The sequence below is a fragment of the Hyaena hyaena genome, unplaced genomic scaffold (genome assembly GCF_003009895.1).
Source record: "Hyaena hyaena isolate Hyena2069 unplaced genomic scaffold, ASM300989v1 scaffold_315, whole genome shotgun sequence".
Taxonomy (NCBI): domain Eukaryota; kingdom Metazoa; phylum Chordata; class Mammalia; order Carnivora; family Hyaenidae; genus Hyaena; species Hyaena hyaena.
This window is the reverse complement of record NW_024080948.1, coordinates 1495531-1566291: the sequence shown is the minus strand read 5'-3', so window position 1 is coordinate 1566291 and position 70761 is coordinate 1495531. Positions and strand designations below refer to the sequence as shown.

General features: G+C 46.9%; 2 protein-coding genes and 1 non-coding gene across 5 annotated transcripts in view; 2 read left to right on the top strand and 1 right to left on the bottom strand.

Moving 5' to 3' along the window:
* Positions 1–12137, bottom strand: part of PXMP4 (peroxisomal membrane protein 4) — a 14017-nt gene extending 1880 nt beyond the window's left edge. Inside the window, exons 1-3 of one of the 2 annotated variants that reach the window (XM_039248750.1) lie at positions 11900–12135; positions 5583–5645; positions 2571–2769 (exon numbers count right to left, since the gene is read on the bottom strand). In XM_039248750.1, coding sequence (XP_039104681.1) covers positions 2571–2769; positions 5583–5645; positions 11900–12012 — 375 coding nt within the window. In that variant the 5' untranslated portion in view covers positions 12013–12135. Of the gene's footprint in view, positions 1–2570; positions 2770–5582; positions 5646–11899 lie in introns of both variants that reach the window. The other variant, XM_039248751.1, reaches the window with a different exon arrangement.
* Positions 2193–2295, top strand: LOC120242813. Its single transcript, XR_005531169.1, has one exon. It is a non-coding gene; the product is annotated as a U6 spliceosomal RNA (small nuclear RNA).
* Positions 12138–18237: 6100 nt separating the features above from the next.
* On the top strand, positions 18238–68667 carry ZNF341 (zinc finger protein 341). 2 transcript variants are annotated; one of them, XM_039248746.1, is made up of 15 exons: positions 18238–18294; positions 23392–23502; positions 25876–26072; positions 29630–29779; positions 32784–33035; positions 36896–37091; positions 38420–38510; positions 40908–41101; positions 42551–42741; positions 48474–48682; positions 56858–56954; positions 58968–59100; positions 63905–64016; positions 64270–64340; positions 66190–68667. In XM_039248746.1, the coding sequence occupies exons 1-15, from the start codon at positions 18264–18266 to the stop codon at positions 66717–66719; spliced, it is 2565 nt and encodes an 854-aa protein (XP_039104677.1). In that variant the 5' UTR covers positions 18238–18263; the 3' UTR covers positions 66720–68667. The 2 variants fall into 2 exon arrangements, with proteins under 2 accessions (XP_039104677.1, XP_039104679.1); XM_039248748.1 differs by lacking the exon at positions 25876–26072.
* The last annotated feature ends 2094 nt before the right edge of the window (positions 68668–70761 follow it).

Sequence of the window (70761 nt, the reverse complement as noted above, 5' to 3'; positions counted from 1 at the left end):
ATATATATATTTTTAAAAAAAACTCTTAAAACTCAGTGGTAAAGAAAAGAAACAATCCAATTAGAAAATGAGCAAAGATACGAGCAGATGTTTCACTGAACTGGTTATTCAGATGGAAAATAAACATCACTAGCCATTAGGGAAATGCAAATTAAAACCACAATGAGAAGCACTACACACCTATCAAAATGGCTAAAATTAAAAACATGATCAATGCTGGCTCAGATGTGGAGAAAATGGATCATTTGTATATTCCTCATGGGAATGTAAAATAGTATAGTCCTCTAGAAATATAGTTTGGCTTTTTTTTTTTTAGTTTAGTTTGGCAGTTTCTTAAAAAATTAAACATGCAGGGGCACTGGATGTCTCAGTCGGTTACACAATCAACTCTTAATTTTGGCTCAGGTCATGATCTTACAGTTCGTGGGTTTGAGCTCTGCCGTCAGCACAGAGCCTGCTTAGGATTCTCCCTCCCTCTCCGCCCTCCCCTGCTCATGTGTATGCATGTGCGTGAGCTCTCTCAAAAAAATAAACTTAAAAAAATATATTAAACATGCATGTACCATATGACCCAGCAATTGCAATCTTGGGCATTTATTCCGGAGTAACAAAAGCTTGTGGTCACCCAAAAACTTGTACAAGAATGTTCTTAGCAGCTGTATTCCCAAAAGCTGGAAACAACCCAGATGCCCTTCAGTGGGTGAATATTCAAACAAATGCGGTACATCCATTCCCTGGAACGCCACTCAGCAGTGAAAAGAAATGAACTATTGATACACATACAACTTGGATGAATCTCCAGGGGATTATGCGGAGTACAAAAAGCCAACCCTCAAAGGTTACATACAGTAATGACTCTACTTCTAGAACATTTTTGAAATGACAAAATTTCAGAAATGGAGGTCAGAGTAGTTGTTGCCAGGGGTCAGGGAAAAGGAGGGCAGGAGATTGGTGTGACCAGGATTCCTAGCCCTTACAAGTTTATAGCCCAGTGCCATTTCTTTTCTTTTCTTTAAGCTTATTTCACTTATTTTGAGGGAGAGTATGCATCCACACAAGCAGGGGAGGATGAGAGAGAATCCCAAGCAGTCTCCATGCTGTCAGTACAGAGACCTATGCAGGGCTCGATCTCAGGAAACCTGAGATTATGTCCTGAACCGAAATCAAGAGTCAGATGCTTAACTGACTGAGCCACCCAGGTGCCCCTTTTCAATTTCTTTTCTTTTTTTTTTTTAAACGTTTTTTATTTATTTCTAGGAGAGAGAGAGAGAGAGAGAGAGACAGCGTGAGCAGGGGAGGGTCAGAGAGAGAGGGAGACACAGATTCTGAATCAGGCTCCAGGCTCTGAGCTGGCAGTCAGCACAGAGCCCTATTCGGGGCTCGAACCCACGAACCGTGAGATCATGACCTAAGCGAAAGTCGGACGCTTAACCGACTAAGCCACCCAGGCGCCCCTTCAATTTATTTTCTAATTTTATTGTGACCATACCCCAAGCACCTAGAAGTATGCTATGCACACAGGGAGTGCTTAGTCTGCATTTTTTAAAATGTGAAAATAAAACATGATTTTTATAATTTGAAAGTATTTAATAAACTTGAGGGAGGCAAAGAGGGGGGCTGCCAGCTTTTCATGTTGACCAAGAAGGACTTTAAAACAACAACTAGCATTTCATTTCACACACACACACACACACACACACACACACACACACACAAGGATTTTAACCTAGAAAAAAGGCAGGTTACAGAATAAGAGATCATTCTTTGAGTGTAATAACTTATGTTTTATGAATATCTTACCCCAGAGCCATTAAAAAAATTTTTTTAATGTTTATTTATTTTTAAGAGAGACAGAGACAGTGTATGGGTTGGGGAGGAGCAGAGAGAGAGGGAGACACAGAATCTGAAGCAGGCTCCAGGCTCTGATCTGTGAGCACAGAGCCTGAGATGGGACTCCAACTCACAAATGGTGAGATCATGACCTGAGCCCGCAGCCCTTTTTTTTTTTTTTTTTTTTTTTAAAGTAAGCTCTACACCCAATGTGGGGCTTGAACTCATGACTAATGATCAAGAGTTCCATGCTCTACTGACTGAGCCAGCCAGGTGCCCCCAGAGTGGTTTTTTTTTTTTTTCTCATTTCACTGCACAGTGTTTTTTTATGTTTGTTTTTTTTTTTAAAAATCTTTGCTCCAGTGCTTGCTTCAGCAGCACATCTACTAAAATTTAACAATACAGAGATTAGCATGGCCCCTGTGCAACGATGACACATAAATTCGTGAAGCATTCCAGATTTAAAAAAAAAAAAAAAAGATCTTTGCTCCGGAGAACAGCACGCACACTGATTTTTGGGAATGACAGAATTTCAACAAGCCGCTTCGTTTACAGATGAGAGAACTGAGGAGAAACTGATCTTCCCAAGGTCACACAGGGACTAGTGAATCACAGACCCTCGGATGTGGAAAGAACGAAGAGCTCATCTTTGGCCTCTACCCCAAGTTCTATACCTGGGCCACGTCCCTCCCACCCCCCATCCCTGGCCCCTGACCCCTATCCTGGGGCAGCGTCTTTACCTGACTGTTGATGTTATTGTTATGTCCAAACACCAGCAAGCCCCCGATGAAGGCAGCCAGGAATGAGTGCACCTGGTAAGTCTCACCCTGCACGTGGGACTGCAGGGCGCAGAGCCCCTTATAGGTGAACACAAAGCAGGCCAGGTTCCGGGAGTGGGTGTACGTGGCCTGCAGGATGGCCCACAGCTTCTCCTGGAGGCTGCACAAACACAGGGAGCCCCCGTGAGCGCAGGCCCCACTGTTCCAAGGGCATTCACCCACTAGGCATGCACATGTGAACCAGGCCGCTGCTCTTTCAGCCCCAGGCCTCCAGCTTCCATGTCCGCGGGGCTGCTCCCCAACTGGATTCAGGCCTTGGCTCCATGCCACTTCCTCAGAGAGCCCTTGCCTGACCACCCGACACGAGAGAATGCCCATCATGTACTGTCCTCTTTTCCTTCACAGCTCTTACACCAGCTGACATCTATATGCTTGTTTATTATTTCTTCCCACTTCTACCCCACCCCAGTGGAAGCTACGGAAGAGTGGTGTCTACACCTAAAACAAGGCCTGGCACATAGTAGGTGTTCAATGAATGTTTTTTTCCTGGAGTGAGCTGTGAAGATGTGAATGGAGTAAGGGAGAGCCTACTATGTGCTGGAGCTAGGGATACGATTCTGAGGAAAAATGCTTGCTGCCTTCATGAGGTATATGATCTAAAGGGAGAGAGGAAGATAAATAATCACGAAGCAAGAGTCAAACTTCGACGTTGACCAGAGATGATCCTGGGATCTGAAGGATGAGGTGTCAATGAGGTCAAGAAGGGAGAGGACTTGCATCCCAGGCAGAGGGATCAGCACGTGCAAAGGTTTGGAGGAGGGACAGAGAGTAGGCAGTGAAGGGGCAGAGAGAAGCCATCAAGGCCTGAGCAGAGAGTGTGGAGAGAAATGATGTGGGGAGAGGTGGGGCCATGCTGTTTTGTCTTGATCCTGAGAAAAGTACACATTTAAGCAGGGAAAGGATTCTATTTATCCTTTAAAATTAAGTCACTAGGGGGCAGTGAGGAGAACACAGGACACGGGCAGAGTGTACCCTGGGAGTCAATTCAAGAATGGCAAAACCAACCAAGTGCTCTCAAGGCTAGATGAGGACCTTGAAGTGGGTCAACTGGAACCTGTGGAAATTGGCCATGTGAGCGGGGACAGCCAGGAGTCAGCTGGTTCTCACCTCACAGAAACACACGCCCCGTGTTGCCAGTTTTATATATATATAAAAATATATATATATACACGTATGTATATACATATATATATACGTGTATTTTTTTTTTTAAGTAAACTCTATGCCCTACATGGGGCTCAAACTCATGACCTTGAGATCAAGAGTCACATGCTATAGTGACTGTGCCAGCTGGACACTAATGCAAGAAAGCTGGATTTCCCAGTTACCAAGCGTTGCTGCCAATCTTGCCTTCAAAATGTTTCCAGAGTCTGATCACTTCTCACCTACACTGCCACCACCAATGTCTGGGCCACCAGCATTGCTCCCCTTGATCACGGCCTGCTTTGTTCACTTCTCTATCCCTAGTACCTAAAACGGTGTCTGGGCACATAGTAGATGTTCAATAAATACTTACTGTTTGAATGAATGGGTTCAATTTTAAGAAAATGGAGGGCAAAAACAAAAACAAAAATCAGTGAATCAATAAAGCACAAATACAAGAAGAGAGGTGTGAATTGGAGCCCCATGAAGGGCATAGACTTACTTAAAAAAAAAAAAAAAAAGGGGGAAAATCTTGCGAGCTGGAATTGGCCAATAGGCTGTCCATGTGTACTTCTTATAAGCTCCAAATGAAGCTACATACATTAAAAACCAGACCACAGGGGCACTTGGGTGGCTCAGTCAGCTAAGCGTCTGACTTGTAGTTTAGGCTCAGGTCACGATCTCACGGTTTGTAAGTCCGAACCCCACATTGGGCTCTGAGCTGACAGCATGGAGCCTGCTTAGGACTCTTTCTCTCTCTGCCCCTCTCTAGCTCATGTACACTCCCTCTCTCTGTCTCTCAAAATAAATAAATAAACTTTAAAAAAAAAAAAAAAAAAGCAATGGTCGGCCCAAGGAGGACCCATGGCCAATAAATCTTAGCATCAAAAACCAGGCCACAGGAGCACCTGGTTGGCTCAGTTAGTTAAGCGTCTGACTTCAGCTCCGGTCATGATCTCACGGTTCCTGAGTTCGAGCCCCACATCAGGCTCTGTGCTGACAGCTCAGAGCCTGGAGCCTGCTTCGGATTCTGTGCCTTTCTGTCCCTCTATCTCTCGCCCACTTGCACTCTGTCTCTGTCTCTCTCAAAAATAAACATAAATTAAAAAAAAAAAAAAAACAGGCCACAGAGTAGTTTCTGAGAAGTACAGTGAGGGGAAAGTCACGAGGGGTTGGAGGAAGACCAAGAAGTTTAAGCAAGGGAGGGAGGTCATGGACAGTTTTCCCAAGGAAGTAACCCTCATAAAACAGGTATGGGTTGCCAGGAAGGAAATAAAGGTGGGGGAGAAGAGGAAAGGGCGTGCCCAGCAGGGAGTAAGTAAATGTGTGGAGGTAGAACCACACTCGGTATGTAGCGAGTCCTGTGCGCCAAGGGCACTGCAGGCTGGATGGAGTGGACAGTGTGGGGATGCAGCTGAGGCCAGGCAGCAGGGGGGGGCCTTTTGTTAAAGTTTTTATGTTAATTCCACTATAGTTAACATACACTGTTATCTTCGTTTCAGGTGTGCAATGTAGTGATTCAACAATCCCATACATCACCCAGTGCTCCTCGTGACTAGTTGCAAAGGGGCTTTTAAGGAAGGAAGTTGGGCTTCTCTGGAGTACAGTGGGAGCCGGGGGAGTTTTTGAGCAGCAGTAATAGGATCAGAGTTGTACCTGAGGAGATGGTGGTGACGGGGGACATGCTAGACCTAGCTAGGAAGCTCGTTCAACCGTCCTGGCACTGAGGGCTGAACATATTCTCTCCCAGTTTGAGAAGGGGGTAGGTACCTGCCACTCCGGAAGAGAAAGGTCATGACCAGCGCGTGAGGGGCCCGGATTCTGGCTCCGTAGCTGTAGAGATGAAAGGAAACAGTTACGATGGCATCCCTGTATCACAGAGTCTCCCTGGGCTCTCTGACTCCTTGCCCCCTCTCCAACTCTAATCCTAACATCATCCTGGAAGGGGAGATAATGCTGGCTTTCGAGTTACATCTGGGTTCAAATCCCAGTTCTGACACCTTGGCAGTGTGGCCTCAGGCTTGTTATTTAGCTTCTGGGAGCCTCGGTTTGCCTACCAGTAAAGGGGATGTCTGGCTAGAGGGCTGGTTATAAGTTCAATGAAAGAGGACCATGTGTGTCAAAGGTCTCCACCATCCCACCCAATTGGTAGTGTGGATTTGCTCCCTCAGTTCCACACTGACTTTCCCACTGCAGCCAGACTCATTTTTTTTTTTAAAGCACAAATCATGTCACATCCCAGCTTAAAAGCCACCAATACCTTTCCCCTATTCACAGAATAAAATCCAGGCTCTTTCCACAGCCTTGAAAGTGCTGCAGGATGCGGCCCCTGCTTACTTCTACCTCTTGCGCCCCTCTTCTCCTGCTCCACCCAGCCCCCTTGGCCTTCCTGTGGGTCTTTGGACTGCCCGTTTCTGCCCTGCCTCTGGGCAGGCTGTTCCCCCTGCCCCGAGTGTCCTTCCTTACTTCTCACATGGCCACTGCCTCCTCAGCTCTCCGGTCTCAGCTGGGGCCTCTGCGGAGGCTTCTTACCCAACAGTCTAGGTCAGGGCAATATTTTCACTGCCACAGAGCCCCAAGCTTCTCTGCAGCACTCTACACCCCTGGGTTAATGACTCGATTTCTCATAACTGCTTATTCTATTCTAATTATCTCTTTCCTCCACTAGACTGTGGGCTTTGTGAGGGACTGTGTTTGATTTGTCCTCCGCAGAGCCCCTGCACCTTGCATGGTACTTGACATATAGCATGTGCTCAGTACGTGATTACTGACTGATTCTAGAACAGCCTTTAATTATCTGTGAGGGAAGGTAATTTCTAGAAGGTTCTATCTTTACCTTGGTCTATCTTAAAGTTAATAAGTTCCCTAAAATAGTTGCTGAGTAACATACTTCCTTCTACCTGTTCAAAATAGAACTCTTTCCAACTATTATAGATAAGAGGACGTGAGGTTTGTAAAACTGGATTTAAAAAATAAAAAAGACTGGAAAGAAATATGCCACAATGTTAGCAATGTCCCCAGAGCTAGAGAAGTATGCAAATTTACTCTTGTCTTTTAACTTTTCTATACTTCCAAAATGATCTATAATGATTAAGCATTGCTTTTAAAATTAAAGTAAGTGAAATAAACATTTTCCTAAAAGTAAGTTGCATGCCCAATGTGGGGCTTCTTGAGCTCATGGCCCTGAGATCAAGAGCCACACATGCTCCATACTGAGCCAGCCAGGCATGCCAAAATAAATGTTAAAAGTTACATATGTGCTTCTTTTTAAGACTCAATTTAAGGCCAAATTTTAAAAGTTACATAAATCCCTCTTTTTAAGACTCACACCTCTTCCCCTGACCCTCCTGGTACCTCCTCATTTGAGCACTGGGGATTGTGTGAACATGAAAACTTTCACCATCACTGTTTTTCTTTCTTTCTTTCTTTCTTTTTAAGCTTTTATTTTTAAATAATCACACTCAACATAGGGCTTGAACGCACAACCCCAAGATCGGAGTTGCATGCTCCACTCACTGATCTAGCCAGGCACCCCCACTGTTTTAACTATATTCAAGTGGGTAATAGAAAGGAGATACTGTAGTATTTGGTGCCAAAGCCCTGCCATGTTTTGCTGTGTAAACTTGGGTAAGTCAGTTAACCTCTCTGAACCTCTCTTCTCCCAGCAGTAAAAAGTATTCTCCATTTTAGAATTGCTTCTGGAAGTTAAGGATATAGCACATGTAAAAGTTCTAGTCTCTTCCTTCTTAATTCTTTACTGGACTCCCTCTTACCCCACCAAGTTCTCCAGCTGACAGGCCCTGACTTTACCACGCTACAAGGTCTAAAACTCCTTGGGGCGCCTGGGTGGCTCACTCAGTTAAGCGTCTGACTTCGGCTCAGGTCATGATCTCACAGTCTGCGGGTTTGAGCCCCATATTGGGCTCTGTGCTGACAGCTAGCTCAGAGCCTGGAGCCTGTTTCAGATTCTGTGTCTCCCTCTCTCTCTGATCCTCCCCTGCTCGCACTCTCTCTCTCTCTCTCTCTCTCTCTGACTCTCAAAAATAAATAAAAAAAAAACATTTAAAACTCCTTGGCACAATGACCATGACTACATATTGTTGTCTTATGAGTGTCTGTGATTGTTTACTGCAGGCTTGTTAGAAACAGCAAAAGACTGGAAGCGAACCTATATCCATCCACGGGGAGCTTCTGGATAAATAAATAATGGTCCCACCATTGAGTGGAACACTACACAGATGTAAAAGACTGAGACAGCTTTATGTGCACTGCAGGATATATTAAAGCAAGATGTGTAAAATATAAAATTGTGTAAACGAGGTAATTCTGCCATAAATCTAAAATTATTTCAAAATAAATATTGTCTTGGGTCACCTGGGTGGCTCAGTCGTTTGAGCATCCAACTTCAGATCAGGTCATGATCTCTAGATTCTTGAATCCAAGCCCCAGATGGGGCTAGCTGCTGTCAGCACAGAGCCCACTTCAGATCTTCTTGCCCCCCCTCTCCCTCTCCCTCCCCTGCTTGCACTCTCTCAAACATAAGTAAAAATATTTTTAAAATAATAACAAAGTAAAAAAGAAAAGGTATGGGGAAAGAATATATGTATTTGTTTGTACATGGAGACAATATTTCTGGAGGGAGACATGAGACTGGACATAGGATCACCTCCAGGGAGGGGGACTGAGTGACAAAAGAATGGGGTGGGCAGGCCTTCATAGCATCTAACTTATTTCTTTTTTAATTTTTTTAATGTTTATTTATTTTTGAGAGACTGAGACAGAGCGTGAGAACTCACAAACTGCAGGATCATGACCTGAGCTGAAGTCGGCTGCTTAACCGACTGAGCCACCCAGGCAACCCTCATCTAACTTATTTTTTAAGTAGGCTCCATGGCCATTGTGGGGCTTGAACTCACAACCCCAGGATTGAGAGTCCCATGCTCCACTGACTGAGCCAGCCAGGCACAGCATCTAACTTTTTATGCCTTTTCTGAAAGTTATTTAATTTTTAAAAAGTATTTTATTATTGGAGCACCTGGATAGATCAGTCGGTTGGGTGTCCGACTTCGGTTCAGGTCATGATGTCACACTCTGGGAGTTCCAGCCCCGCATGGGGCTCTGTCTGTCGGGCAGACAGATCGGAGCCTGAAGCCTGCTTCAGATTCTGTGTCTCCCTCTCTCTCTGCCCCTCCCCTGCTCATGCTCTGTCTCTATCTCTCAAAAATAAAAAAAACATTAAAGAAAAGTTAAAAAAAATATTTTATTAAGTGACCTCTACACTCAGTGTGGGGCTCAAACTTACAACCCCAAGATCAAGAGTCTCATGCTCTATTGACTGAGCCAGATAGGCACTCCTAACATTACCTAATTTTTAAAATAGAAATTAAATTTATAAATGTTAAGTTGAAGCCAGTGTTATTGTTGCGGTGGCCATGCTGAATTGCTTATCTTGTCTCCGGCCTAGCAGTGGGCAGCGCCCCCATCTTGACCTCAGCAAGCTCTCTGCCCCACCTCCTCCAAAGAGGCCCTTAGCCTCCTCCAGCTCACCAAAGTGAAAAGGGCCCTTGCTTATACCTCAGACATAAGGAGAATAGTGCCCCCACCTCCTTACATCTGCCAGGCCTCATTCCCAAAGCCCTCCAACACAGGTGGAAGCCAGTTACTACCATTCACATGATTACTCTAAGTCCTGAAAAAGGGGGATGCCTGGGGTTTAAAAGGACTTAGAGGACATAATGACACGTTCAATGTGATGTTCAGGAGGAGCCTGGTCTCAGCATACTAACGTTTAGGAAGGACATTTAGGGGACAGTTAGGACAATTTGACTATTAACTGGACAGTAGTCAATACTATAATTATTAATTTGTTAAGTATAATCACGATAATTTAGCCATATAGGAAAATGCTCTAATTTTTAGAGATGTACACTGACATAGTGAGGAGTGGAAATCACAGTGAGTTCAATTTTACAAAGCTTATATGTCTTAGTCATCCAAGACTGCCTCCCTGAATGGACAGCCTCTCTGCACAAACAGCATATTCTTTTCCCCCTCCAGGCCTTTGTTCAAACCATTCCCTTGCTTGTGATGCCCTTCTCCTCCTGGCAAATTCCAGGTTGGCCTTCAAAATATCACCACCACCTCCTCTGTAAAGCATTTCTGGCACTACCATGGTACTTTAACAATGAATCTCATTAGGACCTTGAACAGATGGGCACGGTGCCTTAGTACTAAACAGCAGTGGGATCACTGCCTTAGATCACTCCGTTTGGGTGAGGCTGTTTCCATTTTACAGAGGAGGAAACTGAGGCCAGAAGAGATGAAGGCACCCAGCTTTGAAATAAAGGAACTGGGCCTGAGAAGGGCCCGACCTTAGCACGTGCCTCCTCTGGCTGGGAAGGTCCCTGAGACCGCAGGAACAACTGGGTTGAGAGTATGTATACAAAGCTAACATTGGGCAATGCCCAATGGCACCAGGGCCTTGTGATGCCTTTTCACTCCTGCTTTGTCTTTAAAATAACTTTGCAAAGGGCCACTGATATTATCTTGTCTTCATCACACTGCGGCATGGCTGATAACATTTCCAGGCTCAGAAGGAACCAATTCCACCTGACTCTGGGTTTCCATGGAAGCCAGGAGCCTGGCAATGGGATCAGGCATCTCTGGCTTTGAATCCTGACTGCAACACTGGCCAAGTGATGTGACCATGAGTAACAAGTTTACCTTTCTGTGCTAGTCTTCTCATTTGGAAAATGGGGACAATTGCAGTTCCTACCTTTTACACTTGTACATTCATTCAGTAAACATTTTAGAGCATCCTGTGTATGATGCACTAGGAATACACCAAGGAACAAAGCAGATAAAAATTTCTGTCCCCATGAAGCTCACTTTCTAGAAAGAAAGGCAGAGTATAAAAACAGGATACATAGGTGAACTTAGTGTCAGATGGTGACAAGTAGTATGGAGGAAAAAATTAAGTATGGGAGGAAGTGAGGAGTTCAGGGATGACCTTATTGAGAAAAGTGACACTCAAGCAGAGGGCTGAAAAGGTGAGGGAGTGTTCTAGGCAGACATGCTTGTTTATACACACACACACACACACACACACACACACACACACAGCAGCCAACAGATATATATACCAGGCACTGTGCTGAGCATTTCACATATATTGATTCAATCCTCTGACAGTATGGTGTATTATTATCATCCCCATTTTATAGAAATTGAGGCTTCGAGAAGCTAAATGACTTGCTCCAGATCACACAGGTAGGTGGCACCAAGATTTGAACAGAGGCAGTCTCACCACCACTAGTATGCCAACTCCAGGAGAACAGATCTCTGGTTTGTTCCATTGTGTTCCCAGTTCTGGCAGAGTACATTCTCAATAAATGATCCTGTTATGCATGAGTTTTAAAGGAGGTGGAGCTCCCCTCCAGTTACCAGCCAGGTGAAATGACCCCAAGACCTCCTTTCCAGCAGATCTGACGGGCAGGGTGGAATCAATTTAATGTCCAGCAAATATCTGCAGCTTCTTTTACAGTCGTTCTCACTCCTCAGGCTTATGCCTTAGGGGTCCCCTGGGCCGGATGGGGACTTAGGGCTACAGTCATACAGATAAGAAGTGAGAAGTGGGATCCGAGCCCACGTACAGCTTAAGGGTGGGAGCACAGGCAGAAGGCAGCGCTGGCCTGCTGGAAGACAGCGGCCACTTCTCATTGTGCAGAAGGGACTGCCGAAGCCAGACAGACCCAAGGACACATATCGGGGGATGCGGGTGGGGGTGGGGAGGGGGAGGCCCAGACGAGGGGATATAAGGGCTGGCGTGGGAGGTGGTCAAGACAAGTGGGCCAGGCTGCAAAGCACGTAGGACCCAGAAACGGCTTAATGGGAGCCCCAGCTCAGAAGGCGCACGGAACCGCAAATCCAGCGCCCACTGTGCTGGACACCTCGGTGAACACCGAGGCCTAGAGACACACTCGGGCTGCTCAAGGGCACACGGTGCTGCGGCGGGCCCAGAATCCGCTCCTCCGACCCCAGCCGGACCCCACCCTTCGTCCCCGGCCCGGCCCGGCGGCCCCACTCACACTGCCCCGTTCCGGAAGCCTTTAAGCATGGCCAACGCAGCGTGATAGCGGCGCTTGCGCAACAGTGCGTTGACCGCAAGGAGCAGAGCCCGTAGCTGCGGCGGGACGGCCATGGGGACGAGCAGACCGGGGAAGCAGCGGGCCCAGCACTGGCAAGGTCCCGGCAGCACACCCTGGCAGCGCGCAGCAGAGCAGCCGTGTCTTTGCGCCCATAGGGTCTGTCTGCTGTCATTCTTACAGGAAGAGCCGATCGAATGGCTCACTCACTGTCGCACGGGGAATGGGATGCTCGCGCTCTCCCGAGTAGCGCCTGATTGGAAGAGTGGGAGAGCTTGTAACCAATCACAAGTGGGCTCCGCCCGACCAGCTCTAAGGGGGGCAGAATCCTATATCTGTATTTTGTCCAACCAGGTAAACTGTTTCCTTCGTGATTGCAAGTAGACGTGTCACCTTTGAGTTCTCAGGGAGGTTTCTTGCAAGAGGAGCCACCCTCCCTAGAAGATGGTGGCCCTGGGAGGAGCCAGACCTCACCTTTACACAGGACAGTTCTGATTGGGTAACAGTGACCGTAGCAAACTTCTCAGAGCATAAATCATATGGCATCTCAAAGGCTTCCATTTATTCTTCAAATACAAACTCCTTCCACAGTCCACAGAAGAAGAAGACTGTATAATCTGGCCCCTGGTTCCTTCTCTAACAGCATAGCCTGTCATTTGCCGCCTCACTCTTCTCTCATCCTTCCCAACTGGCAAGGATGCCATTCCTTGAGCATGCTGAGAATGCTGCTGTCTCAGCGCCTTGAACTTGCTATTTCCCTGACTGGTATGCATCACCCCCAGTTCTGCCCATAGCGGGCTCCTTCGCAAACGTCAGGTTTCAGATCAAATGCCACCTCCTCACAGAGGGCCTCCTAGTGCCTGTAGCACTGCCCTCTCTTTTCTTTTCTTCATATAACTTTTCACTCTTTGAAATTATTTGTTTGCTACAAGTCCATCGTCCATTGCCTCTACCACGCTGTAAATTCCATGACAGCAGAAACCTTGTCTGTCTTGTTTTCTGCTGTAACCCCAGCGCTTAGCACATGGTAAGTGTCCAACATACGCTTGTTGAACCAATACAGCTTGGGGTTGACAGCTCCTAGAGCGCTGGTGGGTAAAATTTATGTATGTTACTATGTGGAGTTGTCACTGAATAACAGCTACACACTGAGTGGTGGCTGTGGCTTGTGAGGGTGTGGTATGTGATACTTGGACCATGTGGTGTTTATCTGGGATATTATTGCTTGAGTCAGTGTCAGAAGATGGTGTCAGAGGTTAGTAAAAGAAGAATTATACTTGGCCTGTTTTATCACTGAAACTGGATTTTCTTTTTCTCTTCCTCCCTCCCTCTCCTTCCTTCCTTCCTTCCTTTCTCTTTCTTTCTTTCTTTCTTTCTTTCTTTCTTTCTTTCTTTCTTTCTTTCTTTCTTTCTTTCTTCCTTCCTTCCTTCCTTCCTTCCTTCCTTCCTTCCTTCCTCTTTCTTCCTTCCTTCCTTCCTCTTTCTTCCTTCCTTCCTTCCTTCCTTCCTTTCTCTTTCTTTCTTTCTTTCTTCCTTCCTTCCTTCCTTCCTTCCTTCCTTCCTCTTCCTTCCTTCCTTCCTTCCTTCCTTCCTTCCTTCCTTGCTTCCTTTCTTTCTTTCTTTCTTTCTTTCTCTCTCTCTCTCTCTCTCTCTCTTTCTCTCTTTCTTTCTTCCCAGCAATGGTGGACTGGTTTATTCAGTTAATCCTCTGATGGCAATGTTAGATTACATATAAAAATATCCTCTGAAAAACACTGAAATGTTATGGTGGCTGTCTTGTTGTATCTTCACATAGTCTTCCCTCTGTACATACCTGTGTCCAAATTTCTTTTTTATAAGGACACATTGGATTAGGATCTACCTATATAACCTCATTTAATCTTAATTACTTCTTCAAGGGCTCTATCTCTAAAAACAGTCACATTCTGAGGTACTAGGGGTTAGAATGTCAACATATGAATTCTTGGGAGACCCAATTCAGCCCATAGCAATGACCATGTCTTGCTATCTCCTACCAATACCAGTGAACAAGATGTCAGGGCCCAGTATTGCTATGTGTGTCCTAACTTCCTTTCCCTTGCAGCTAGGAATCCGGTTTAAGCTGCTCATGATTTCTGTCTGCCCCATGGAGAAGTTAACTTTTCTGGGGTGACTGGAGCACTCATTGTGGAGGGTGACACTGTAAGTTTCCTAAACTTTCCTTCCTCCCTGCTTGGCTCCATGCCTAGAATTACTGTTACTTATAAAGGACTCTCTGAGCTGTGATTTGATTCAGTTCAGTGCCAACCAGCTGGCCCCAGGGAAATGGAACCTAGGACTGATAGATTTGGGTGGAGGAAGAGATGAAGGCAAGGAGCAGAAAGTTCAGAGCAGCGGGCAGCCTGAATCGGGAGCCTGCTGGAGATGGGTTCTACCTCCCCAAAAACTCATTCAGCAGTTATATCAGTCAGGTAGTCAAGTAAGGCGCATTTCCCAGGTTACTCTGTGTCAGGCTCTGAGTTCCAACCAGAATGGAAGAAGTGCCTCCCCCCCCCCCCCCCCAGCTCAGAGAGCTCCTAGTGAGGGAGTGGAGAAAAGGGGAATTTCCAAGAAAAGAATCACATGACAGCAATAGTACCAGGTACTGTGAGAAACTGGAACAGCAAGGGAGGAATGGATTCCATCCAGGCAGATCAGGGAAAGCTTTTTAGAGGAGGCACAAAGGGAAGCTTGTATTGTTCCGATGAGAGTGGAAGAATAGCATTTTGGTAAGAAGGAACTGCATTTGCAAAGGCCTGAGGAGCACATAAAAATCAACTATGTGCATATGCCCCTGGATGTATGAAAATATATGGAAAGTTGCCAAGACTTGTGTTGGTGGAATCTTTTACTGTTCTGTGCTTCCCACCATGCTCAGAACTAAACCCCAACCCTCATGCTGGCCTTTTGTGTCTCTCCATCCTCATGCTCTTGTATCCATACCTCACGTATCATCCTCAGTTGCTTCTTTAACAGTCCATGGCCTTCTTTCATTGTGGCCTCAGGCTCTTTGCATTTGCCCAAGATGATTGAGCTGATAAGCTCTGGGTGTTTCCTTTTCTCCATATGACTCCATCTCATTTCTCAAGTCCACCTCCTCAGAGAGGCCTTCCATGACCACCAAGACAGTAGCTTGCTTTCCTCCAGAAAAAAAAAAAAATAGTCACAGAACATTCTCCTCCCCCTTTTCCTGTTACAGCTCATCTTGCCTGCTGGACGATGACTCCATGAAAGCAAGGGTTTTGTCTTTTAATTCATGGATGTGTCCCCAGCATCTAGAACAACGTCTAACACAATACATACATAACAAATATTTTAAATTAAAGTTAACCCTGAACAACACAGGTTTGAACTGTGCAGGTCCATTTATGTGTGGATTTTTCACAGTACAGTGCTGTAAGTATATTTTCTCTTATGATTTTCTCTCTTTTTGTAAGATCTTAATTTTAATTGTTTTTTTTTTAATTTTTAATGTTTTATTTATTTCTGAGAGAGAGACAGCATGAACAGGGGAGGGTCAGAGAGAGAGGGAGATACAGAATCTGAAACAGGCTCCAGGCTCTGAGCGAGCCATCAGCACAGAGCCCGATGTGGGGGTCGAGCCCGATGTGGGGGTCGAACCCAAGAACCGTGAGATCATGACCTGAGCTGAAATTGGATGCTTAACTGACTGAACCACCCAGGCGCCCCATAATTTTAATTGTTTTTAAAGTAATCTCTACACTCAACTCAGGGCTGGAACTCAGCCCCAAGATCAAGAATCACATGCTCTACTGACTAAGGCACTCCTTTAAAGATTTATTTCTTTTTTTTTTTTTAAATGTTTTATTTATTTCTAGGAGAGAGAGAGACAGCGTGAGCAGGGGAGGGTCAGAGAGAGAGGGAGTCACAGACTGAAACAGGCTCCAGGCTCTGAGCTGGCAGTCAGCACAGAGCCCGACACGGGGCTCGAACCCACGAACTGTGAGATCATGACCCAAGTGAAAGTCGGACGCTTAACCGACTAAGCCACCCAGGCGCCCCAAGATTTATTTCTTTTAAGTTTTTATGTATTTATTTTGAAAGAGAGAGAGAGAGAGAGTGAGAGCAAGCAGGGGAGAGGCAGAGAGAGAGAGGGAGAGAGAGAAGCCCAATCTGGCTCCGTGCTGTCAGCTCAGAGCCCAAAAACGGGGCTTTATCTCACAAACTGTGAAATCATAACCTGAGCTGAGGTCAAGAGTCGGACACTTAACCAACTGAGCCACCCGTAAAGGTGCCCATAAAGGTTTTATTTTTTAATTAACCTCTAAACCCAAAGTGAGCCTCAAACTCACAACCCTAAGATCAAGAGTCACATGTTCTATAGACTGAACCAGCCAGGTGCCCCCTTCCTTAAGATTTTCCTAATAACATTTTCTTTTTTTTTCCTAGCTTACTTTATTGTAAGAATACAGTATGTAATACATATAACAACAGAATACTTGTAAACCAACAGTTTCTGTTATTGGTAAATAGTAGGCTGTTAATAGTTACATTTGGGGGGAGTCAAAAGTTATACACAGAACTTTCAAGTGTGTTCAGGGTTGGTGCCCGCCCCCCTCCCAAGATGTTCAAGGGTCAATTCTAATTAAATAAATGTGCATGTATTAATACATTACTTAAATAAGTTTTTAAAGGAACAGTTATGTTGAGAAGCTCTTGAAGCGGAGAGATAATGAGAATCTAAGGCCATTGGATCAACAGTGATGTTAAAGGAAAAACATGGAAGAAGGAACCCTAGCCTCCCTGCTGTTAAAGAAGCAATGGGAAGGAGGTTTAGGGATTGAGCACCCTGGGTCTCCAAGGCTCCCAGGAAAGAAGGTGAGGCATACAATCCAGGAAATGGGTAGGCTCTTTGGGTGAGACATTTGCTCAGGGCTTGCTGTGCAAGGGAGAATAGGAAGGGGAAAGGGTGTAGTGTTGGGGGAGACAGGGGTGGTATTCCGGGTAAGATGGGGAGTTCACCAGCAGAAATGAGCCTTGTGGGGGTGTGTAGATGGAGGGTCTGTGAGGCAACTTATCAGGAACAGTGGCTGGTAGTGTTCCACAAGGGTAAAGTTCCTTTGAACAATTTTTTTTTTTTACTTTTACGAGTTATACATTTATTTAGTGAAAATAAGAAAGTGAAAGTGGTGATTTTTATGGTTATTGCTTTAGATGAGTCTAAAATAGGTTTAAGAAAACCAATGAGAACATTTAGAGTCAAATCCATGGTAGTCCAATGGGAGGATTTAGCTACATTCATAGGAGAGATCATGGCTGATGGCACCTCCCTGATTGCCTCTCCCTCCACTCACTCCTAACTCTTCCCTGTGGCCCAAGTATACTTCTTTGGAACCGCTGTCACACTTTGTAAATAAATAATTTTTAAGATTTAATGTCAGTCTGCTCCTTCCATCCCTACCTCCATGGGAAAGGACTACTGTATCCTGGAGCTATTATAGGACTTGGTGCATACTAGTGGCTGACGCAGCATGGACTAGGCAAAGAGAGAGAGGTGTGGGACGGGGGATGGGAGGAATCGCTGGAGCACCTGGATAGGCTTCCTATAAGCCTGGGCTGGAGGTTCCTGAGGTAGGTATCGGGGGGTTATTGACAGAATGGAGTCCCCAGGAGGCAGGGATGGAGGTCTGTACGGAGGTCCCCAAAAGGTGGAAATGGGGGTTTAAGCATTTAAAGCATGGGTGAATCTTTGAGATGATGCGGGAGTAAGACCGGGCTGATATGGAAGACACTTCACGAGACAGGTGGCTCCCAGTAGGCAGATGGGGCTCGCTGTGGTTGGAGGCAATGAGAAGGGTGGGAATCAGTGTTTCACGGCTGAGGCAGGGGTCTTGTGTTAGGTGAAGGTCCTAGTGACCGAGCTAGGTGGTCCCAGGTTAGGTGGGGGATACTCTGCGGTGGAATTAAGTTCCATGTGGCAGAATTGGGGGTCTCAACTTGCAGGGGTGCAGGAGGCAAGTCCAGTGCGGCAGGGATGGGCGTCCAGATAATATTAGGGATCCAATACTCAACTGGGAGGTCCCCTGTGTGCGGCTGGGATGCAGTCGATGTGCAGAGGTGGCGGTTCAAGTAAGACAGGGGTGGAAGTCTACATGCCCCTGTGACTGGGTTATGGAGAAGGCCCCACGGGAAGGGGCCGCGGCTGAGTTTCAAGGACAGGGGGCTCGGCGGCGACTCCCGAGCGCCCCCTGGCGGCCCTGGTCCCGCCGTGGCTCCCACAATGCTCACGTAGCCCCGCAACGACTCCGGAGACGGCGGTGGCTCCAAGATGGCGCAGACGATTTTCGAGGCCCTGGAGGGTGAGCCGCGGCGGAGCCGGGGGAGGCGGCTGTTCCGCGTTGCGCCCCCTCCCGCCGCGTCCTCGCAGCGCCCGGCCCAGGGCGCGCGGCGGCCGCGGGGCGGAGGGCGCCGGGACCGGAACAGCCGCGGGGCGGGAGGGGCACGGACGGGAACAGCCGCGGGAGCCGGGGCCCGGCGGGGGGGGGTGGGCAACGGAACCGGAACAGCGGCAGAGCTAAGGCTCAGTGGCGGGGGGCGGGGGCATCGGGCCAGAACAGCCGCGGGAGCCGAGGCCCGGCGCTGGGGCGACAACGGGACGGGAACAGCGAAGAGGGAAGGCCCCGGGGGCGAGCAGCAGGGGAGGCATGGCCGAGGCCTTGGTGGTGGGAGGAGGCCTCGGACTTGAACAGCGTCAACCGCGAGGGCCTCTGCCCGGCGCGGGAGGGGTTTCCTGGAGGGAACAGCCGGGGAGGCTGCGCGCCCTCCAGGCCTGGAAGAGCGCGTTGAAGGCTGCTGGCCCGAGGGGTACAGTCGTGCGCGGGTGGGAGGTGCTTGGGCGCTGAAGCAGCCGAGCCGGGAGTCCCGACCACGAAATACTTGCTGTGAGCGCCAGCTGTGCCTCGTTCCCTGACAGAGCCTCAAAATCAGACCTGGAAGGGATAGGCGCCACCCGGGGGCAAGGCCAGGACTCCGAGCGCACAGACCCAAACCAACAAACACTGGATACCTACTTTGTGATCCGTGCTGCGGTGCAGAATTTTGTAAATTCAGACCAAGAAACGATGGGGATATGGGTGTCAACGGTGTGCTTGGCTGGAACACAGTACCTTCATACCCAAACCTATAAACCCTGGGCACCAACTGATTGCCTTGTGCCCTCCACGTTCTTAACACGGAGGTGGGCCTTAGACCCAAGGCACTGTGGGTTTGGAGACAGCAACACTGAAGGCCTCCATATGCACTGCAGGACGTGGGTTGGGTGGGAAGAAGCCTAAGTGACTTCAGGGCCACTGTGCAGGGTAGATCCAGGAGGGATACAGACTGGAGAATGTTCTTGAAGGGCTGTGATAAGATCAGTGTGCATATAATTAGGGTGCAGACTGAAAGTTGGCCCGACTAGTGGTTTGTAGCTGAGACTTTGAGCCCCTTAGGAGATCTCAGCCATGTCCCTTCACTTCTTGGAGGATCAGAGTTCTCACGATAAAATGGGGGTAACCCTCCTTGCATCTAGAGAGTTTCTATTTCAGAAATACTGAACCAGACACAGTACTCGCCCCACAGTCAGGAGCATGGCGGAGCCATACAGAAATTACAGAAGAAGCAAATATTGAAATTCCAGAATTACAGACAAGGTAACCATAAAAGATTGCCTTAGCTGGCATTTAGTGCTGATGTGGATGATGGATGTGGAGGGCTAGGGTCAGTGTGGTTCTCTCTGGGACACCCACAGAATGGGATGAGGCCTACTTTCACTTTAAGTTCCGTGGACGTCCTTGAGTTTGAATTTTATTACAAGAATGTGTTCATGTACTGAGTGATGAGGAAATAAAAAGAAAAATCAGTTTCTAGGACAGTGTGGCACATGCTGGGCTAGGGCAAGGACCGCAGAACTGTGGGGACCCAGAGGTGACCCAGGCAGTAGGAACTGCATTTGCAAAGCCCTGGGGCAGAGAGGTCTTCCGGGATTCACTGAAGTTCATGTGACTGGGGAGCTAGAAATGAGACTTCTGAACTTTATCTTGGAATCAGTGTGGAGCCAAGAAAGGGTTTTCAGCAGGGGAGCAACACAATCTGATGTATATTTTATAAAGTTCACTCGGGCTGCTCTGAGACCGCACGCAAAGAGGCCAGAGTGGCAGCAGGGAGGTGACTGAAGTAGCTGCAGGTGCCCTGCTGAGAACTGATGGTGGCGGCCCCCAGGGGGGCCCCCACAGCTATGAGGGTGCGAGAAAGTGGATCTGAGAGAGGCAGTGGAGGCAGAATAGGCTAGACTTGCTGAAGGACTATAAATGAGAAGAGGTCAGGGAAATAGGTTGGGGAAAGAATGAAGGAGTGCCTCCGGGGCTGTGGCTGGGTGAATTCTGGTACCTTCTTGATGAGGATTATTGGAAGGAGGAAAACTGAGGGGTGAGGGTGACACATTTAGCTTGATTTCCATTTTAGACAGGCAGTATTTTTTAAAAAACTTTTCATTTTTGATAGTTTTAGGTTCACAACAAAGTTGAGAGGAAGGTACAGAGATTTCCTGTGTGCCCTCTGATCTCACACATGACTAGCCTCCCACATTATGAACATAATTCACCAAAATGGTACATTTGCTATCAAGGATGAAGCTGCATTGACCCATCATAATCACCCAAGTCCATGGTTTATCTTAATATTCACTCTTGGTGGTGCACATTCTGGTGGACAAATGTGTAATGACATATACCTGTCATCACAAAATCATCACAGAGTGCTTTCACTGCTTTAAAGATCTTGTGTCCCTGTAAACCTCTGGCTATCACTGATCTTTTGATTGTCTCCATAGTTTTGGCAGGCAGTATTATTCATTTATTTATTTATTTAAAAAAATTTTTTTAAAGATTTATTTATTTTTGAGAGGGCAAGCAGGGGAAGCGTAGAGAGAAAGGGAGACACAGAATCTGAGAACAAGTTCTAGGCTCTGAGCTGTCAGCGCAGAGCCTGATGCAGGGCTTGAACCCACAAACCGTGAGGTTATGACTTGGGCCAAAGTCAGCTGCTTAACTGACTAAGCCACCCAGGCGCCCCTATTTATTTATTTTTAAACTTTTTATTTTTTATTTTAGAGAGCGAGTGGGGGAAAGGGACAGAGAGAGAATCTTAAGCTCTATACTCAGGGAGGAGCCCAATATGGGGCTCAAACCCATGACCCTGGGATCATGACCAGAGCTGAAATCAAGAGTCAGGCACTCAACTGACTGAGCCACCCAGGCACGCTGACAGACAGTATTTTTTATATTTATATTGATATTTATATATTTTTAATATTTATTTTTGAGAGCTTGCATGAACAGGGGAGGAGCAGAGAGAGGGAGACAGTATCAGAAAAGTACAGAGCCCAGTGTAGGGCTCGAACTCCCAACCTGTGAGATCACAACCTGAGCTGAAGTCGGACACTTAACCAAATGAGCCACCTAGGCACTCCCAGGCAGTATTTTTTTTTAAGTCAAATATTTTACCTTGAAATCATATTTTTAATTTCATAAATTCACATGTGGTTATAAGAAATAATACAGAGAGATCCCATGTACCCTGTACCTAGTTTCCCTCAATGTAACATTGTGTGTATTCTGTGGTGGGATATACCAGTTCGTTTAACCATTCATCCGTTGAAGGACATCTGAGTTGTTTCCAGTTTTTTACTATTATGAAAAAAACTGCCATGAACTTTCATGCACAGATTTGAAGACAAATGCTAATATACTCACAGTGTTGCATAAAATAGTAGATTTACTGAAGCTCATCCAGGGGAGCAAACCCCAGGTTCAGGACCCCAGATTTGGGGGACAACTGGATGGGGGGGTGAGTGAGTCTACCTAGGGAGAGTGTAAGAGGGAGAGGAGAGAGAATCCAGACAGAAGGAAGCTTTTAAGATAGAAACCTTTAGGGGATGGACAGAAAAGAGCAAAGGAAGGCTGGGGAGGGCATGAGCAACGTTTGGGAGAAGACCCAGGAGGGCGGTATCCTAGAGTCGGGGAGGGGAGTGTTTCTGGAAGGAACATCTGATGCTGCTAGGTTTCTTTGGTGATTTTTGTGGAATGCTGGGGGCTTAAGCCCCATAAAGTGGGTAGAGGAGTATTGGGAGATGGGCAGAGGAGGGGGCGGGAAGCTTGATGTTGAAGGGAGAAGAGAGAGGAATATGGGTTCCAGAGGGGGCATTCTAGAGAGACCTGAGCACGTGTAGCTGTTGATGGGAAGGAAAGGTTGCAGGCACACTATGAAGAAAGGGGCCAGTTGGTGGAGAGTGGTTTCTAAGGGAGCACAAGGGGTTGGGGGGAAGAGCTGGCTTCCGGAGAGATACAGCATGCATTGTGACAAGAGAAAACATGAATTCACTTTGGCTGCAGGCACGAATGGGTCCAATTTGCATTGCCTTTAGAAGCTGGGGCAGAGGTGTCCAGGTAAAAGCTGAGAGTTTGGAAACAGAGCGTTGGCTGTGGGGACAGAGAGAAAGAGGCACCCTCTGGGTTTTTTTGGGGAGGGAGGCAATGTGCTTTGGTGGCCACTTAGATGTAAGGACACCTGTCCTCCAGTGGTGACACGGCTAGACAGTGTCCTACTGTGAACCTCAGCAGTGACAACTGATTGGAAAACATGGAAGCACTCAGCTTCTCACAGGTGTCCCCACCATCAGTTCAGATTACACTGGTTACTGAGGAACTGAAAAGACCAGCACATGTTGGAAAACAAGGGAAGCAAGGATGCCCAAGTACACAGATTTGTCGTGGGATTTGTGGAATAGGGTGGGGAGGACTCGGTAGCAAGATTTGCAGAGGGGCTGTGTGATTTAGGATCAGACTCTTCCATGAGGAAGAGAGAAGCCCAATCTAGCAGTCACTTAGGCTAGTAGTTTATTTCTTTCATATGAGAGCCCAGAGGAAGACGGTCCAGAGCTACAAGTGTGGCTATGTTCTACAAGGTTCTCAGAGGCCCAGGATCTTTCCACCTTTTTGCCCTGCAATCCCTAGGGTATGGCCCTTGTCCTCATGATCTGGAACGGTGGCTAGATTACCCACTATCATATTCTTGTTCTAGGAAGTGGGATGGAGGATAGGGTAAAGAAGGACATCATGTACCAGGCAGTTTTAAGAAAATTTTCCGGACATTGCCATAGAACACCTTTCCTCACATTTCATTGTCCAGAATTTAGACATTCCCTACCTGCAAGAGCAGCTGGGAAGTGTGATCTTTATTGTGGGGCCATATTTTCAGCCAAAAACCTTGGGTTCTATTGCAATGGAGGTAGGAGAGAATGTGCATCAGGGCGCAGCCAGCCATCTTTGCCACAGAGGCCTTGTATTGGGTCTCTGGCTTGTAAGGGTAAAGTCACAGACTCTGTTTTTGTTTTTGCTTTTTTTCTTTTGTTTTTTCAGGAATGGACAATCAGACTGTCCTGGCAGTCCAGTCATTGTTGGATGGCCAAGGCGCGGTCCCTGATCCAACAGGCCAGAGTGTCAGTGCACCTCCTACTATCCAGCCACTGGGTGAGTATCTGCCCAGGTTCACCAGTGGGAAGGGTGAGTAACTCCCGGTAGAAACAGGTCAGGCTCCTGGGGTTTATGGGAATGAATTGCCTACTGTGGTCCCCAGGATGTCCTCTGGTGTCTGAACCCTCTCCTCTCCCAGCCTGGATTTTCAGGCTCATGCTTCTCTCTGCTTAGCAATGAGGACATACTTTCTCAATCACTTAGTGAACAGTGGGGATCATGACACAGGGAACGGCTAGTCAGTGGAGCTTCGCAGTGGTTGTACCTTTGATCCAGAAGTTATTTCTCAACCTCCTCTCTATAGAGAGACCAGGCTGAGCATGAATCTCCAATTTATAGGCCAGGCCCCTGAGACAGAGAGAGGGCAAGGAACTTTAGAGCCTGTGTGAGTCTGTGTATTTGTTTATTTATTCCACAAACTTTTTTGAGTACTTGGGAACCATTCTGGGCACAGAGAGATACCCACCTGGGTTTGAATCCTTATTCCCATAGTTCTTAGCTCTATGACACTGGGTACAAGTAAGTTCACTTCTCTGTGCCCCAGTTTCTACATCTGTAAAATGAGGATAATAGCCTTGCCTCATAGAAACCTTATGAGGACACTTGGGATTTACTTTTAGCTGTTGTAATAAGAAACACGAGTCTCCTGTGGTTTGTACAGATGAAAGTTTATTTCTCTGTTAGATGAAGTCCCGATGTGCATTTTGGGTGGGGATGGTGAGACTCAGACCCTTTTTTCCTCTGGTTCTGTTGCCCTCCATCTGCAGTCTATGTTAGCTGTCCCAGCTTTTCACTTTCATTTCCACATTCTAGCCAACATGAAGGGCAGAAAGAACTTCCTTTTATTTTTTTTTTATTTTTGTTTTTTTAAAATATTTTTATTTATTTCTAGGAGAGAGAGATAGAGAGAGCGTGAGCAGGGGAGGGTCAGAGAGAGACACAGGGAGACACAGACTCTGAAATAGGCTCCAGGCTCTGAGCTGGCAGTCAGCAAAGAGCCCGACGCGGGGCTTGAGCCCACGAACCGCGAGATCATGACCTAAGCGAAAGTCGGACGCTTAACTGACTAAGCCACCCAGGCGCCCCAAGAACTTCCTTTTATTTTTTTTTTTAATTTTTTTTATGTTTTTATTTATTTCTAGGAGAGAGAGACAGCGTGAGCAGGGGAGGGTCAGAGAGAGAGGGAGTCACAGACCGAAAGAGGCTCCAGGCTCTGAGCTGGCAGTCAGCACAGAGCCCAACGCGGGGCTCGAACCCACGAACTGCGAGATCATGACCTAAGCGAAAGTCGGACGCTTAACCGACTAAGCCACCCAGGCGCCCCCCAAGAACTTCCTTTTAAAAGGAAGTTGCATAGGGACGCCTGAATGCCTCAGTCACTGAAGTACCTGACTTTTGATCTCAGCTCAGGTCTTGATCTCAGGGTCCTGGGTTCAGGCCCCCATTGAGCATGAAGCCTACATTTAAAAAAAAAAAAAAAAAGGAAGTTGCACAGACAGTATACTTATGCTCTTGTCCTATTGGTTAGAATTCAGTCATGTGACATGCCTAGCTGCAAAGAAGGCTGGGAAATATAGTCTTTGTGAGACGGCCATGTTTCCCATTAAAATTTGTATTGTTTAAGAAGGAAGAGTGAATACTGAATGACAAATAGGCATTCCTGCCATAACATGGCAAGTGCGTGGCCCAGTGCATGGCCTGTGGTAGACAGACCCTCAATGGGTGGTATCAGCTGTAGCTAATCATTCATTTAGTCTTCCACTCTTTCAACAAATATGCTAGGATATATTGCAGTTATGATAATAAGTAAGACTTATTTCCTCCCATTCGGAGGACTCCTAGTCCAGTAGTGCTTAGCTTAGTAGTGTGATATGCAAGATGCACCCAGCAGAAGGAGCTGTGGTGACTAGCTTTAGGAAGGCTTCCTGAAGGAGGTGACATTTGAGCAGAGTCTTGCAGAGTGAGTTGTTTTGAGAGAAGCAGCTTGTCAGGGAGAGCAGGGGATGCAGAGACAGAGAAGGTCATGTAGGCCATCTGGGGACTGGTGAACAAATTCAGCCAGGATAAAGATTCCAAATATCTCAACTTGAAGTGCACCCACTCTACTATTTCTTGTTTTCTGATTTTTTGATACATAGGTAAATGTGGCTGGATATTCCTGCAGCTGCCTATGTGGTTTTGAGATCTCCCAGGAAGCACAAAATTGACACTCAATACACACACACACTGAGTCATGGGTTGCTGTTAGGTTTGCCATGCTGGTGGTCCAGCCGCAGGTTTTGTCCTTTTTCGTATTGTGGTGGCCTCTCATTTATCTTGCTTTTTGTCATTGTTCCTCTCCCTCTGCTACTGTATGGGTGTGACCCCTAGATGATGAGGATGTCTTTCTCTGCGGGAAGTGTAAGAAGCAGTTCAACTCGCTGCCAGCGTTTATGACCCACAAGCGGGAACAGTGCCAGGGGAATGCCCCGCCCCTGGCCACCGTCTCGCTGGCCACCAATAGCATCTACACGCCTTCAGCAGCACCTGCAGCAGTCCAGCAGGCCCCGCCTCCTGCCAATCGCCAGGTATTCATTCATTCATTCGTTTGTTTGTTCATTCATCCATTCAAGTGTTTTTTGAGCACCCACTGTGTGTCAGGCACTGTGTGGGCACTGTGGTGGACAAAGATTCCAAATCATTGCCTTCATGGAGTTGGGTGAGATAGTACCCAAACATATATGTAGAGCATACTTTTTTCAGGATGTTAAGTGCAGAGAGATGAGAGGTTTTGCCGTTTTGTATGTGGTACTTGGGGAAGAGGTACCATATCACAGAGACTAATTCCTGTGTAAATGTGGCTGGATATTCCTGCAGGTGCCTATGTGGTTTTGAAATCTCCCAGGAAGCACAAAATTGACACTCAATACACACACACTGAGTCATGGGTTGAAGTGAGGGAATGAGTCATGCTGCTAGTTCGGGGAAGAGTATTCCAGGAGGCAGGATCAGCAAGTGCGAAGGCCCTGAGGTGGGAATATACTGGGTTTATTCCAGGAACAGCAAGGAAGTAGAGTGGCTGGAAGTGAATAAGCGAGTAGGAGGGTGGGAGATGATATGATCAGATAGGCAGTAGGGGGATCCTGGTGAGCCTGTGGGCCTTATGGGCTTTTACCCTCAGTGGGATGGGAGCCTTTGCAAGTTTTTGAACACAAGAGGGACAGGGTCTCATTTACACCCGAAGTAGATTATTCTGGCTGCTGTACAGAGAATAGACTTTTTTTTAATTATTTAATTTTTTTTTTTTTTTTTTTTGGCGAGAGAGAGACAGCTTGAGCAGGGGAGGGTCAGGGAGAGAGGGAGATACAGAATCCAAAGACAGGCTCTAGGCTCTAAGCCAGCTGTCAGCACAGAGCCCGATGCGGGGCTCGAACCCACGAACTGTGAGATCATGACCTGAGCCAAAGTCGGACACTTAACTGACTGAGCCACCCAGGCGCCCCCAGAGAATAGATTTTGACAAGAGTCAAGAGAGAGACCCAGGAAATCCATTAGCGAGGAGGAGGGTGTACCAATCCAGGCAATAGGTACATGTTGGTGTCTCGACCAGGATGGTGGCAATGGAGGTGGAGAGAAGGGGTGAGATTTGGGGAGCATTTTGAAGGTAGAGCCACTAGAGCTTGCGGATGCATTGGATGTGAGATATGAGATCAGGGGGAGTCCAGGGTGATCCATGGCAGAGGTGGAATTGCCATTTACCAAAGTGGAAAAAACCACAAGAAGGTTCTGGTGGGGATGTCAGGAATTCAACTGGTTACGCTGGATTTGAGATGCCCATTGGGCCTTTAAGTGGAGCTGGTGAAGATGCAGACAGATATACAGGTCTGGAGGTCAGGGGAGAACAAAAACACCCGGGATCAGGGGCTCTTAGAGGGATTAAAGAATCCTCATAAAAGAAGTTGGATAGGGGCGCCTGGGTGGCTCAGTTGGTTAAGTGGCCAACTTCCGCTCAGGTCATGATCTCACCGGTTGGTGAGTTTGAGCCCATGTCGGGTGCTTTGTGCTAGCCTGGAGGCTGCTTCAGATTCTGTCTCCCTCTCTCTCTGCCCCCTCCCACTCATACTCTGTCTCTCTCAAAAATAAACATTTAAAATTAAAAAAAAAAAGAGGCTGGACGTGTCTCAGGATGGCAGGTTAGGAGGTCAGATTTCCTTCTGGCTTCCTCTTATCTCCTTATTCCTTTAAAACATTATCTCCAGACAAACAAATAAAAAGCATGTCTCCATCCATTGTATGGACATAATTCCTGCCATCAGAATAAAAGCATTCACCTACAGACCCACAGGACTTAATACACTGAACCTTCTCAGGTTGCCAGACGTCTCCTAACACAGAATGCAGTGATTCTTCCCACTTCTTGATTATGAGTTTGGGTGGGTAGAAAATATCCCCCCCCCTTTTTTTTCTTTCTTCTTTTAATAAAAGGAGAGAGGGAAATTCCTTTACTCCTGGACAAGGAAATAATTTTAGAACATAGCAGTTGGTTATGGGCAAACTTGAATCCCCTGACAAGTGACTTGGATGGACATGGATGTCATTTCCCACTTTTTGTCAGCCTAACTAACACATTTGACATTGTAAAAATACTTGTGAGCCAGGATCCACATTGCCTTTTCTGGCCATGACTTGGGGCATCATCTAACCTGACTAGGCTGTCCTTACGTGGTTGAGGGACTCTGGTTTCTGGGGGCCAGTTGCTGTGTCCCCAGAGGTCCCAAAGAAACAGGTGACCTAGCATGATGCCAACAGCCTGTCAGTAAAGAAAAGCAACAAATAAAATAAAAATACTTCACTTCTACTTTGAGGAGCAGTCACTGTATCTTTGACACTCTCTTGTAAGGTCTGTGTTTAGTCCTCACCAGTACCCTTGAGAGCATATTATTATTTTTATTATCAATTTGTATGTTTGCAAGTAATACATATTTCCCATCTCCATTTTGAAAGTTAGAATGTTACAAATCAGGGTCCCTTTGGCACTATTTCTTTTCTCTGCCCCTAGCTAACTATTGAAGGATATCCTTCTTGATCTTTTTTTTTTTAAGTTTATTTATTTATTTTGAGAGAGAGAGAGCATGCACGCACACATGGCGGGGAAGGTGGGGAGAGGATCCCAAGCAGAGTTTGCACTGTTAGCACAGAGCCCAGTGTGGGGTTCGAACTCATGAGTGGTGAGATCATAACCTGAGCTAAATCAAGAATCGGATGCTTAACCGACTGAGCCACGCAGGCACCCCTTGACCTTTGGAGATACTTTCACAGTTATTTAAATACCCACAGGAATTATATAGTACTATTAATAGTATAATAGTACTATGATTTTAGAATTTTTAAATTAAGATTACGTAATCTGCATGTTGTTACGTAATTTTATTTTTCATACAATACTTTTTATGTGCTGTGTAGTAGTCTGTTTTATGACTGTATTGTATTTTTTACTCCATTTCCCCTTTAATGGACACCTAAGTTATTTCCAGTTATTCACTATTAGAAATAAGGCTGCCTAGAATATCTTGTTCATAGACTCCCTGTGAACATGTCTGAGTGTTGCCCTAGGAGAGATTTCAGAAGGTATTATCGCTGGGTCAGGGAGTATTTATCTTACAGGGAGGTATGACTTATTCTAATTTCATTAAGGAAATTAGAATTTTCTTAAAAATAAAGAAATGGAGGGGCGCCTGGGTGGCTTAGTCGGTTAAGTGTCCGACTTTCACTTAGGTCATGATCTCGTGGTTCGTGTGTTCGAGCCCTGCGTCGGGCTCTGTGCTGACTGCCAGCTCGGAGCCTGGAGCCTGTTTCAGTCTGTGACTCCCTCTCTCTCTGACCCTCCCCTGCTCACACTGTCTCTCTCTCTCTCTCTCCTAGAAATAAATAAAACATAAAATAAATAAATAAAAAAATAAAGAAATGGAAGTTCAGAGAGGTGGCGTGGCTTGCGCAGGGCCACACAGCAGTTAGAAGCAGAGGTGGAAATGAAATACAGGTCTGTGGGATTCCAGAACCCAAGTCTTTTGCATCATGCACTGTTTTCTTCCGGAGCCTCAGACACGTCTCTTCTCTGTGTGTCTCTCTCGTTCACACTACTCAGATCTCCACGTACATTACAGTGCCCCCATCCCCGCTGATCCAGACCCTGGTGCAAGGGAACATATTGGTGAGCGACGATGTGCTCATGTCTGCCATGTCAGCCTTCACGTCTCTGGACCAGCCCATGCCCCAGGGCCCCCCGCCCGTGCAGGTAAGGACGGGCCAGCTTCTCACGGGGTCTTGATTCCAGGACTACAAGTTGACTGTTTGGATTCGGAACCTTATAGAAAGAAGAGAGATTGGCCTTAGCTCTCTCTCATGCTGAAGAGAGATTGACAGTAGCACCTTAGCCTGCCCCACTGTGGGTAGGGAGGCTGCCATTTCAGTTGGGACCCAGAACATTACTTTAGGGTTTCATTGCCATTGTCTGGCTACTTTAACTCCTATTTTTATTCTTTTTTTTTTTAATAAGTAGGCTCCCTGCCCAATGTGGGGCCTGACCTCATGACCTCACAACCCCAAGATAAGGAGTCACATGCTCTGCTAAGACAGCCAGGCACCCCTCTTACTCTTATCCTTAACAGTTCTGTGTCCTTTGGGAAACATTAGAAAATACACAATAGAAAAGTAAAAACAAAGCCTAATTGTTCATAATCTAGAAACTAGAGAGACATGGTAACTGACTACAGTGTCCAATTTTTTTTTCTTTTCTTTTTTGCCTGCTCTACTGACTGAGTCAGCCAGACAGGTATTCCTGATCACTGTATTCTTTCTGCAACCTTTCTGTCGGTTTGAAATTTTTCAGAATAAAAGTTGGGGGATACCTGGCTGACTCAGTTAGTAGAATATATGACTCTTAATCTCAGGGTTGTGAATAGCCCCATGTTGGGTGTAGAGATTACTTAAATCTTTTTTTTATTTAAAAAAAATGTTTATTTATTTTGAAAGAGACCACATATGAGCCAGGGAAGGGCAGAGAGAGGAGAGAGAGAATCCCAAGCAGGCTCCATGCTGTCAGCATAGTACCCCCAAAATAAAATCTCTAAAAAAATTAAAACAGAATAATGGGACGCCTGGGTGGCTCGGTTGGTTAAGCGTCCGACTCTGATTTCAGCTTAGGTCATAATCTCAGGGTAGTGAGATTGAGCCCTCAGTGAGACTCTGTGCTGGTAGTCAAGCATGCTTAAGATTCTCTCTCTGCCCCTGCCCTGCATACACATGGATGCACTCCCTTTCTCTCTCTCTCTGTCTCTCAAAGAATAAAAGTTGGGATGATCAATCAATTAATTAACCACCCATATTCTCTCCACCCAAAGAAAACACTACTAGATTATTGGTGCCTGGTTTTCCTGATCTTTGAATGCAAATAGAGATAAAAGCAGCTTTTTATATAAATGCATTTAGAATATACTTTATCTATATAAATTTATCTATATAAATTAACCATGTTATATGCACTGTTCTGAAACTTGCTTTTTTTATTTTGCCTTTTGCTATATCAGTATTTCCCAAAATTCTCCTCAGAGGAGTGGCTCCTTGGGATTTTTCTAATACAAAAAGGATCTCTGGTCAAACCAGCTTAAGGTGGAGGCATTCTACTTCTTTCCTTGCCCTGTTCCTGTTTTCCTGCAACAAAACACTTTTGGTTTTTGTCATCCCAGATTTTTCCCCAACCATGTTTGACTGTGGAACCCAGAAAACTATAATTAAGAGGAGCACCCTTTATGAAACACAGATCACCATCATATATATACATAGATTTTTTTTTTTTTTTTTTAAGTAAAGCTCTTTGCCCCGCATGGGGCTTGAACTCATGACCCACAGATCAAGAATTGCATGCCCTAGGGGCACCTAGGAGCGACTCAGGTCGCTCAACCAACTTGGGCTCATGACCCACAGATCAAGAATTGCATGCCCTAGGGGCACCTAGGAGCGACTCAGGTCGCTCAACCAACTTGGGCTCATGACCCACAGATCAAGAATTGCATGCCCTAGGGGCACCTAGGAGCGACTCAGGTCGCTCAACCAACTTGGGCTCAGGTCATGATCTCATGGTTCATGAGTTCAAGCCCTGCATCCATCTTTATGCTGACAGCTCGTGGAGCCTGGAGTCTGCTTTGGACTCCCTCTCTCTCTGCCCCTCCCCTGCTCGCACTCTCTTTCCCAAATAAATAAACGTTAAAAAATACATATGATAAAAAAAGAATCGCATACTCTATCAACTGAGCCAGCCAGGCACCCCAACGACCATCATTTTAGCTGTAAAAGATTCCCTAGTGTGTGTGGACCATCCTCTAGCCAGGCTTCTGTTAAATGGTCATGTAGGTCATTGCCATTTTTTGTGGTTATTAAAACTACTGGAGAATAATCCATGTACAGATATCTTTGCCCATCTGCTTAATTATTTTTATGAAATAAATTTCTAGAAGTCAGTGGCTGTGTTTCAGGGGTCTACAGCCACCTACACATTCAGTTTCTCTCTAGAAAGACTCCCAGGACTTGGGACGGTTGTACTCATGATTTATTCCTGACAAAGCATACATAGCAGGATCAACAAGGGAAAAAGACATCTGCTGGAATCTAGAGAACCCAGGCATAGGTTTCTGCTGGGGAAATGGGGAGAGATTACACAAAAACACTTCTTTCTTAGTCATCTCCACACCCAACGTGGGGCTCGAACTCAAAACCCTGAGATCAAGACTTGGATGCTCTTGCCAACTGAGCCAGCCAGGCACCCCACAAACCACTTTCTCCTTTAGCAGAAGGAAAGGAGGTGTTCACCATGGATCACACTGCCCGCACAACAATCTAGGTGACCTGCTACAGAGCGGTCAGTGCCCTAGGTGAGCAAAACGGCCTTACTGATAGGGGCAGCCTTCTACGGGGCAGGTTCTCAGATGCCGTTCAAGAACCGGTCCTCCAAGCAAGCCCTCCTCAAATAGCAACATCAGGGCTGCTGTAGGAACCCCATCCTGTACAAACTGGGCCAGGTTTGTGGACTTTCACTGAGAAGAGGGGTAACAGCGCCTGGCTGGTGCTTCCTCTGTATTCTTCCTTGACTGTTTCCATGCCTCCTGCTAGCCCTGTCCTCTGAGCTGCCGTGTGAGAGGTCTTATTTCCACATGGCTGGCCGAGACAGATGTCCTTCCTCGCTGATAAACAAGACAGCTGGCATCAAGAGGGTGTGACACTTTAATTTTCTCTTCTGATTTCAGAGCAGCCTGAACATGCATTCTGCACCTAGCTACCTCACCCAGCCTCCGCCACCTCCGCCACCCCCTCCACCACTGCCCCCACCCCCACCGCCCCAGCCCCCACCACCCCCACCCCAGAGCCTGGGACCCCCCGGGCGTCCCAACCCTGGCGGAAATGGCGTGGTGGAGGTGTATAGTGCCACGGCGCCCCTGGCTGGTAGTGGCACAGTGGAGATCCAGGCATTGGGAATGCAGCCCTACCCACCCCTGGAGGTGAGCAGAGGCCGGGGTTTGGGGTGGAGGGGAAAAAACTGGTCATGGTCAGCATGGATAAACTGAACCTTTCCTGAGCACCAGCTGTGTGCCCGACACTGTGCCCAAGACAAAACCAGATCAGGGACAGATCACATCATGGGAGAGAACTGAGCCATTTAGTTTCATCAAGCCATCATACCCATAAATGTAAAGCGCAAACCATAAGAAGGTGGCATGAAGTAGAGGTGGTGGCAGAAATACAAGCTGCCTTCAGGGAGTCCTCAGAACAGTCAGAACACCTATGTTTTAAGGGGAGGATTCCAAGAAATGATCTATGTCTCTGACATTTTTAACAAGCTAGATATAGGGGTTAGTTAGGGCCAAGTAAGAAATAGCCACAGAACCTCAGTGGTAGATGGCGAGCCGTGTTTATTGTTCTCGCGTCTATGTGGCTTGCGTGGCAACTCTGCTGATCTTGGCTGGGCTCTCCCAGGTGTCTGGAGATGGCAGCTGTCAGCTACTCTAGGTTGGCCTGGGCTGGGACAAGTTGGGTGACCCAGCTCTGCTCCAGCGTATCTGTTAGCCTCCGCAGGTCAGCCAGGCATGCTCTCACTGCAGTGGTGGGGGTGCAGTAACGCACGCAGAAATGTTCGAGGAGGCCTCTTGAGGCTTAGGCTTGAGACAGCGTTCCATCAGGTAGTCAAAGTAGGTCACAAGGCCAGCTTAGATGTAAGCAAGAAGGAAATAGATGCCATATCTTGATGGGAAAAGCTGCAAAATCACACTGCAAAGGGCATGGGTACTGGGAGGGGTAAAGCATTGAGGCCATTATGCAGTCAGTGTACCGTATGTACCACACTGATTCCCTGCTGAAGAGCTCTGAGCTACAAGTTCAGGGTGCTAAGACTTCAGGACCTTCCCAGATACCAGTGCTAGGGGGCAGGGTTCTGACAGAAAGAGCCTGCCTGCCCTTGAGGTCACATTAACACTGACTCACCTTAGAATCTGGCTATACAGACATTCCACGTCAGGGAGCACGTATATCTGAAGAGAACCAGACCAGTGGGAAAATTCCACCACCAGCCACGTGATGTCATGAGAGCCTGCAGGGGATTGGCCCTAGCCTGAGAGAATAGAGCAAGCTTCCTTTTGTTGAGTTAAAAAGATTTTAAGTCAGTGAGCTGCTAAGAGACTAATAGTGGCCTAGTAGGCCTGGTAGGCTCCCTGGAGGAGCCTTCCATGGAGACAAGGGTGCTCTGTGAGGACAGGGCCTGAGTCTTCTCTAATTTGGCATCCTTAGCACCTATCAGAGTACCTGGCCTGTGGTACACCTGTAGTAGGTGTCTGAAAATCTGAAATAGGGCCCTCTGACCTCAGTTTCCTCTCCTCTGAAATAGGAACTCCCCTTGTAGAGCTGTTGAGGATGAGAGTGAAGCCAGTGGCAGCCATGTAATTGCTCAGTAATGACTTGAAAGTTAGGTGAATTCATCCACGTGATAGTTATTTACTGAGTGCTGTATTGGTCAGGAAAGTAGGAACCCCTCTAGGTATTTCTGGCAGAGGGATTTAACACAGGTAGTCAGGTGCTTATAAAGCTGACTTCAGAAAGGCTAGGTGGAGCAAAAGGCAGAGTGCACAAGTGCCACTAGTTTCTGGGTTCATGGTTGTCGCTTGGCCCAGATGGCCAGGACGCTACTGCTGCACCCAAAGGTGGGGGAAGCAGTAGGATTCTGTTGCTGCCCTGCCATCCTCAAGCCTGGTGGCCGGGAGGAAAAGGTAGAGTTCAGCCAGTCGGGACTGCAAACCTTCCTGTCTCCCACCACGGCTGCCAGAGGAAAGCAGTTCCCACTTCCCTCTGCCTTCTAAATCTTATGCAGGTGCTTCTCATGGGCAGAACCCAATCTGTGCTCTGAACCTTGCTGGAAAGGGAGTTTGGGAATGCAGGTACCAGGGGAGAGCATGGAAGGGTGTAGGAATGGCGCCAAGGGCCAACAGACAGGATCCAGCAGAAGCACCTACTGGTGCCAAATCAGATGCCCAATCCATACATCTACTGATGTCAACTCTTTTGTTTCCTGGACCCAATTCCAGTGCTGTGTAGGGTCTGCTTCCCCCCCACCCCCGCCCCCCCCAGCCAATGCCAAGCAATTCTCAGACACCAGCACAGTGTCTAAGAATTCAACTCAATTCTGATGCATCTACCCAGAGATCACAGCAGATTCCACAGGTTAAGGGTTCAGTGCTGCAAGACTGCCCTCATCCCTACCTCAGCACGTTGCAGGCAACCTGTGCTTCTGATGGGCAGGCTACAGATGCAGGCTCCAGCAGCCTCCTCCTTAGGTTCTGTTAATTTGCTAGAGCAGCTCATGGGACTCAGGGGAACATTTATATTTACCAGCTTGTTAAAGGATATAATAAAAGATAACGAATTGACAGCCCAATGAAGAGATACATAGGTTGAGGTGTGGGGAAAGGGGTGTGGATCTTCTGTACCCTCTCCAGTTGTGCCACTCACTCCACATTTCCCTGTGTTCATCAGCCTGGAAGGTATCCAAACCCAGTCCTTTGGGATTCTTATGGAGGCTTCATTACATAATCATGGTTAAGTCATTGGCTGTTGGCTGATTCCACCTCCAGCCCTTCCTCACTCCCCAGAGGTTGGGGTTTGGGACTGTACATCAGTCACATGGTTGGTCCTCTTGGCAGCCAGCATCCCCCTCCCTCACCCTTGGGTCAGGGCCAAAAGTCACTTTTGTTTACCAAAAAAAAAAAAAAAAAAAAGCCACTTCCATTAATAATAAGATAAAAAAAGAAGACACTCATTTCACTTTTATGATTCTGAAGCATTTCCAGGAACTGTGGATAAAGACCAAATATATCTGACAAATATATAAAGACCGAATATATCTGACAAATATTTTTTGGTCATCTGAATGAACAAGTATATGTTTCTTATATATCATTATATTATAATGCATACATAAATTCATTGATTCAAAAATATTTATTGAATACCCACTTTGTGCCAAAGATTACTCCAAGCTTGAGGATAGAGCAGTAAACAAAAGTTGACCAAAAGTCCCTGTCTTCACGGCCCTGGGCAGATAATAAGATAAATAAGTAAAATACATAATTTATTAGTGATAAATCTACAGAGAAAAATAAAGCAGAGAAGGATAGGGAGTGAAATTTTGGATAGGCCAGCCTGGAAAAACCGATGAATGAGGAGTACATCACTGAATTAATGAATTCTTCACAATGCCCCAGTGTCAGGATGTAAGCTTAGTGTTAACTAGGTTTGAGTGGCTCAGAATTTATTTGGGATGAATGAATTTTCTGTGGCATCAACGTCAGTTCTCAGTTGAAAGCTACTGGCTGGTATGGCATCAGGCAGGGTCAGTTAGGGAGTGGGGTTGCTGATGGGGGTACAGACCCTCCTGACTTCCTGGTTCTCCTGTGCTAACAAAGTACTGCTACTAACACTAATAATGGCAATAAGAGCAGCTAATGTTTACTAAGTCTCTACTATATGTCAGGCACTGTTCTAAGCTCTTTACATGTTAACTCATTTAACCTCACAACCCAGTGAGAGGAGCACTCTGATTATCCCTTTTACAGATGTCAAGCTGAGACAGAGGCGTCAAAAGACTTGTCCAAGGTCACTTAGATAATAAGTGACAGAGTCAGCATTTGAACCCAGAGGGCCTGGCCCCAACGCTGCTTCTAGCCAACTGGCTCCATGAGGATCTAAGGGATGAGGATGGTGATGTAGGCGGGAAGCGGCTGAGATTAGCCAGGGCTACAGTGAGCTTCCCCTTGGCTGGTACAGCTCTTCTCCATCCTTCCCAGGCCTCTCCCTGACAGTGCTGTCCTTCTAGGTGCCAAACCAGTGTGTGGAGGCTCCAGTATACCCCACCCCTCCGGTGTACAGCCCCGGCAAACAGGGGTTCAAACCGAAAGGACCAAACCCTGCTGCCCCCCTGACCAGCGCTGCTGGGGGCACGGTGGCCGCCTTTGACCCCCCACCAGCGCTGAAGACCCGACGGGCGAAAGGTGCCAGTGGACTCCCAGAAGGTGGGCCAGCAGCCTGCTGGGCATCTTTCCTCAGCATTGTCTGCCCATAAGTCTGCTTCGTTCTGGTCTTTCCTTTTATGATGGTTAGGATGGAATTGGGTTGCATGTAATGGAAAATCCAAAATTAGAGTGACTTTAAAATGAGAATTTTTTTTTCCTCCTGTGCAAAACGAGACCAGTGGCAGGCGGTCTGGAAGTTATGTGCCTATATGGTCATCAGGCCCCCACATTTCTGTCTTTCTGCTCTGCCGTCCCTAGAGCAGAGCCTCTGTTATCAGGGTGCCTCATCATCTAAAATGGCTGCTGGAGTTCCAGACATCAATTTCATATTCCAGGCAGTAAGGATAAAAGAGGCATCTCCCAGCTTCCAGAACTTCTGCCTGATGCTTTTGTTTACATTTTGTTGGTCACAACTTAGTCAAATAACCCTGTCTAGCTGCAAAGGAAGCTGAAGTGTCTCGTTTAGCCAGGAACACTGATGTTCCCATTATGCAGGGGCTTTGTGAGCAAGAAGGGAGCAGTGGATATCAGCAGGCAAACAGCAATGTCTGTCACCCCTTCAGAGACACTAGCAATGGGACAGGGGCAGTGTCAGAAAGTGGTGATGGAGAGGAAGGACACAGAAATTAAGAATTTTTCAGGGGCTTTCCAGTCAACTACCTCCATCCTTCCGTTCCCAAATATCTGTGCCAGGTCCAGCATCAGGTACTGAGGATCCTGCATTGTGGCTCATGATTTCTCTGCCTTCTGTTACAGTTAATGGAAGAGATGGACAGGGAAAGCAGGAAAACTGTTTATGGGTTGCTCCAGGCAGGAGATTGACCGGGTACTATGACTGAGAATACTGGGGAGAGACTAGAAAATGCTGCTACCTACCCATCTAGGGATGAGAAGGAAGCAGCTTTGTGGCTATCTGAGGGATGAGCCCACCAGGCAAGAGAGAAGAGCAGGTGCCAAAGCCCTGAGGTGGGACCGTGCTTGAGGTGTCTCAGGGTTAGAAGGAGTCCGCCGCAGCTGGGTGGAGAGAACAGTGAGGTTGGCGGGAAGCAGAGGATGCATAGCCCTGTAGGCCCAGCAGAGAGGCTGGATTTTGTCCTAGGGCTGAGGAGTTGTTCTCTCTTCCAGCCAGAGCGTGTCCTGGGCTTTCTTCCTCCAGGCACTGTGAGAGGCTCACCTGTGCTCCTTCCCCTGCACCTGGGGGTGTGGACCTCCCAGAGTCTGGGCTTTCTGGCCTCAGGTCCAAGAGGTAGAGTGTCAGGAGGCTGCGCTTGTTGCCCTCATTTGTACGCCCAGCCTCACCGTCCCCCCACCCCCACCTTGTTTTTCAGCTGCGGGGAAGCCAAAGGCTCAGAAGCTCAAGTGCTCATACTGTGACAAGTCATTCACCAAAAACTTTGACCTGCAGCAGCACATCCGCAGGTACCGCCCGGGTGTGATGGGGCAGGTGAATCCTTGGCAGCCCTGGCCGGTTGGGGGCAGGGGGGAGGGATTCCACAGGCCCAAGCCCCTTGCCAGGGCGGTGACCAAGGCCCCATCCATCCTGTCGTGGCTCTCAGACCACTGGTCCAAGGCAGGATGGTTTTCCCTCTTCCGTCAGGAGCAGCAGGAGGGATCCGTGAAAGCCATAGGGCCTGCCCGCTATGGTGGGGAAGGTGCGAGCGGGGTGAGGGGAGGGGCGAAGTGTACTTGAACTCTAGCGCCTTTGCAGGCGTGAGGGGGGGCCTCCGTCCTCACCTCTGCAGGAAGGACCGACCTCAAGGGCTGCCATGCTCCACGAATAGGACTACGAGTGAGTTCTGCTCACCCAGGACTAACTGTGACTCCTCCTGTCCCAACAACACACGGGGAGCCCCTCTGGGCCTCGGTTTTTCCATCTGTGAAGTGGAGGGGTGGACTTAATTCGGTGTTTCTCACAGAACAGGATGCTTTGGTACCTGAGATGATTTTAAGTGGTTTGTGGATATGGTCTTGAGAAGTTCTGAAGGATACAGAAAATTTCAATTATTCACTTTTCGATTTCTTTCCATCCTCAGAGTCAAAGAGAAAGCCTCAGTTCTGTGCTAGGCTGTCTTTAATGCCTCTCCTATACTTGCTTGTCCTTTACAGCAAAGAGGGAGAGGAGAGAGCACGTGGGCACGTGTGCACGTGCACAGCTCAGATTCCCGTCACGGCGGGCAGCAGCTTCTCACTAGACCAGGCTTTCTCAACCTCACCACTGTTGACATTTTACATCACATGATCCTTTTCTGTGAGGGGCTCACCTGTGCCTGGGAGAGCATTTAGCTATATCCTTATCCCTGACCTCTAACGTGGATTAGATGCCAGTTACACCCCTCACGCCTCACCTGTGACAACCAAATGTCCTCTGAAGGGCAACATCAGACTCAGTTGAGACCCACTTGTCTACACTCATGCTGTTCAATAGAACTTTCTGCAGTAATGGAAATGCCTAAATTGGCACCGTATCCAGTAGGGTAGCCAACTAACCATGTATGGCTACTGAGCACTTGAAATGTGGCCAGGATGGCTAAGAAATGGAATTTTTTCTTTCAAATTTAAATTGTCCTTCTTGGGGCACCTGGGTGGCTCAGTCGGTTGAGCGTCCCACTTCGGCTCAGGTCATGATCTCACAGTTCGTGAGTTCAAGCCCCACATCTGTGCTGACAGCTCAGAGCCTGGAGCCTGCTTCAGATTCTGTGTCCGCCTCTCTTTCTGCCCCATTCCTGTACAGGCTCTGTCTCTCTCTATCTCAAAAATAAATAAAACATTTAAAAAATAAATAAATAGGGGCGCCTGGGTGGCTTAGTCGGTTAAGCATCCGACTTTCGCTTAGGTCATGATCTCACGTTCGTGGGTTCGAGCCCCGCGTCGGGCCCTGTGCTGACTGCCAGCTCAGAGCCTGGAGCCTGTTTCAGTCTGTGACTCCCTCTCTCTCTGACCCTCCCCTGCTCACGCTGTCTCTCTCTCTCTCTCCTAGAAATAAATAAAAATATAAAAAAAAAATAATAAAAAAAAAAAATAAAAAATAAAAAATAAATAAATAAATTGTCCTTTGTGGCTTGTCAACCATACTGGGCAATGCAGCTTTAGATCTTAATAATATTATTTCATAAATTATTACATTTTTTGGTTACCTTGTATTTATGACAAGTGGTTTTCTATATACAATAACAACAGGAAGCTTAATTTTTAAATCATTTTAGGTTTTAAAACAGTGGATTGATTTGAAGGAAAATACTCAATAATGATGCAAATGCTGTGCCGTGATTATGCTATTTCTCCTTCAAATAATAAATCCCTATTTAGGGGCGCCTGGGTGGCTCAGTTGGTTAAGCATCTGACTTCGGCCCAGGTCATGATTTCACAGGTGATGAATTCAAGCCCCAAATGGGCTCTCTGCTGTCAGCACAGAGTCTGCTTCAGATCCTCTGTCCCTGTCTCTCACTACCCCTCCCCTGCTCGCTCGGTCTCTCTCTCTTTCTCAAAAATAAACATTTAAATAATAATAACCATAAATCCCTATTTGGATGGGCTTACCCAGTTAGGAGATGTTTTCCCTCAAAGTATGAGATGGACACAGAGAAGGTCAGCCCCACGGCTGGTTGATTCAGTAACTCAGTAATGTCACCAAGAGCCCGGATCTTTCTGTCTCTGGCCTGCCTGCCTCAGCAAGAGGGCTTGGACCTCATGGTGTCAAGAATGATGGCCAACGGCATCTGGATGCGCCGTGTGGGCCTTGTTGGGGGCTGTGAGCTCCTCTGTTGAGGTCACATTCCGATTCCTATGTAAGGTGCTGACAGGCTTTGTTCCCTATAGCCACACCGGTGAGAAGCCCTTCCAATGCATTGCATGTGGCCGTGCCTTTGCCCAGAAGTCTAATGTCAAGAAACACATGCAGACGCATAAGGTGTGGCCCCCAGGACGTAGCGGTGGCACTGTCTCTCGCAACTCTGTAACTGTACAGGTCATGGCCCTCAACCCCAGCAGGCAGGAGGACGAGGAAAACACAGGTAGGTGGAGGCGGGGAGTCCGTTGTTCCCATACCTCTTCTTGGAAGCTTCACGGGTGTTGTCCCTAGCTGTGCGACCTCGGGCGATCTCCTGGACCTCTCTGGGCTTCAGAATACTTTATCTATAAAATGGGGCATCGCATGAAAGGAGGGATGACAAACATACAGTATGTGTGACATTTACTCTGATACTGTACCTGGGGTAGACAACACTAATCAGTCACCTGTCTCTTTTGCTGAGCCTGGATCCTGCCTCAGAATCTATTTTCAATATATTGCTCTAGGCAGTCACTATCAGAGCCTTGAAATTGAAACCTATTGGACTTCCATAGGCAGAGAGTCTCCAAAGCCCCTTATACTTTGTAGGATTCTCATCTGAGCCATCACTTATCCCTGAGCTAATGATTGTGTCCCTGATACTGGCTTAATTCCTGTTCTCTGTGGGTGTTGAGGACTTACTAGGCCAGGAGCAGTGCTGTTAATGAAAACATAACATGAGCAACATATGCAACTTAAAATATTCTAGTAGTTACGTAAAAGCAATTAAAAGTGAAGTTAATTTTAATCATATGTTTTATTTAATCCAATATATTATCATTTTAACATGTAATACAAATTATTAATGAAACATTTTATATTCTTCTTTTTATACTAAGTTTTAAAAATCCCGAGTGTATTTATATTTGTAGCATATCTGGATATGGACTGGCCACTTTTCGAGCCCTTAGTCACCACATGTGGCTCATGGCCACCACATTGGACAATGTAGGGCCAGGACCTAAGCCCTTCCTGTATAGCCCCACTGGTGAGCAAGGCCCACCACATATCACCTAACGAAGGGGGTGTTTTGCCACACTCTCAGCATATGGCCGTTTTTATTTGACCTTCCTGTTGGAATTAGCCCTACTGTGTGTTTAGCCATTCTTTGTGCCCTGTGCACTTTTTGGGGCTCCTTGGAAAAGAACTGTTTCTTCCTTTCTTCCCGCCCCCACCCCAAATTCTTACCGTGCCTACCACCAAGGGTTCAACCATATAGCAAACATTTACGGAGATGAGGTCAGAGGCCCTTGTCCTTAGGGAAAGTGAAGGAAGGGCAACTAAACAAATCTTTATAGTTGGAACTGGGAGCTGGGGAGGCATGATGAATACAGCTAGGAATGGTGTTAAGGGTTTTTAACAACCGTGGAGAGGCCTAGGGAAAGGCCATTGAGGGGAGATTTGAGGCAATAGCTATTTACCAATCAGATGGTAAGTATTGGGAGCTGAGCATCTGGAATGGCTGTATCAGTGCACAAAGCTGAATGTGAATGCAGTGCCTTGAGTATAGTGTCCAACACCAGCCACGTGGGAGGTGGCAAGGTGAACCCAGAAACACGCAGGAGGTGCTCTTTGGATCCTTCCTGAATGTCATGACTCTCTCAGTGACGTCCTTCCCTGGTTTTCTCCACAGGTGTGGGCCAGACCCTGTCGGGTGCCCCACAGGCCCAGGCCTTGCCCACAGCCGGTGAGGATGAAGGGGACAAGCTGGAGGCCAAGCAGGTTGTGCTCATCGATAGCTCCTATCTGTGCCAGTTCTGCCCTAGCAAGTTCAGCACCTACTTCCAACTCAAGTCCCACATGACCCAGCATAAGAATGAGCAGGTAGGTGAGTGGTGTGCAGCGGGAGGCCACAGCTACCCTAGTTGTGAGCCCTGGCTGCTGCTGGGGTCTTGAACACTGCCCAAAGAGGGACGGGAGTGGGCCTCAGTTGCAGTGAGCTACCATCTAGCCACTGTGATGGTCAGGCCAAGCTTCCTGTGGCTGGGTGGGGCTAGCTCACTGGGCCATTATGGTGCTAGGCCAAGGAAGGAAGCCCACCTTTTATTAAGGGTCCTGTAATGTAGGAATTGGACATGAGGAAAATTCTTAATACCCCAATAAAACGTAATGTCTAAAAACCTACCCATGGGGATTTAGGACCACAGTCTTTTTTTTTTTTTTTTTAATTAAACATATAATTCATATATCACAAAATTCACCCTTTTTATTATTATTAGTTTTTAATGTTTTTTATTTCTTTTTGAGAGAGAGATAGAGACAGTGTAAGCAGGGGAGGGTCAGAGAGAGAGGGAGACATAGAATGCAAAGCAGGCTCCAGGCTCTGAGCTAGCTGTCAGCACAGAGCCTGACGCGGGACTCGAACCCACAAACTGTGAGATCATGACCTGAGCCGAAGTCGGCACTTAACCAACTGAGCCACCCAGGTGCCCCCCAATTTTTTTTTTAAATTGAGAGAGAGACAGAGTGTGAGTGGGGGAGGAGCAGAGAGTGAGGGAGACACAGAATCTGAAGTAGGCTCCAGGCTCTGACCTGTCAGCACAGAGCCTGACACGAAGTTGAACCCACAAGCCACGAGATCGTGACCTGAGCCGAAGTCAGATGCTTAACAGACTGAGCCACCCATGCCCGCCCCCCCCCCCGCCTCAGTTCACTCTTTTTGAAGTGTACACTTCAGTGGTGTTCAGTGTATTAATAAATTTGTGCATCCATCACCACTATCTAATTCCAGAATATTTTTATCATCCCAAAAAGAAGCCCTGTACCCATTAGCTGCCACTCCCCCCCTTTCCCCAGTCCCTGGCAGCCACTAAAACTATTTTTTGTCTCTATGGATTTGCCTATTCTGAACATTTAATATAAATGGAATCACATAGTATTTGGCCTTTCGAGATCATGTTTTTAAGGTTCACCCATGTATTAGAATGTATTGGTACTTCATTTTTATGGTAGAATAATATTCCATTATATGGACATAGCACATTTTGTTTATCCTTTCATCAGTTAATGGACATTTGGGTTATTTCTGCTTTTTGGCTATTATGACTGATGCCGCCGTGGACATTCATGTACAAGTTTTTGTCTGAACATACATTTTCAGTTCTCTTGGGTGTGAACCCAGGTGTGGAATTGCTGGATTATATGGTATATTATTATATTACAGCCTTTATTTTTTTATTTTTTTTTTTTTTATTTTTTTTTTATTTATTTATTTATTTTTTTACAAATAGTTTATTGTCAAATTAGTTTCTACATAACACTCAGTGCTCATCCCCAAAGTGCCCTCCTCCATGCCCATCCCCCACTCCCCCCCACATCCATCAGTCCTCAGTTTTTGTCAGCATTCAAGAGTCTCTCATGGTTTGCCTCTCTCCCTTTCCCCCACCATTTCCGCCCTTCTTCTCCCCCTTGGTCCTCCGTCAAGTTCCTCCTAATCCTCCTATACGTGCAAACATATGATATTTGTCCTTCTCTGCCTGACTTATTTCGCTCAGCATAACACCCTCAAGGTCCATCCATGTTGCTACACATGGCCAGATTTCATTGTTTCTCATTGCCATGTAGTATTCCATGGTATAGATAAACCACATCTTCTTGATCCATTCATCTGTTGATGGACACTTAGGCTCTTTCCATGTTTTAGCTATTGTGGAGAGTGCTGCTATGAACATTGGGGTACATGTGCTCCTATGCCTCAGCATTTCTGTATCCCTTGGGTAAATTCCTAGCAGTGCTATTGCTGGGTCATAAGGGAGTTCTATTGTTAGTTTCCTGAGGAACCTCCACACTGTTTTCCAGAGGCAGCCTTTATTTTTTACAATAAATTTTGTTATTTTTTTTCTTCTTATAAAAGTATCAAGTACCCAACGTAGAATTAAAAATTCAGAAAAATCTAAAGAGTGTATAGGTTTAAAGGATGCATTTATTATATGATGGGTACCCTGCTAAATGCTTTACATTCAATATTTTATTTAATCTCCATAACAACCTTAGAGAGAGGCATTTTCAGTATATCCAAATGAAGAAACTGAGGCCCAGAGGGGTGAAATGACCCATCGAGAGTCACACTGCCAGTAACTGACTGAGTCAGGGTTCAAAGCCAAACCCCATGTCATTAACCACCTTGCAATGCACCATCCCAAGAGTGTAGCACCAAACCCAGCATATTTTGTGGAGCTCCTGGGGTATTTTTATTATTATAATTGGGATAGTATACACATATAATTTTGAATTGTGCTTTCTTTTCTGATAGGTTTTTTTTAAGCTTTTTCTTTTGGAAGAATTAATAGATTCATAGGAAGCTGCAAAGATAGTACCATGTCCCTTATACCCTTTAATCAGTTTCCCTCGGTGGTTACATCTTACCTAAGAACAGCGTGATATCTAAACTAGGAAGCTAACATTGGTATGCAGTGTGTATGGTTCTATCTCATTTTACCATGTGTGCAGGTTTGCAGGTTTGTGTAACCACCATTGCCATCACGGTACAGAACATTCCATCACCACAAAGATCTTTCTTGTGCCTCCTCTCATTAGTTACACCTATTCTCTTCCCTAATATCTTTTAGTTTCTGGAAACCACAAATCAGTTCTCTGTCTTCGTAAGTTTGTCATTTTGAGAACGTTGTATAAATGGAATCAACCATACGGGGCTTTTTGAGAATTTAAAAAATTTTTATTTTTTAGCATTTATTTATTTATTTATTTATTTTATTTTATTTTATTAAAAAATAATTTTTTTAAAATGTTTTATTTACTTCTAGGAGAGAGAGAGAGAGAGCGTGAGCAGGGGAGGGTCAGAGAGAGAGGGAGTCACAGACTGAAACAGGCTCCAGGCTCTGAGCTGGCAGTCAGCACAGAGCCCGACGCGGGGCTCGAACCCACGAACCGTGAGATCATGACCTAAGCGAAAGTCGGACGCTTAACCGACTAAGCCACCCAGGCGCCCCGCATTTATTTATTTTTGAGAGATAGAGTGCAAGGGAGGGGTGGGGGTGGGGCAGAGAATCTGAAGCAGGCTCCAGGCTCAGCACAAAGCTAGCACCAAGCCAGACGCAGGGCTCAAACTCATGAACCATGAAATCCTGCCCTGAGCCAAATTCAGATGCTCGCTCAACTGACAGAGCCACCCAGGCACCCTGAGATTTTGTTTTTAATAAGCATAAATTCTCTTGAGATTTGGGCTTTCTATTTTTTAACCTAATTTTATGTTCTGAGAATTTTCTCATGTTACTATTTTTAAAAAACATAATTTTTAACAGTTGTATTTTTAAAAATCCCCTTGTTTTAATGTTTTGGGTATTAACTGTGTTTTGCTAGTATAAACAAGATTATATTGAGCCACACTATAATCAAATATTTGTCCAAATCTCTAGCTTATACCTTAGGATAGATTCCCAGCAGGGGGTTTGATGAAATTAAGCTAGGATACCTGTAGGGCAACTCATAGGAAACTTTGACTCAGACTGCTTACACAATTAAGAGGTTTATCATTGCACATAACAAGAAAATCCAAGATTGAGCAGCTCCAGGCCTGAAACAGTCAGTTGACTCAACCCAACATCAAGGACTCTGTGTCCTTCCCACTCTTGTCTCTTCCATCTCAGGGTATGACCTTGTTCTCTGCTCATGGCTTATCTGTGGTCCTGGGATGGTAGCAGTCCAGACACAGCGTTATCTGTGAGCAAAAAGGAGCTCTCTACTCTGTGCCTTTTTAAATTTTTTTTAAAGTTTATTTACTTTTGAAAGATAGAGAGACAGAGCGTGAGCAGGGGAAGGCAGAGAGAGAGGAAGACACAGAATCCGAAGCAGGCTCCAGGCTCTGATGTCAGCCCAGAGCCTGACGCGGGGCTCGAACTCACGAACCGCAAGATCATGACCTGAGCTGAAGTCGGCTGCTTAACTGACTGAGCTACCCAGGCCCCCCAACTCTGTGCCTTTTTTTTTTTAGAAGCAGTAAGATTTCCTAGCAGTCCTCTGTAGATCTCTCATTAGTTGGAGCCAGTGCATGTGCTTAATCAATTAGGAATTCATTATTACTTGGCAAATAATAGACAGCCAGCTTACTAGTTATGGTTTTACTCTCCTCATGTCACAAGAAGCTGTAAGTAGGCAGTGTTGGGATTATATAGCAGGTCAGATATGTCACCATAGACTCAGGCTTCCTCTAGTTTTTGGCCCTGCCATTCTTAGCATGTGACTTCCATCCTCAAGGTTGTATAGTGGCTGCTGTACCTCCAGTCATCACATCTGTTTTCCAGTCAGGACAAATGAGGAAAGCAGAGGGGATTTCTCTTAGAAAGCTTTTGCCTTTTTTGTTCTGGGAGTAATGTCTTCCCTAAAGACCACTGCCTGCATATCACTGGCAAGAAAGGAGCCACATGGCTGACACTAGATGCAAGGGAGCCAGGGAAATCAGGTGTTTTAACTGCACATGTTGCCACCCTGAACAAATCAGGGTTCACTTTGTTAGGAAAAAGGAGCACGTGGAATTGTGTAGGCAGTCAGGAGCATACTTGTCAAAGTGTAATTTTGGGTGCACCTGGGTGGCTCAGTCAGTTGAGCGTCCAACTCTTGATTTTGGCTCAGGTCATTATCTCACAGTTCATGGGTTTGAGCCCCACATCAGGCTCTACGCTGGCAGCAAGGAGCCTGCTTGGGATTCTCTCCCTCTCTCCCTGCCCTTCCTCGGCTCATGCTTGTGTGTGCACACCATCACTCTCTCTCTCCCCCACCATCTCAAAAATAAATAAATAAATAAATGTTTTTAAAAAGTATAATTTATAAAATTTAAAAGCATAATTCTCATGTGAGTGACATAGTGAACACGAGCCAGAATTTCACATAACTCATTAATAAGGAAACTGAAAGGATGACAAAGCCAGTTCAAAAGAGGGTATAAGACTTTGGTATTTATACCTATGTATCATTGTGTCGGTGATAAAAGGGAATATTCAGGTAAGATTGCTAAGCTAAATACAAATCTGGTTAATGTCCTATAACGGCAACAAAACCCATGACCTTTGGGGTTACCCTTTCTGCTTGACAAAAATCATTTACATTGAATCTGTTGTCTACAAATAAAAATTTAACTGTAGGGTCTGGATCCTAATCAGTAGTAAGTAGGCAACACAAGACCCATCCCTCAGAGAGCGAGAGGGCCCTAGACAGGCTTGTTAGATAGCACCTCTTGAAGTGAGGTTCCCCGACCAGCAGCGTCAGCATCTCCCGGGCACATAGTCCAGCCACCCAGACCTACTGAATCAGGTACTCGGGGGGGGGGGGGAGGTGGCACCCAACCATCTGTCACTGTGATGGACTCTCAAGTCTGAGAGGCACCACTCTCCAGAGTGGACACAATGTCATCCGTCTACTGTATTTCCAGGTTTGGGGTAATTTTTCTAAATCTACCAAGGTCACATACAGCCTGAGGGAAGGGTAACGGGGCCATTATGACTGGCCACGGAGAGAGGACTCTGTAATCAAAATAAAACAGGGCTCGGCAGCAGGGGAGCCGGGGAACAGCCTGCCTCCCCTGCCCTGTTTCTTCCCTCAAGGTGTACAAGTGTGTGGTCAAAAGCTGCGCGCAGACCTTCCCAAAGCTCGACACATTTCTGGAGCACATCAAGAGCCACCAGGAGGAGCTGAGCTACCGCTGCCACCTCTGTGGCAAGGACTTCCCCTCGCTGTACGACCTGGGTGTGCACCAGTACTCCCACAGCCTGCTGCCACAGCACAGCCCCAAGAAGGACAGCGCTGTGTACAAGTACGTGCCCTCCCACTGCCCGCACCCCCTCTCCCTGCAGGGCCTGGGGCCGGCCGCCTCAGTGGTTCTGACTGCTGAGGACCCACGGGAACAGATGCTGGCCCTCCTGTCATTCTTCAACTTGTTAGACGTTTATCCTAAAAAGTAATCTTTAAAAGGAGAAACCAATATTTTTTCATTCATAGGGGGAAAAAGTGTGGAAACTAAAAATATCGTGAAAATATTATTTAGTCTGATAATCTACAAAATTGAGATTACAGTCAGAATGGTGCCCGGATTCATCGGATGAAAATGGAATGAACAAGCACGTGTTAGAAAGCCAGAATCATAAATGCAAGATGCATTTGTTTCTATAATCTGTAAAATTCGGATTAAAGTTGCAGCTCTGTGCTGATTCTTAGAATGGACAGGGGGTGAGCCAAGTGTAGATCTTGTTTAGGGTAATTCTTAAATTTTTTTTTTTTTCCTAGGAAAGAGAGAGACAGCGTGAGCAGGGGAGGGTCAGAGAGAGAGGGAGTCACAGACTGAAACAGGCTCCAGGCTCTGAGCTGGCAGTCAGCACAGAGCCCGACGCGGGCCTCGAACCCACCAACCGTGAGATCATGACCTAAGCGAAAGTCGGACGCTTAACTGACTAAGCCACCCAGGCGCCTGTTTAGGGTAATTCTTGCCGACAGCCCTTTATAGCACTTTAGTCTTCCATCGCGATCATAGAGCTTGTCCCATTGCGGAAATGAAGAAGGGCTCCCTCAGTCCGGCCTCATGCATTTCATCCTTGGGTCTTCAGGTCATTCTCACTGGAGCTAGCAGTTCTGGGACCATCCTCCCTAGGTTTCTCTTACTTGGTGGTGTTCTGGTCCCTTTTCCAGGCTCTCTTTAGTTATCTGCAGATAGCCAATATCGCTTTCATAACATTGGGAAATCCCACATTTTGCCCTGCAGTCATTTTGCTGTGCATCCACCCTGTGGCTTCTGGTCGCAGCTGCCTTGTAAATCCTAGCATGTAGTACATGGGAATAGATGTTAGTGATAAGCAAGGAGGAGTGTTTGGGGATTTCTCCCAGTTCTTAATGAATATGTTCATGTTGGAATGGTTTTGCTTCTCTGTACAAACTTGGGGTGCCTGGGTGGCTTAGTCGGTTAAGCATCCAACTTTCGCTTAGGTCATGATCTTGCGGTTCGTGGGTTCGAGCCCCGTGTCGGGCTCTGTGCTGACTGCCAGCTCGGAGCCTGGACCCTGTGACTCCTTCTCTCTCTGACCCTCCTCTGCTCATGCTGTCTCTCTCTCTCTCTCTTCTAGAAATAAATAAAATATTAAAAAAAAAAAAAAAAAAAAAACTTGTACCTGTAGGGATTTGGCTGATAACCTATTAGTGAGGCATAACTCCTGGGTGATGCTTCTGGGGTTTCAGAGATAAGTAAACACAGCCCTGGAGTTTAGAATGCATGGGCTTCTTAGGGAGACAAGTATGTAAATATGCTTGCCATATACTCTGATAAAATACTAACAGATGTAGATATAAGGTATAGAAGTACCAGAGTGGGATATAGGGCAAGGAAGGTATCATTGAAGCAGTGATGTCTGAACTGAGTTTTGAAGGATGAATAGGAGTTTGCCAAGCAGACAGTGGGTAGGGTAGATTACATTCTTAGCAGGAGGAACATCAAGTATGGAGATACAAAATAAAGTAGCAAGTGGTTTAGAATGATTGTTTTGTAGAGTTGAAAGGAGAGACAATGTTTAGATGTGGCCTAGGGGATGTTTAGAAAGTAGGGCCAGTGGGGCGCCTGGGTGGCTCAGTTGGTTAAGCGTCCGACTTCGGCTCAGGTCATGATCTCACAGTTTGTGAGTTCGAGCCTCACGTGGGGCTCTGTGCTGACAGCTCAGAGCCTGTAGCCTGTTTTGGATTCTGTGTCTCCCTCTCTCTCTGGCCCTCCCCTACTCATGTTCTCATTCTCTCTCTCAGAAATAAATTTTAAAAAACATTTAAAATAATGTTTTTAATTGTTAAAAAAAAAAAAGAAAGAGGAAGAAAGTAGGGCCAGGATACGAAGGGCCTTGTAGAAATCACAAAAGCTTCGAGAAATTATCAGGAGCACTGGGACTGAAGCTGTACAGGGCAGCTTGCCCCAGGGAGATTGGGAAGTGGAGCCAGAGACAGGAAACCAGGCAAAGCTTTGGCCAGTCAAGGGGTGGAGATTTCTAGATACTGATGAGTAATTCCCATTTGTACTCAGGGGGCATTTTATTTTGCTTTTGCCCTATCAGTGTGTGGATTATCTGTGAGTTCATGTGGCCATGTGGCTCTCAGTAGTGAGATGCCAAGTAGAAGGAAGGGAACACCTACCACGGGCCCCACTTGGTCTTAGGGACATTGACCCCTGCAGTCCTGGGAGGTAGGTGGTCGCATTAGTCAGGTCCGACTGCTGTAACACAATACCACAGACCCGTGGTCTTCTCATTACGGCACTCTGTGGTCATGTGGACCCCACCCTCATGATCTCATCTAAACCTAATCATCCCCTCAAAGGTCCTGTCTGTAAATACCATCACACTGAGGGTCAGGGCTTCAACATACGACTTTCGGAGGGACGCAGTTCAGTTCATAGCGGTGGTGTTCTCCCCATTTTGAAGATGAGGATGCTGAGCCTCAGAGAGAAATGACCTGCCCACCAGAGTAACAGCGTTGGCACGGAGTTGAGATTCAAACTCTCGTCTGGAATCTTAGAAGCTTCACAGCTCTGGTCTTGGAAACTGGAGGCTAAGGTTGAGCCCAGTGCTGATGGCTCTGTGTCTGCAGTCAATCTCTTCTCCTAGGTTCTCGTGCAGTGGTTACAGTGCCAGTCACCCTTGTAGCCATTGGAACTCCCGGCCCAAAGGTTAAGGCCTGCAGATGCAGGCCACTGTCTGGATGGCCTGAGTATGGAATGGTGTCTTGGGTAATCATGATAAGGGCTCTGTAGCCACCTGTCTGTGCTCAAATCCCAGCTTGATTATATTCCCAGTAGATAACCTTGGCAAGGTATTTGGTCACTCTGAGCCTCAGTGGCCTCATCTGTGAAATGGGGATAACTATAGTGCCTACTGTGTGGGATTATTTATGAGGATTAGTTAAGACGACCATGAGATTCTTAGACATAATACCTGGAACAGAGTAAGTGCTCAATAAACGTCATTGCTGCAATTATTATTATTTGTACAATTTAGATATAGGTTTACCTGCATGCAATAGAGATTCCCAATAACTGTGGCATAAGTGAAGTGAGAATTTATTTCTGTTTCACAGTAATGTTTGGGCAAGTAGAGTGGCTTCATGCTCTTTCAGGGGCCCAGGCCCCATTGGTCTACCTCCTCCCTTTCCTTTGGGCCACGGAAACCTCCCCAAACCCCAAGCCCCTCAGGTGAATTTTATGTGTGCCCCTATACATGTGCTATATATTTACTTTTGCCTTTTAAAAATAAGATTTGTTGATTTTTTCTTTTTTTAATTTTTTAAATTTTTACCATTTTTTATAGCAAAGAGAGGGCATTTAAAATTTTTTTTTACATAGTTTACTTATTTTTGAGACAGAGAGACAGAGCACGAGTGGGGGAGGGGCAGAGAGAGAGACACACACAGAATCCAAAGCAGGCTCCAGGCTCTGAACTAGCTGTCAGCACAGAGCCTGATGCGGGGCTCTAAACCCACGAACCGTGAGATCATGACCTGAGCCGAAGTCAGACGCTTAACCGACTGAACCACCCAGGTGCCCCAAGAGGACATTTTTTAAAAGTGTATCTACTTATTTTTGAGAGAGTGAGTGTGTGAGCAGGGGAGGGACAGAAAGCGAGAAGGAGAGAAAGAATCCCAAGCAGGCTCTGTGCTGTCAGCGCAGAGCCCAAGGCAGGGCTCAAACTCACGAACCATGAGATCATGACCTGAGCCAAAGTTGGACACTTAACCAACTGAGCCACCCAGGCGCCCCTATGGATTTTTTATCCTAATTACAAAAGTTATCCATATTCAGTACAGAGAAAAAGATTTTTTAAAAATCGCACAAAAGAACCCAAAAGCCAAAACCCTACCTACCATGCAAAGATAGTCCTTATTAACCTCTTGATACATGTTATTTGGTCTGTGTCAGTAATAGGCATGTTTATGGATATAACTATCACAGGCTCTATCTGAGTCAGGTCATCCCAAACATAGTTATTGACTTTGGTGAATATTCACCCTGCCATCTTTCTGTCCCACAGCTTCTGACAAATTAACTGAAACTTAATGAGATCACTTTGTACATGTAATGTGTGTGTTATCACAACAGTAATATGGACATCTTTGCATCTCAGCACAAACAGACCTGCCCCATCCCTTTATTTTTTTATTTTTATTATTATTATTTTTTTTCAATATTTTTATTTATTTCTAGGAGAGAGAGAGAGAGACAGCGTGAGAATGGGAGGGTCAGAGAGAGAGGGAGACACAGACTCTGAAACAGGCTCCAGGCTCCGAGCTGGCAGTCAGCACAGAGCCCAACGTGGGGCTCGAACCCACGAACCGCGAGATCATGACCTAAGCGAAAGTCGGACGCTCAACCGACTAAGCCACCCAGGCGCCCCATATTTTTATTATTTTTTTTAAGCAGGCTTCATGCCCAGCACAAAGCCCAGTGCAGGGCTTGAACCCATGACCCTGAGATCAGGGTCGGAGCCAAAATCAGGAGTTGGACACTTAACTGAGTCACCAAGGTGCCCCTGCCTCATCTATTTAGATGGCTCCTTGGTATTTGGTTGTACATGCCAAATGTATGTAAATGATCCTTTATGGCAGGCTAGTTGGTTTTTTCCAGTTTGTCATTGTTACAAACAACACTACAGAGAACATCTTTGGACATCTTTGCTCACTTGTAAATAAGTTCCGAGGGGCACCAAGGTAGTTCATTTAGTTAAATGTCTGACTCTTGATTTCTGCTCAGGTCATGATCCCACAGTTCATGAGTTGGAGCCCTGCGTTGGGCTCTGCACTGACAGTGTGGAGCCTGCTTGGGATTCTCTGTCTCCCTCTCTCTCTGCCCCTCCCCTGCTGGCTCTCTATCCCTCTCTTTCAAAATAAATAAACATTAAAAAAATAATAATAAGTTCTGGGCGCCTGGGTGGCTCAGTCGGATAAGTGTCTGACTTTGGCTCAGGTCATGATCTCATAGTTCGTGGATTTGAGCCCCACATCAGGCTCTGTGCAGACAGCTCGGAGCCTGGAGCTTGCTTCAGATTCTGTGTCTTTCTCTCTCTCAAAAATAAACAAACATTAAAAAAATTTTTTATTAAAAATATAGTATTTAATAGTAAAACTTCTTTAAAAAAAGATCAATGAAGACTTTAAGAAAGAGATTCCTGACTTTAAAAAATAATTACATACATACAGTACAATATTTAAGAACCAAAAAAGGGCAAAGGATGAAAAGGAATTCCCGGTCTACCCTGACCCCCTTCCCCATATCACAGACAGCCATTTTCAGGAACTTATTTTGACACAATTTCAGACTTCCAGAAAAAACAGAAGAATAGTACAAAGGATTCCCACATACCCTTCACCCAGATTTCCCAAATGTTAACTCTGTCACATTTGCTTTATTATATTTGAGATATTTGAGCTACTTGAGGATTCTTTACTGGCATGATGCTCTTTTACACTTTGTCTTTATGTACATTTTCTAGAAATAAGGACAGCCTCTTACATAAGCAGTGTGTAGTTATCAAAATCAGAAAGTTAAATCAATAGAGTTCTGTTGCCTCATCTACAGACCTTACTCAAAAATCTCCTATCTCAACAACATCCTTTATAGACCAAAAAAAAAAAAAAAAAATGCTTTCTCTGACCTAGGATCCCATCTAGGATCACACGTTGCTTTCAGTTATTGTGTCTCTTTATTAGGCTGGAACAGTTGCTCATCCTATCTTTGTCTTTGACAACTGTGGCGGTTTTGAAGAGTATGGGCCAGTTATTTTGGAGAACGTCCTCAGTTTGGGTCTGTCGGATTTGACCTTGGGTTGGATGCAGGAGGGGAACTCTAGGCAGGAAATATCACACAAAGTGCTGTTCGGTCCTTCTCAGCGCATCACAGCAGCAGGCACGTGATGTTGGTTTGCCCTCGCGCTGGGGATGTTACCTTGGGTGACTTAGTGAGGATGGCATTTCTGGCAGGGAGTTTTCCTTTTCGTGCTTATTTCTCAGCATTATTGCTTACTGCATCTTGAGCCTATTGCTAAGCTACCTCCCACACAAACCTGTGTCTCCTCATTGCTGAAGCCCGTGAAGTTCCTGCCCTCTCCCATCTCACCAGCTCGCCAGGTCTCTGTCCGCCCAGTAGCTCTGCTCCCAGCCAGCTCGCTCTTTCTTTCTTGCCGTCTGGAGGCATTTCGCCTGCGGTTTTCAGCATGTAGTCTGAAGGCGCAGCCTGCCTGTGGGTTTTCTGTGGAGGCCCTGGCGAACCGATATCCGGGCCCGTGTTTCTGTTTTTGGCGTGAATTGCCCACCTACCTGTGGCATTCCTCACTGGAACCTCATCATAAATGGGTCAGTTGCTGGTAAATGTTTTTATAGTCAGGAGACTAGAGGGGTCTTTTCTTCAGAGTGGCTTGTGACCTGAAACTGCTGTTTGAAAGGCTGGTTAGCCAGTGATATTAAGAGTAGAGACCATGGGGGCACTTGGGTGGCTTAGTCGGTTGAGCGTCCAACTTCGACTCAGGTCATGTTGTCACAGTTTATAAGTTCGGCCCCATACTGGGCTCCTGCTGTGAGTGCACAGCCCACTTCAGATCCTCCGTCCCTCTCTCTTTCTCTCTCTCTGCCCCTCCCCCACTTGCACTCTCTCTCTCAAAAATAAATGAACCTTTAAAAAATAAAATTTGTTAAAAAAAGCACAGAGACTACGTGTATAATGCTATGTGATATATGAGCTGTTTGTTTGGCACGGTTGTATCCTTTGACTCTTGGATAGTCTTAAGAATATACAAGAGGAGGGGCGCCTGGGTGGCTTAGTCGGTTAAGTGTCCGACTTTCGCTTGGGTCATGATCTCGCGGTTCGTGGGTTCGAGCCCTGCGTCAGGCTCTGTGCTGACTGCCAACTGAGAGCCTGGAGCCTGTTTCAGTCTGTGACTCCCTCTCTCTCTGACCCTCCCCTGCTCATGCTGTCTCTCTCTCTCCTAGAAATAAATAAAACATTAAAAAAAATTAAAAAAAAAAAGAATAAACAAGAGGCAGGCCCATTTGGGATTCCTACCCCATTTTATGGATGAGGAAACTGAGGGTCAGAAACAAGAGTGTGCAAGACCTGGATCCTTGTCTCTCTGACTCTTTCATAAATAAGAGATTGTCACTGGTGCTTCAAGCAGGTTATGAACAGGACAAATATGGTCCCTTCCTCTAGAGCCTAATTGCTGGTGAAAGAGACAGATACTAATCAAGTAAGCAAACAACTAAGTAATAATTATAAATAATAAGTGCTAAGAAGATAATAAAACTGGGTGACGTAGTAGGGAGTGTCCAGGGGTGGGCCGTAGGGGAGAGCTTGAGACAGGATGGTCAAGGAGGGCATCTCTAAGGAGGTGACATTTGACGTATGGCCTGAAGGATAAGAAGGTGTTGCCCAAGGGAATACTTGGGGAAGAGTGTTCTAGGTAGCGGGAATAGCAGGTGAAAAGGCTAAGGAAAGGGTTTGGTGTGTTCAATGTATATTAAGGAGGCCAAGGTGGCTGGAACAGAGTGAGGTGGGCAGTGGAGAAAGATAAAGTCTGACAGGTAGGAATGGTCAAGCCTCTAGACCCTTGTAGGCCAAGGTGGGAACTTTTAAGCAGGGATGTGACATGGTTTGATTTTCATTTTTTAAAATTTATTTATTTATTTATTTATTTATTTATTTATTTATTTATTTTCATTTTAAAGGACTCCTGGGGTGCCTGGCTGGCTCAGTCAGTAGAGCATGCAACTCTTGATCTCAAGGTCGTGAGTTCAAGCCCCATATTGGGTGTGGAGCCTACTTAAAAAACAAAAAACAAACAAAAAGGATGAATTTAATGCAGAATTGTGCCTCCCAGTGTTGGCCCTGGGGGGAGGAGAAGGGCTGGTGCCTGTGTCTGCGGGGCCAGTCCAGCCTCCACACGCTGCTCTGTCACCTCTCCTGTTCCTTCCCATGTAGGTGTGTCAAATGTGTCAACAAATACTCTACCCCCGAGGCCCTGGAGCACCACCTGCAGACTGCCACTCACAACTTTCCCTGCCCGCACTGCCAAAAGGTGGGTACCACTGCCCTTCCCAGCCGGGGCAACAGTTGGGGCTCAGAGGTGGTAGAGCAAGCACCTCACTGTCTCCTCCCCTCCTGCCTCAGTACATGCAGCAAAGCCTGGGCTTGTCTCCCTAGACCTGTCTCCATAGACACTTCACCTTTGAAGAGTAGGAGCCCTGCCTGGCCCATCTTAGCCTTTAGATGGCACACATGGCCATCCTGGGGCTGCTGATGGGCCAGGCCGGGCCAGGCTGGGCTAATGTGGGGTGAGGTGTGGTCTGTGAGTTCAAGCCCTGCACTGGATTCTGTGTGGTCAGTTCAGAGCCTGGAGCCTGCTTCAGATTCTGTGTCTGTCTCTCTCTCTGCCCCTCCCTGACTCACACTCTGTCTCTGTCTCTCTAAAAATGAATAAACGTTAAAAAAAACATTTGGAGGTGCTGCACCTGGATGGCTCAGTCGGTTAAGCGTCCAACTTTGGCTCAGGTCACAATCTCGCAGTCAGTGGGTTCGAGCCCCACATCGGGCTCTGTGCTGACAGCTCAGAGCCTGGAGCCTACTTCGGATTCTGTGTCTCCCTCTCTCTCTGCCCCTCTACTGCTCTCTTTCTCTCTCTCTCTCAAAAATAAACATTAAAAAAATTTTTTTTAATTTTTTTAAAATGTGGGGTGAGGCCTCTCCTGGGTCCAGGCCCAGCATCAGAACAGTGGCCTCCAGCTTCCAGATATGTTATTCTTGTTATTATTGGTTCTTCTTTTCAGTGAATGTGAAAGACTGAAGACTGTACTTTCAGCTAGTCAGGCAGTGTTCCAATTTCTGATTGTCTCAGAAACATCATAATTTTTTTAAATGCTAATTTACTTATTTTTTAAGTTTATTTTTTTTTATTTTGAAAGAGACAGAGAGAGAGTCCTAGTGTGGGAGGGGCAGAGAAAGAGAGAGAATCTCAAGCAGGCTCCACACTGTCAGTTCAGACCCAGACATGGGGCTCAAACTCATGAAATCATGAGATCATGACCTGAGCCAAAATCAAAAGTCAGACACTTAACCCACTGAGCCACCTAGGCACCCCGAAGCATCATAATTTTTGTAAGGTTTATTTGTTTGAATCAGGTTCACATACTCCAATTGGTTGATACAACCAAAGTTTCCCCCACAAGTGCTCCTTTTTTTTTTCCCCTTTTAATTTATCTCTTGAAGAAACTGGGCCACTGGTCCTTTGGGTTCCCCAAAGTCTGGATTTTGCCAATTACATCCGCCTGGTGTGTTTAACTGGTTTCTTCATGGGTGCCTGGGTGGCTCAGTCAGTTGAGCATCCGACTCTTGATTTTGGCTCAGGTCATGATCTCATGGTTCATGGGTTTGAGCCCCACATTGGGCTCTGTGCTGATGGTGTGGAGCCTGCTTGGGATTCTCTCTCTCTTTTTCTCTCTGCCCCTCCTCCACTCATGCGTACACATGTGCAGTGCACTCGCACACACTCTCTCTGTCACTCAAAATGAACAAACATTTAAATAAATGTAGATGAATGGGGTGCCTGGCTGACTCAGGTGGTAGAGCATGCAACTCTTGATCTGGGGGTCACGAGTTCAAGCCCCACATTGGGGACAGAGTTTTCTTAGAAAACAATAAATAAATAAATAGATAAACAAATAAATAAATATAGATGAACATTCAAGGGCAGGGTTTGTTTTGTCTTGCATGACATTGAAAAGTCAGAGAGGGCTTCACAGAAGCAGTGACACTTGTTTTGGGTCTTGAAGGATAAATAGAAATTTGTCAGGGCCCCTGGGTAGAGAAAGGCCCTCTGGGTAGAAAAAACAGCCTGGCAGAAGCTCAGAACATGCAGTATGGGTGAGTAGTGGGAGCCATGAGGTTCTAAGGGCTGAGCCTGATGCTGAGCCCTGATCCTGGTGGGTAGAAAGGAAATTGTTTCCATAAGTGCTGGGAATGAGGGGCCCCGTGAGCTCAGAAGGTGGTGAGGGTTAGTGAGTCAGATCTAACCCCAACTCCTCTCTTCCACCAGGTGTTTCCTTGTGAGCGCTACCTGCGACGTCACCTGCCCACCCACGGCAGTGGAGGCAGGTTCAAGTGCCAGGTGTGCAAGAAGTTCTTCCGGCGAGAGCACTACCTCAAATTGCATGCTCACATCCACTCAGGTGAGTACTCTGCCCCCCATCAAGGGGGCCGCAGCCCCCCTACCTCTCTATTCCCCTTCCTATCTCCCTCTAGCCTTTGCCCCTGTCTTTCTCCAGCCTCTTCTCCCTCCCCATCCTGTCCGTCCGCCACTTTCTCTTCGTTCCCTTCCCCTTTTCCTTCCTGGCCCCCTACCCACCTGCCCTCTCAAGTGAACAAGGGGTTCCCACCAACACTGGAGTAGAGATGAACCTCTGTAGGCTAGTGGGGGATCTCTTGGCTCTGCCTCCAACAGCTCCCTCAGACCATTCTGAGCCCCTAGGGGTGGGGGTGCTGTTCTCCCTGCAGAATTCCCACCTAAACCCACAGAACCCCCTCTCCTTGGCTCCCCAGTTGAGACACACTGACATTTTCTTTTCTTTTTTTCCTACATTTTTTTAAATTTATTTATTTATTTATTTATTTATTTTTTTTAATGTTTTATTTATTTCTAGGAGAGAGAGAGAGAGAGACAGCGTGAGCAGGGGAGGGTCAGAGAGAGAGGGAGTTACAGACTCTGAAACAGGCTCCAGGCTCTGAGCTGGCAGTGAGCACAGAGCCCGACGCGGGGCTCGAACCCACGAACCGCGAGATCATGACCTAAGCGAAAGTCGGACGCTTAACCGACTAAGCCACCCAGGCGCCCCAAAGTTTATTTATTATTTTGAGAGAGAGAGGGAGAGAACAAGGGAGAGACAGAGAGAGGTTAAGGGAGAGAATCCCAAGCAGGTCCCACACTGTCAGTGCAGAGCCTGATGTGGGGCACAAATTCACAGACTGTGAGATGATAACCTGAGCCAAAATCAAGAGTCAGATGCTTAACTGACTGAGCCACCCGGGTGTCCCACATTCCATTATCCTTTAATCTTTAAAAGATTATTAGTTAAAAGTCTTTTTTTCTTATTAAAAAGCATCCAAAGATTGCAGAAACCTGAAGAGAAAATCATTGACAATATAAAAGCAAATATGATGATAATAACCCCATCCCCACACCTCAGTTGGATAACCCAAATGGTTTTTCAAAAATTTTTTTTGCTATGACCTATGGTAAAAAATATATTTTAGGGGCGCCTGGGTGGCTTAGTCGGTTAAGCGTCTGACTTTCGCTTAGGTCATGATCTTGCGGTTCGTGGGTTCGAGCCCCACGTTGGGCTCTGTGCTGACTGCCAGCTCAGAGCCTGGAGCCTGTTTCAGAGTCTGTGACTCCCTCTCTCTCTGACCCTCCCCTGTTCACGCTGTCTCTCTCTCTCTCTCTCTCCTAGAAATAAATAAAACATTAAAAAAAAATTAAAAATATATATATATATTTTGTATTACAACCCAGGAAACACATTTATACACATAGCATATATTGAAACAGAAGTTTCACAAAACAATATTTCTGTTTCATTCAATTTTAATTGTCAAAGTAACCACCAATAGGTTGCGACTTGCAGTTTGAAAAATACCCCCAGTTCCTCTCCCCAAAGATAACTGCTGTTAGGGGTCCTAGTCTGAATCATTCTGGTTTAATTTTATATCTATACAAAATGCTTGCTTACTTTTATACAGTTGAGCACTTATTATAACTCTATTGTGTACTGTTTTTCTTTACTTATCAGTACATCTTGAAGATGTTCTAGCACTATCTTCTTTTTCCCAGCTGCATAGAATTCCTCTGTATTTACTATCTTTTATTTAACAAGTTCTTATGATTGGATACTTAAATTATTTTTCAGCTGTTAGTTTATACACAAAAGGCTATGTGGGTCCTTTGGCACTTTTGGGAGTTTGTCTGTGGGGTGTATTCTTAGCAGTGGAAATGCTAGGTTAAAACATATATGCAGTATAGTACTGAGTTTCTGTTTGGGCGGATGACAGAGTTCTGGAAATAGATGGTGGTAGTTGCATAATACAATTGTACCTAATGTCACTGAGCTGTACATGAAATATGATTAATTTAAAATGGTAAATTTTATGGGGCACCTGGGTGGCTCAATCCGTTGAGCGTCTGACTTCAGCTCGGGTCATGATCTCATAGTTCATGGGTTCGAGCCTTGCATTGGGCCCTGTGCTGATAGTGCAGAGCCTGCTTCCGGTTCTCTTTCTCCCTCTCTCTCTCTGCCCCTCCTCTGCTTGCACACGCATGCATGCATACTCTGTCTCTCTCTCTCTCAAAAATAAATAAATAGGGCACCTAGGTGGCTTAGTCGGTTAAGCATCTAACTTTGGCTCAGGTCATGATCTCACCACTCGTGCATTTAACTCCTGCATCAGGCTCTGTGCTGACAGCTCAGAGCCTAGAGCCTGCTTCAGATTCTGTGTCTCCTTCTCTCTCTGTCCCTCCCCTGTTTGTGCGCGCTCTCTCTCTCAAAACTAAATAAACATTTTAATTAAATAAATATACTTTTTTAAATGGTAAATTTTATGTGTATTTTATCATAATAAAAGAAGAAAAAAGTATATGCATTGGTAATTTTGTTAGATATTACCAAATTACTCTCTTTGTAGTTTTAAAAATTATTATTCAAGGGGCACCTGGGTGCCTCATTGGATTAAGTGTCCAACTCTTGATTTAGGCTCAGGTCATGATCTCAAGATTCATGAGAGCAAGCCCCACATGGGGCTCTGTCCTGCTTGGGTAGAGCCTGTTTGGGATTCTTTCCGCTTCTCTCTCTGCCCCTTCCTCACATGTGGGCACACTCTCTCTTTATCTTAAAATAAATAAAAAACATTAAAAAATATTATTCAAAAGTAACACATGTTTATTTTAAAATTTTTTTTTAATGTTTATTCATATTTGAGAGAGAGGGACACAGAGTGTGAGCGGGAGAGGGTCAGAGAGAGAGACATAGAATCCCACGCGGGCTCCAGGCTCTGAGCTGTCAGCACAGAGCCCGATGCGGGGCTCGAACTCACAAACAGTGAGATCAGACCTGAGCTGAAGTTGGACACTCAACCAACCGAACCACCCAGGCTCCCCAGTGCATGTTTATTTTAAAAATGAAGCAGTATGGTGGTGCCTGGGTGACTTGGTCAGTTAAGCATCTGACTTCAGCTGGGGTCATGATCTTATAGTTGGTGAGGTCAAGCCCAAATCAGGCTCTCTGCTGTCAGCACACAGTCTACTTCAGATCCTCTGCTCCCACCCCACAGCCCTGCTGCTCAACCCATTGCATGTGCGCCTGCATACACATGCTCTAAACAAACAAACAAATAAAATGAAACAGTGTAGAAGTACGTAAAGTAAAATGTTAAGTTCTGCCTTCAAATCTAATTGTTTCTGACAGTTTGGTATGTACCCTCCCTTAACTTTCACCCTGCATATTCTGTGTATATACAAACACCTATGGCTAGGGCTGTTTTGGAATATGAGGATTGCATTTTCTTCATTTTTTTCTATTAAGAAAGCTGTTCTACCAATTTCTTTCCTCATTTAGCAGTATGGCCAGGAGATCTTTCCAGATCAGGAAATACTGAGGGACCTTAATCTTTTTAATGACTGCAGAGCATTCCATTATAAGGACCAGAATTTCCTTAATCATTGGGTTGGCATTTTTCAAAAGTACCATATTCATTCTAGAGGGAGAACAGAGAAGAAATAATGGCAGGCAACCAAAATAGCCCAGTAAAGCCCTTTTCCGTAGGACAGATTGTAAGCCCTGGCCCCTGTCAGGCAAGAGCTGCTCTTCCCCCCCACTGCCCCACCCCCCACCAGATTCTATTGCAGGCAACATGGGGGGACTCATGGGGTAACTCAGGCGGACTCTGCATCACACTGCTAGGCTGGCCTCTTAGGTCTCCCAAACAGTAGGTGCTGACCATGACCTTCAGTTTTCTCATCTAGTACTTACCTCATAGCTCATTGCAGCGATTCCATTAGATGAAGTGTAATTCCCTTCTCCCCCCGCCATGGGCCCCATTTCAGTAAATGGCACAACCATTCACTTGTCACTCAGCCCCACCTTAGACTCCTTCTTGACACCCTTCCCCTCACACCCCACAGTCAGTCCATTGGCAAAGGCTGCCGATTCTGCTTCCTGACATTGCCTGTACTTGGCTGCTTCCCATGACTTCACCCCCACCCCCTCACTGTTTTCTCTGCATGCAGCTAGAGGGGACTGTGAAACTCTGAAGTCACATTGGTCCCCCCCCTGCTCAGCCCCTCTGGTGGCTTCTCCTCTTGCTCAGAGTAAAAACCTAGGCCTTCCAGGCCCTCCCTGTTGGGCCCGGCTGTCTCGCTCACCGGAATTCCCTTCTGCCTCATTTTCCCTCCCCTACTGTGTTCCGGCCACAGTGGCCTCCCCTGTCTTCAGGCATACCACACATTCCCACTTGTCCTTCTGCCTGGGACCCTGATTCTGATTTCCATCATGGCTGGCTCCCCTCCTACCTCACATCTCCCTTCTTGTCTCATCAGAAAGGCCTTCTCTTCTCTTCTCTTCTCTTCTCTTCTCTTCTCTTCTCTTCTCTTCTCTTCTCTCCTCTCCTCTCCTCTCCTCTCCTCTCCTCTCCTCTCCTCTCCTCTCCTCTCTTCTTAAACTTCAATGTTTATTTGAGCAGGGGAGAGGCAGAGAGAGAGGCCGAAGTCAGACACAGAACTGACTGAGCTGCTCAGGTACCCCAAGGCCTTTTCTGACTGCCCCGTCTGAAATAGCCCCCTCTTCTCCTTGGAAAAACAAAGTCATAAGGAATGGGAAAGGCTATTTTCTCCCAGGCCACTTCTGCTACCCTCTAGTGTGCCCCATATTTGGACTCCATCTCATGGGACTCCCCCGCTCCCCAACTCGCCATCTGTATCTCCTACAGGTGAGAAGCCCTACAAATGCTCCGTGTGCGAGTCTGCGTTCAACCGTAAGGACAAACTGAAGAGACACATGTTGATCCATGAGCCATTCAAGAAATATAAATGCCCCTTCTCGTGAGTAGGAACTGGCATGAGTGGGAGGGCAGCTTTACCCAGCAGTGGGACACAAAAGTGTCAGGGCTGGGGTTCTGAAGGCCCTCTTTCCTTTGTCCCACCGTGGGCCTTGCCTGCCTACCTAACTCCCCAGCCTGTTTCCTAGCCTGGCCCTTTGGGTAGACAGGGAGTCCCTCGGGCCCCAGGCTAGCACGGAGGCCAGCAAGAGTCCCAAGTCTGGTGAGACCCCCTGACCAGAGGTTTTGGGTTCTAGGACACACACGGGCTGCAGTAAAGAGTTCAATCGGCCGGACAAACTGAAGGCTCATATCCTCTCTCACTCCGGTAAGTGACTCTTGGACCCATCAACAAGGTCTGGTCCAGCTCAAAGTCCCTGGGGCAGGCCCTCTAGAAAGAGCAGAGCAGACACATCCCATGTGGCTTATTATCACTGCCTGGTATATTCCAGCCAACAGGCTTTTGCTCAGGTGAGCCATGAACCAGGCCTGCATGAGGGTCTTCAGGGTCCTACAGAGGTGAGTCAGACACAGTCCCCCAGACTGAGGGGGAAGCTGACCTAAGAGGAGATAGCTCATAAATCAGAGAGGTGCTCAGTGTGATAGGGGTGTGGATCAGGTGTAGAGAGAGATCAGATTCCAACTGGCTCCAAGACACGGCTGGGAAGGTTCCTTGGTAGCCTCAGCAGAGCAGGGCAGGTGGGGTGTAGATAGGTGGGGTGTGGATCCCACTCCATCCCACTCCTCAAGGGTCTCTACCCCACCCCTCATGGTTTCCCAGGGGCTCCGTGGCTCTTCCTCAGGTGCTGCTGCATCCCCAGAGCAGCTTGGTTGTCTTTCCACATATCATTTGGTCTAGAACATAGTTTCTTGGCACTACTGATATTTTGCACTGGCTGATGCTGTATGATGGGGCCTGCCATGTGCATTAGAGGATTTTTAGCAATATCCTTGCCCTCTACCCTTGAGATGTCAGTGGCATCTTCCCCACAGTTAAGACAACTGCAAATGTCTTCAAGGGAACAAAAGGTCTCCTGGAGGGTAAACCTGCCCATGGTAAGAATCATAGGTTTGCAGAAAGGATTTAGTTCCTAAAAGAAAGTTGAAGACAGAGGGCCCGAGTTGATTCTTAGCACTACCACTGTCCTGCTGTGTTGCCTCTTCCAAGTCACCGGCCCTCTCTGAGCCTTCATCCCAGGGAGGCTGAGGGGCACATGGCTCAGACTGAGTGTGGGCTGGAGCTGCCTTCGTGGTGGATATGGAGGCACCAGTGAGTCATTCAGTGAGTGACTATGAGAACTTACCACATGTGAGACTCCGGGGGTGACATGGGGGAATCAGATGAGTAGAGCCCCACCCTGCCCTCCTGGGGAACCTTAGCATTTAGTGGCAGAGACTCAAAATGAACAATAAACAAGTAAGTATGTTACAGAGAAGTATGCAGAGTGCAAAGACAGGAATAAACAGTGATGAGGCAGAGAAAGATATGAGGCAGGCATCAGGGCCAGTCTCCTGGAGGAGGTGACATGAGAGCTGTCCTGAAGGATGAGAAAAGCCAGGATGGAGGGAACAAGTGCAAACTCTTGAGGCAGAGAAGGGACTCGGGGTGGGGGGGTGGTTTAGAGACCAGGAGAGGTGAGTGGGAGTGTGGAGCTCAGAGAACAAGTTGGGGGAAGGAGAGAATGGGGCTGAGAGGTGATGGGGGCAGTCAGACTGCACAGGGCTTTGTGGGGAACTTGGGGAATCACTGGAGGGTTCAGAGCAGAAAATGTCACAATCCTTTGTGTATTTCGTGAAGCCATCTCCAGCTGCCTTGTGGGGATGGTCTGAGGGGGCTAGGGGGAGACAGACGGACCAGATGGAAAGAGGAAAGAGATGATGGTGACCTGGCTAAGTTAGTTAAGGTTTGGGGGGCTGAACACCCTATTCCAGGCAGAGGGAAACAGCAAGTGCAAAGACCTGGAGGCAGGAGCCAGCTTGGTGCCCGGAGGAGGGCGTGTGTGGTTGGCCGGGAGTCAGTGGCTGGGAGAAGGGGGAGATGAGACTGGCCGGAGCAGGGCGCAGATTGCACACACGCTCAGAGGACAAGCAGAAAGGCTGGGTTTTATTCCAAGTGGAGAGGTGCAGTTGCAGAGTAAGGGGTCCAGGTGCCTCTCACTGACCTCCCCCCACTCCAGGCATGAAGCTCCACAAGTGCACCCTGTGCAGCAAGTCCTTCAGCCGCCGTGCCCACCTCGCAGAGCACCAGCGCGCCCACACGGGCAACTACAAGTTCCGCTGTGCTGGCTGTGCCAAGGGCTTTTCCCGACACAAATACCTCAAGGATCACCGCTGCCGCCTTGGCCCCCAGAAGGACAAGGACCTGCAAGCCCGGCGGCCCTCCCGGAGGAGGGCGGCCCCCCGCAGCGGCAGCAATGGTGGGCGCAAGGTGGTGACCCCCCTGCCCGACCCGCTGGGGCTGGAGGAGCTGAAGGACACAGGGGTCGGGCCTGTGCCCGAGGCTGCCTCAGGCAAGCCACCCTTCTCAGAGCCAGATGCAGTGCTGTCCATCGTCGTGGGTGGCACGGTGGGTGGCGAGCCTGAGCTGGTAGTGCCCGGGCATGCCGAGAGCCTGGGCTCCAACCTGGCTCTGGCAGAGCTGCAGGCAGGGGCTGAGGGCCCGTGTGCCATGCTCGCTGTGCCGGTGTACATCCAGGCCTCTGAGTGACGGACCCGTGGGGTTTGCTCTCAGAGTCTGGTCCCATGCTCACCTTTGGGTCCAGGTGTCCGGGTCCAGCTAGAATTCTTCCCAACGGAAGTGAGCCATGGGCCAAAACCCTTTTGGAGTGTCATGTATAAACCCTGGCCTCTGGCCAGCCTGCCGTGGCCCCGATTCTGCTGGAAAGCCCTGAAGCATTTTGGAATCTGAGGCAGGGCTGCCTACGGTTTTCAGGTCAGGGCAGTGGAGAGAAGATGGCCGAGCTGAGCAGCCCCGGGTCTGGCTGGTCCAGGCTGGTGTCAGCCCACCTAAGAGAGAAGACGGGGTGGTCCTGCCCACCCCTCCTCCAGGCTGTCTTGGTGTGGCCTCTAGTCAAGCTCTTCTGGAGGCCTGAGACTGGTAGAGCACTGATCTTCTGGACCTTTTCATACACGGTTACTTACATTATCCCCAGGTGACTCTGTGATGTAGGCATTTAGGCAGCACTCAGGTGTCATGGTTAGAGTGCAGCTATCAGCCAGATTTAGCTTCAGATCTAAGCGTTGCTGCTCACTTGCTGTGTGACCTTGGGTAAGTCACTTTACCTCTCTGTACCGTGTATTTCTCATCTGTACAGTGGGGGTTATGGCAGTTCAACTTCATAGGACTGTCATGGGGTCCAGTATGGTGAAATGTGCAAAGGACTTGGCATAGTGCTTGGCACTTGAAAAGTGCTCAGTAAATGTTTTTATCAAAATGTGTGCCCGGTGGCTCAGGCCTGAGCCCTGGCAGTTTCTCTGTTTGCCCCTGGGTGGCAGCACTCCCTCCTCCAAAGTGTGTGGGGGCTGAGAGGTCCCATGCCCCCTTGCACACAGCTGTGCTGCCCTGTTAGCCATGGAGAGGTTTGGTGCTCCCAGAATGGTTATTTCAGAGCATGGCCGTGGAAGGGGCCTGAAAATGCAGGATCTTGCGCCTTGCCCCAAACCCGGCTGCATCAGAAGCTCTGATCAGGGCCAGAGGTCCATCTCAAGCAGGCCAAGAATCTGTAGTTGCCCCCACCGCCAGCACTCCCTCCCCCTCTCCACCTGGTCCAGAGGAGAAGCAAATCGGGGAGGCAGGGAAGAAAACGGGGACTTTGACCAGTGTTTCCTCATTTATGTTCACAAGCACCCTGCTGGGCCACACTGCCTCAGTTACAGACAGGCAACGGTGGGATGCAGCAGGGCTGTCTGGATCGGTTTGATGACTGAGTTTCCTGAAAGGCGTTTACATCCCTCAGACATCTGGGCTGGGGCTCTGGGCTGGAGCTGAGAGCAAGCCCATCTTCCCCTCAGGAAGGGTGTGATGCAGGAGCAAGGATAAGTAAGGAAGTAGAACACAGATGAGGCCTGAGAGCTGTAAGCACACCCAGCCCTCAGGGCCAGAGGAAGGACTGACAAGGACATATCTCTCCAGGGGAGGTCATTTGAGCAGGTCCTTGACACAGAATGTTTTGATGGATGGATAAATAGGGGAAGGCATGCCAGGGAAAGCAAGCCATGAGCAAAGCCTTCGAGGTATGATAGTTCTAGGGCTAATGAAAGGTCCAGGGTGACCAGAGATTTAGGGGTAGCAGGTAGATCATGACAGTTGCCAATATGCTTCAAGCTTCCACATGATGGACACTTTTGCATGATGTACACAGCGCTGCAGCCCCATCAGGTGGAAATTGTAACTTATGTTACAGATGAGGAATCAGACACAGAGCTCCTTGCCCAAGTTCACACAACTAGTAAGTCACAGAGCTGGGATTCAGGCAGGAGTGGCCTGCCACCATGTGCTGTTGAAATATGAGTTGATGTCAAATCAGAGATGTCCTTGAAAGTTGAGTTAAAGAATTTGGACTTTATTCTCTATAAAATGGAGGAATCATGTGAGACATTAATTTTTAACAGTTGTGACATTAAAGAAAATGTTAAAAATCACATCTCCATCCTAATACAACTATTTAAGTTATATTTCTGTCTCTTCCTATCAATATACTCATGCATGCACAGTTACCAATAATCATGAAGACTAATGTTGACTAGGCACGCATGCCATGCCCGGCATGTCCTAAGCACTTTGAGGTGGGTGCTACTTCTAATTCCATTTTATGGCTGAGATGAGGCAAAAAGCACAGGGAGGTTAAACAGCCTCAGATCACAAGACAGGAAGTGGCAGAGCCAGGCCACAGAACAAGGGACAGCTTGGGGCACCTGGGTGGCTTAGTCGGTTACGCACCTGATTCTTGGTTTCTGCTCAGGTCATGATCTCATGGTTAGTGAGTTTGAGCCTCATGTCACCATCAGTGTGGAGCCTGCTTGGAATTCTCTCTCCCCTCTCTCTCTGCCCCTCCCCTGCTCTTTCTCTCTTTCTCAAAATAAATAAATAAATAAACATTTAAAAAAAGAACAAGGAAAATATCAAGTCCTCATATTTAATAGATGCACAGTTGGACTGCAGGGGAGGAAGCTGGGACTATATTGGAGTTCCCATAACTACATCTCTCCTAGGTAGGCAGATAGGAAGACTGAGACCCAGAAAGGGGAAGGCCTTTGGTCAAGGGTCACTCTAAGTTGACAACAGAACTGCTCCAGGACCCTAAAGCCCCTCATAGACCTAAAATGCTGGAGAGAATGAAGTGTGAAGAGGGGCTGTCCTGAGCATCCAGCGTCCCACAGATTCTGACATTAAGCAGAGCTAGGTTTCATTCCTGACTCTGCCCCTTCCCAGCTGTGTGACTGGCAAGTCATCTCTCTGAACCTCAGTGGCCTCATATGTCAAATGGGGAGAATAATAGTACATGCCCAATAAGGTTATTAAAATTTCAAGGGAAGGGGCACCTGGGTGGCTCAGTCGGTTAAGGGTCTGACTTCAGCACAGGTTATGATCTCAGGATTTGTGAGTTCGATCCCCACATCAGGCTCGCTGCTGTCAGCATAGACCCCGCTTCGGATCCTCTGTCCCCCTCTGTCTCTGCCCTCCCCTCACTTGCGCTTGCTCTCTCGCTCTCTCTCAAACTAAATAGATAAGCTTTAAAAAAAAATGTTAAAAAATAAAACATTTTTTTTAAATTGGAAGATTTCATATAAAAATCTGGATTCTGGCTTCTGCTGAAAATTAGGATGTCTGGGGGCACCAAGGTGGCTCAGTTGGTTGAGCACCTGACTTCGGCTTAAGTCATGATCTCACATTTCTTGAGTTTGAGTCCCACATCAGGGTCACTGCTGCCAGCCTGTCAGTGCAGGGCCCTCTTTGGATCCTTTGTCTTCCTTTCTCTGCCCCTCCCCTGCTTGTGCTCTCCCAAAAATAAAATAAATTTTTTAAAAAAATTTAGGATGTCTGGCATAGGGAGACAGCAGTCAGGTGGAGCTGAACTAGCCAGCCCTTTTAAATGGGCACATGCATTCTGGATGCCATAGTTCCTGTGTTTGTCTACTGTCTGTCTGACATTGCAGCTGAATGGCAGTTGCTACTTGCCATACTTGTGTTGATTTATTTCTTAGGGTGGAGAGACATTCTGATTTCCCATGTCTTTCAAGAGTAGGAAAACAAGATGGCCAGAGAGGGTCACGTGATTTTTTCAAAATGTTCCTGACTCCCTCAATCATCTTATTGTCTGGACCTGAGGTATATGATTTGAAGAACCCTGTAAATAGTGCTTTCTTTTCTCCCTCCCACTTCTAGTCCTCTATCTGCCTCTAAGTTAGCTGGCCTCAGTTTCTCTTTCCATAAATGTGGGGATTTGAGTCATGGCTAACTTTACTGTCTACTAAGTGCCCAACCCTGTGCTCTGTGTCTCACTTACATGTCACTGAGTCCTCAAGACACCCCTTGGAAGCAAGCTCTCTTATAATGCCTAGTTTATATATGGGGAAACCAAGACTCACTCAGAGAGGTGTAGCAACCTGCCCGAAGACTCTCAGCCAGAATGTGTGGAGCTGGACTTGACAGACTCCAAAGTTCCTACCTTGTCTTAGGATCGCTAAAGCTCTCACCAGCTCTGATAGGCCAGGGTTTGGGCTTTTTTTTTTTTTTTTTTTTTTTAATC

What these genes read in the sequence shown, in the direction of transcription:
- ZNF341 (XM_039248746.1), top strand. Translation starts at nt 18,264, where the DNA reads ATGGCGCAGACGATTTTCGAGGCCCTGGAGG. An exon ending in TCCTACTATCCAGCCACTGG is followed by an intron (nt 23,503 to 25,875) that starts GTGAGTATCTGC and finishes TGTGACCCCTAG; the next exon opens with ATGATGAGGATGTCTTTCTC. An exon ending in AGGGCCCCCCGCCCGTGCAG is followed by an intron (nt 29,780 to 32,783) that starts GTAAGGACGGGC and finishes TTCTGATTTCAG; the next exon opens with AGCAGCCTGAACATGCATTC.